Genomic DNA, 72,089 nt, shown 5'->3' on the forward strand with positions numbered 1-72,089 from the left:
CCGATACCTGGCATTGTGGGCTAAATCAGGGATACTGCCTTACTGAGAACACCACTTGGCTCATCATTTAGATCTTTGGCATGTATAGTCTGTTCTAGAGGGTAAGCTGGGCTCCCTTAATATATGGTTGATACTCCATAGACTGGCATCTCGGAGTTGGGGGCTATTAAGTACCTACAAGAATTCACAGATATGATGTTAGAGAGGCCACTTTATGACATGACCCTCATTTTTCTATTACTCTGGATCCTTTCTTTTAGGCTCAATATGGGGTGTGTACAATGGTGGATATACGTAGAGATCAGGGTGTTCATTCTTTCCAGCTTTTTCAGGGGTCCATAGGCCTCCCCATATTATAAATGACACTTTACAGATCGAAATCAAAACTCTGTTACAGAATTTTGATTAGGACCAGAAACTTAAAAGGGATAGTTCAGGGCTTGTTTTTTCTTTAGCCTTTGTGCCCATAATGCTAAGTTATAATACTGTGTAATCTGTTTCTATTACCTCAGTGTGCCGCTTTACTGGGAGTTGTAGTTTTGTAACAGGTCCACAGTTTAGAGACCAATGTCACAGAACTTTGTGGATTGCAAACGAACAGTGTCTTGTTTCATTAACCCCTTAAGGACGCAGCCCATTTTCACCTCTAGGACGAAGCCCTTTTTTGCAATTCTGACCACTGTCACTTTAAACATTAATAACTCTGGAATGCTTTTACTTCTGATTCTGATTCTGAGAATGTTTTTTCGTGACATTCTACTTTAACATAGTGGTAAATTTTTGTGGTAACTTGTATCCTTTCTTGGTGAAAAATCCCCAAATTTGATGAAAAAATTTAAAATTTAGCATTTTTCTAACTTTGAAGCTCTCTGCTTGTAAGGAAAATGGATATTCCAAATATATATATTTTTTATTCACATATACAATATGTCTACTTTATGATTGCATCATAAAATTGACGAGTTTTTACTTTTGGAAGACACCAGAGGCCTTCAAAGTTCAGCAGCAATTTTCCAATTTTTCACAAAATTTTCAAACTCGCTATTTTTCATGGACCAGTTCAGGTTTGAAGTGGATTTGAAGGGTCTTCATATTAGAAATACCCCACAAATGACCCCATTATAAAAACTACACCCCCTAAACTATTCAAAATGACATTCAGTAAGTGTTTTAACCCTTTAGGTGTTTCACAGGAAAAGCAGCAAAGTGAAGGAGAAAATTCCAAATCTTCATTTTTTACACTCGCATGTTCTTGTAGACCCAATTTTTGAATTTTTACAAGGGGTAAAAGGAGAAAATGTATACTTGTATGTGTAACCCAATTTCTCTCGAGTAAGCACATACCTCATATGTCTATGTAAAGTGTTCAGCGGGCGCAGTAGAGGGCTCAGAAGCGAAGGAGCGACAAGGAGATTTTGGAGAGTACGTTTTTCTGAAATAGTTTTTGGGGGGCATGTCGCGTTTAGGAAGCCCCCTATGGTGCCAGAACAGCAAAAAAAAAAAAACAAAAAAAACACATGGCATAACATTTTGGAAACTAGACCCCTTGAGGAATGTAACAAGGGATAAAGTGAGCCTTAATACCCCACAGGTGTTTCACGACTTTTGCATATGTAAAAAAAAAAAAAAAATTTTCACTAAAATGTGGGTTTCCCCCCCAAATTTCACATTTTTGCAAGGGTTAATAGCAGAAAAGACCCCCCAAAATTTGTAACCCCATCTCTTCTGAGTGTGAAGGTACCCAATAAGTGGACCTGAAATGCACTCCGGGTGAACTACAATGCTCAGAAGAGAAGGCGTCATATTTGGCTTTTTGAGAGCAAATTTTGCTCGGGGGGCATGTCGTATTTAGGAAGCCCCTATGGTGCCAGAACAGCAAAAAAAAAAAAAAAAACACATGGCATACCATTTTGGAAACTAGACCCCTCACGGAATGTAATGAGGGGTACAGTGAGCATTTACCCCCCACTGGTGTCTGACAGATCTCTGGAACAGTGGGCTGTGCAAAATTTTTCATTTTCACGGACCACTGTTCCAAAGATCCGTCAGACACCTGTGGGGTGTAAATTCTCACTGCACCCCTTATTACATTCCGTGAGGGGTGTAGTTTCCAAAATGGGGTCACATGTGGGTGTGTTTTTTTTTTTTTTGCGTTTGTTTTTTGCATTTGTCAGAACCGCTGTAACAATCAGCCACCCCTGTGCAAATCACCTCAAATGTACATGGTGCGCTCTCCCTTCTGGGCCTTGTTGTGCACCCCCAGAGTACTTTGCGCCCACATATGGGGTATCTCCGTACTCGGGAGAAATTGAGTTACAAATTTTGGGGGGCGTTTTTCCCTTTTACCTCTTGTGAAAATGAAAAGTATAGGGCAACACCAGCATGTTAGTGTGTATTTTTTTTTACACTAACATGCTGGTGTAGACCCCAACTGCTCCTTTTCATAAGGGGTAAAAGGAGAAAAAGCCCCCCAAAATTTGTTAGGCAATTTCTCCCGAGTACGGCGATACCCCATATGTGACCCTATACTGTTGCCTTGAAATACAACAGGGCTCCAAAGTGAGAGCGCCATGCGCATTGGAGGCCTGAATTAGGGACTTGCATGGGGGTGGACATAGGGGTATCCTATGCCACTGATTCCCAAACAGGGTGCCTCCAGCTGTTGTAAAACTCCCAGCATGCTTGGGCAGTCAATTGATGTCCAGAAATGCTGGGAGTTTTTGTTTTGCAACAGCTGGAGGCTCCATCTTAGAAACACTGCCGTACAATACATTTTTCATTTTTATTGGGGAAGAGGGGGGCAGTGTAGGTGTGTATATGTAGTGTTTTACTCTTTATTTTATGTTAGTGTAGTGTAGTGTTTTTAGGTTACATTCACACTGGAGGCAGTTTACACTGAGTCTCCTGCTAGGAGTTTGAGCTGCGGCGGAAAATTTGCCGCAGCTCAAACTTGAAGCGGAGAACTCACTGTAATCTGCCGTCAGTGTGAATGTAGCCTGTACATTCACATGGGAGGGGGGGGGGGGGGGGGGTCAAAACTACAACTCCCAGCATGCACTGACAGACCATGCATGCTGGGAGTTGTTTTGCAACAGCTGGAGGCACACTGGTTGGAAAACCTTCAGTTAGGTTCTATGACCTAACTCAGTATTTTCCAACCAGTGTGCCTCCAGCTGTTGCAAAACTACAACTCCCAGCATGTACTGATTGCGGAAGGGCATGCTGGGAGATGTAGTTATGCAACGGCTGGAGGCACGCAAGTACAACTCCCAGCATGCCAAGACAGCCTTATGCTGTTCCTGAATGCTGGGAGTTGTAGTTTTGCAATATTTAGAGGGGTTCAGGTTGTAAATCACTGTCCAGTGGTCTCTAAACTGTGGCCCTCCAGATGTTGCAAAACTACAACTCGTAGCATGCCCAGACAGCAAACTGCTGCCTGGGCATGCTGAGAGTTGTAGTTTTGCAACATCTGGAGGGCTACAGTTTGAGACCACTTAGTGATCTACAACCTGAACCCCTCTAAATATTGCAAAACAGCTGTCTGGACATGCTGGGAGTTGTAGTTTTGCAACATCTGGAGTGCCACGGTTTAGAGACCACTGTAAACTGTGGCCCTCCAGATGTTGCTAGGCAACAACTCACCTGGCAGGACCCGGATGAATTGCTGCCGCCGCACGTGGGGGATCCCCGCATGGAGGATCGCGCTCCGGGATCCAGGTAAGGGACCTTCGGCGCCGGTCCCTGGACAGTTCCCCGTTTTGACCGGACACCGATAGGTGGGCAAAGCGGGGGAACCGAACTTTAACCCCCCCCTCCCCCAGTCTGCTATCGGTTGATCACTCGGCCGACCAATAGCAGGGATAGGAGGGGTAGCACCCCTGCCACCAAACTCCTATCCCTTCAGGGGGATCGAGGGTGTCTCAGACACCCCCGATCCCTCTTATTTTCTGGGTCACCAGTGACCCGTATGACCCGGAATCGCAGGTCTGAATTGACCTGCGATTTGTGCGCATCGCGGTCATGGGGGGGGGGTCTCAGGACCCCCTTCGGCGATGTGCCGGGATGCCTGCTGTTCGATAACAGCAGTCATCCCGGCCTGATCACCGCTACCGGTGACGCGGCACTCCTGGAACCCCGCGCCGTACATGTACGTCGCCGCGCCAAGTGACACTTCGCGGCGCCGTGCATGTACGTCGCTCGTCGTGAAGGGGTTAATCTCCCAACTGGTCATTGCCAGAGAAATGCACAGACCACTTTATAACTAAAATAAAACCAAAACATAAAACAATTCAGGCACTTTATTACATGAATACACAACTTTCTCAACGTAAAACAAACAAAAACCTGACAGAAACAAAAATAAAACATGCTTTTCTTGAGGAAAAGGTGTAATAAATACGACACCCCACCGCCCCGTCTGGTAGTCTTTTTTTCAACACTTTTTTTTTTATTTAATTTTTTTTTTTACAGCCTTGCATTTTATTCTTGCAAAAAATGGTAATGAGAAATTAGCAATATACCATCTGAACATGGTCATTAAAAAACTGTGAAAACCGTACAAAATTTGTGCAGCAATCCACTATTGAGAAAATAGTATATATATATATATTTATAATTTTTATCAAGACTATTGTTTTTCTTTTCATATAGTGCCAATACTATTAATGAAGCCCTGGAAAGTCAAATATCTACAATATCTAGTGAGTCTTCCTGAAGCTTGTGGAAGTAGGTCACATCCTTGTGGCTGAGGTCTTCCATCCCTGCAAGGAGAAACACAGTTCAATAAATTCAACCATAAATTTTGATATCACTCTTTTTTATGCTCATCTGTACTAAGGTGTACACCCAAAAGCAGAAAGGCCAGTAGAATAATGATGAAAGCAAAAAATACACAGCATCTTACCATGTTAGATACAATCTTGAAGTGTTTGTTTAGATCATATCTTTATATACAAGACAAGTTTCAGTCCTTTATATTGCAATACAATGTAATTAATACTTCAAGATCGCATCTAAGGCTCAGTTTACACTGCCATTGTGCCCTGACCCGTTCAACTTTTTTGTGCCGAACGGACCCTATACAGGATGGAGCCAAACTGACACAGCCGAGTCACATTGACTTAAATTTGATGCGTTAGGTGTCCAGTATTTTACAGGAGATGAGCAGAAAGGAGCTTCCTTCTACCGAAGCACAACAGTCGTGTGAACTAGCCCCAACTTGGTGAGTGCTGGGATTATTTTTTTTTCCCCATCATATACATTATTTGGCGCCACCACGAGCACCACTACCATTGCAACAGTGTCTTCATCTTTTTACATATTCCCAGCATATATGGATGATACTGGAGGCAGTAGTTCATGTTTTGCTATGCTCTGTTCGATCGGAAAATTAAAAGAACAAGAGCCCAAATGGCCCTCATCCTTCTTATGTTTTGGCTGGAAACATGTTACATGCAGCACATGATGTGCAAGTTAAAAAATTACACTCCCCAAAAACATATTGATGGAGGGCCACTCTGACTGCAAAGTAAGGAAGAACTTACACAGTTCAGAAGAAAAGTACCGTACATTATAAAGACCCTTCACACCCAAATCGGAAAGGAGATATCTTGGACACAGTGCCATCTAGAGGCAACACTTGATATTTTCTGTATTTTATTATAAATGTGGCATTAGAAATCCGTGAAATACCACCCAAATAAGATAAACAAGGAAAGAACTATTTACATTATATATCCAACATGTAGTGTTTCTGAGACTGCCCTTGCATGAACATGTTTACTCTATGGCTATTTTTCGCCCTCAAGTCAGCTTTTTTTTTTCAGATGCATATTTTTTCTGTACATGGGGTTTGCCATCTGGCCTATGCTGTATACAGCAATGCCAAAGATTTGCTCACAATAGACACCTGGGTGTTAACCTCAGTGATGGACAATAAAGGTGTTTGTGACTACGGTTCAAAAATGAGCAAACCAGAGTTTGACTCCGTCCAGGTCATTTAAATAAATGGGATGTGGTGCGGGTCAGGCGGGAGGCTTTTACATTTTCCAGCAGCATCTGGCAGCTGTTTTGCAGAATTGTGGTGTGAATTAGAGATGAGCGAACTTACAGTAAATTAGATTCGTCACGAACTTCTCAGCTCGGCGGTTGCTGACTTTTCCTGCATAAATTAGTTCAGCTTTCAGGTGCTCCGGTGGGCTGGAAAAGGTGGATACAGTCCTAGGAAAGAGTCTCCTATGACTATATCCACCTTTTCCAGCCCACCAGAGCACCTGAAAGCTGAACTAATTTATGCAGGAAAAGTCAGCAACCGCCGAGCTGAGAAGTTCGTGACGAATCTAATTTACTGTAAGTTCGCTCATCTCTAGTGTGAATGTACCCTTATCTCCAACTTTATAAGTCAAGTTTCACATCAGCGTTTAGGATCCATTGGGCCTGATCAGTTTATGTAGTTGAATGGATAATTTTTTGAACGGATGATAAACTGATCATCCCTTACCCCTTAATTCCCTTAGTTACATAGTTAGTACGGTCAAAAAAAGACATATGTCCATCAAGTTCAACCAGGGAATTATCCTGTATCAGTATGCTTCAGCTTTATCTGTTTTCTTTCTTCTGAGTGTGCTCAGTTTAAAAACCAGCTATAACTAGACAGTAAAAAACAAACAAAAGAAAAAAACAACAAACAGATGCCAACTGATCCTCTTCCGGCACCATAGACATTAAAGGGGTACTCCGCCCCTAGACATCTTAGACCCTAACCAAAAGGACAGGGGATAAGATGTCTGATCGCAGGGGTCTCCCTGCAACACCCAGCGTTAGTTTAGAGCAACGGGTGCAGCGCCGGAGGCTTGTGACGTCATAGCCACGCCCCTCAATGCAAGTCTATGGGAGGGGGTGTGACAGCCGTCACGCCCACCTCCCATAGACTTGCATTGAGGGGGCGTGGCCATGAAGTCACGTGACCGTGACATCACGAGCCTCCAGCCCCGCATCGCTAGTCATCTGGCACAGAGCAAAGTTCGCTGTGTACACTGGATGACTGGGGTGCTGCAGCCTTTGGATAGGGGATAAGATGTCTAGGGAAGGAGTACCCCTTTAAGGTTAATTTTTACGGTACGTTGAGAGCTACAGTTGTAGGTCAGGTTTTTTTTGCCAAACAAAAAAAATAGTGCATGCCATGGTTTTTGATCAGGTAAAATAACTGGCTACAAATGGAACTGAAGCAAAGTGAGATGACTTGATCACACAAATGCTCCATAGACCTCAATGGGATCAGTTCATGTGAGTTTTTCTGTCTCTGGCTACTTTCACACTGCCATTGGGCCCTACCACAAACTGCCGTTAAGGCTTTTTTTCCCCCTTTAATGGCCGTTAGTGTGACGGAACGCAACGGGAGGCATAACGGGCACAGAGGATCCCATTCACTTGAATGGGATTCACCGACGTCTGTTAATACAGCCGTTATTCCGCCAGAAGATAGCGGGAGAAAAAGACATTGCAAGCGCCTTTGTTGGATCACTCACACAGAACACAAAAACGCTTCCACCTATGATTATTGCTGATTGAGTAGCAATTGCCACAGAAGTGGTCAGTGTGAAAACTACAACATTTAAAGGATTTTTTTTTAATTTACACATTGTTATATTTTCCCCATGTAAAGACATGATTTAAATGTTGTTATTTTTTTCACAATATATTTTAAAGAATTATATACATTGACTTCAACCTTACTACTCCCATGAAGAGAATAAAAAGGGAGGCCCCAGTTCTAGCTCTCTTCAGCCCTCCTCTTTGCGGAGTAGGGGTGACATGCCAATGTGGGCATTAAAGGAGGGGATGTGAACAGCCTAATGGTCCTGCCACCCTTTTCTCCCAAGGTGATGAGAAGGTTTTTGATGCAAACCAGTTGGTAGTTTTGTGCTGCCTGAACTACAGGCAACATGAAACAGAATGGGAGCAGCCTCAAACCTGACCATGATTTACTCTGAATCACTCGGGTGTTTTAAAGGGGTTATCCAGGAAAAAAAACTTTATATATCTCAACTGGCTCCAGAAAGTTAAACAGATTTGTAAATGACTTCTATTAAAAAATCTTAATCCTTTCAGTACTTATGAGCTTCTGAAGTTAAGGTTGTTCTTTTCTGTCTATGTGCTCTCTGATTACACCTGTCTCGGGAACCCCCAGTTTAGAAGCAAATCCCCATAGCAAACCTCTTCTAAACTGGGCGGTTCCCATGGGGATTTGCTTCTAAACTGGGCGGTTCCCGAGACATGTGTCATCAGAGAGCACTTGGACTGAAAAGAACAACTCAACTTCAGAAGCTCATAAGTACTGAAAGGATTAAGATTTGTTTAGTAGAAGTAATTTACAAATCTGTTTAACTTTCTGGAGCCAGTTGATATATAAAAAAAAAGTTTTTTTTACTGGAATACCCCTTTAAAAGACAAAAGGAAAGGAGGATGTAGTCACAGCTGCTCCCCGCCCCATTGGCCTTCAGTCACATCTGTGTGGGGTGAGGAGCAGCCCCCAGGGACAGTGCCAGTGACCAGTTCCACAAGTGTTTCAGGGTAAATCATAGTATGTCATGATCTTGCTACCTATCTTTGCATCACAATAGCAGTGGTTTGGGCAGCACAAAACCATCATGTATTCCTGTTCCCTATAGGTGTCCATATACTGAACGATTATTTGGCAGAACCATTGTGGTTTAGTGGAGGGATAAACCTGGAAATTCTATAAGTGTATTCAGTTTTATTTTTCTATTCCTTAACATCATTGTTTCAACTATGTCTAGCATAGAATTCAAATTTTAATGTTGACGAAATATAAAAATAGAAAGTAAAAGTTTTTATTCACATAAATCTCAGTAACGGTATAAATGAAAAGTTTTACAACTTTCTAATACACTTTGTTTTCATTTTCCACTCAGTTAGTGAATGAGAACTCTTGGGAAAGGCTGCACATAGCCGTTGACTGTCTGGGCATGCTGGGAGTTGTAGTTTTACAATAGCTGGAGGCACACTGGTTGGGAAACGCTGACATAGGCAGTCCTGCTCTCAGCTGTGAAATGGATACCATGGTTTCCAGTCTAGGTAATCTCTGAGCTCCATGCATAAACAGTATTGTACTGCTGCTTATGTATTTAGTGCACAGAGCAACTGTATATACTTACCGTATATACTCGAGTATAAGCCGAGTTTTTCAGCACGATTTTTCGTGCTGAAAACGCCCCCCTCGGCTTATACTCGAGTGAACTCTCCGCCTGTCAATCCCTTCTCAGTGGTCTTCAACCTGCGGACCTCCAGATGTTGCAAAACTACAACTCCCAGCATGCCCGGACAGCTTTTGGCTGTCCGGGCATGCTGGGAGTTGTAGTTTTGAAACATCTGGAGGTCCGCAGGTTGAAGATCACTGCGGCCTTAGTCACCATCCAGACCGCCATTTTAGTTTTCTACTCACCTCCCCTCGGTGGGAAGGAAGGGTGAGCTGGTCCAGGCCATCTATGCTGCAGGGACCGTCCGGTGGGAGGGTTAGTCGTTCCGGGCTGTCCATTTTCACCGGGAGGCCCTCTTTTCCGCTCTGGGCCCGGCCCCGGACTAGTGACGTTGCCTTGACAACGACGCGCAGGGACGTCCGTGCGCAGCATACGTCCCGGCGCATGAACGTCCCTGTGCATAGTCGTCAAGGCAACGTCACTAGTCCGGGGCCGGAGAAGAGGGCCTTCCCGTGAAAATGGAAAGCCCGGAATGACTAACCCTCCCCACCGGATGGTCCCTGCAGCATACATGGCCCGGACCAGCTCACCCTTCCTTCTTACCGAGGGGAGTAGAAAACGAAAGGGGGGGGGGGGGGTCTGGATGATGACGAAGGCCGCAGTGGTCTTCAACCTGCAGACGTTTCAAAACTACAACTCCCAGCATGCTGGGAGTTGTAGTTTTGCAACATCTGGAGGTCCGCAGGTTGAAGACCACTGATGAAGGGATTGACAGGCGGTGATGATGAAGGGGGGGGGGGGGGGGGGGAATGATGACGGGGGTGATGATGACAGGGGGGGTGATGATGACAGGGGGGGGGATGATGACTGGTTGATTATGACGGGGGTGAAAATGACAGGGTGATGATGAGGGGGTGTTAATGATGGGGGTCTGGATGATGACATGGGGGGGGGGGAATGATGTTTTCCCACCCTAGGCTTATAGTTGAGTCAATAACTTTTCCTGGGTTTTTGGGTGAAATTAGGGGCCTTGGCTTATATTCGGGTCGGCTTATACTTGAGTATATACGGTAACAGAGAGCAGGAATGCCTGGAGAAGCTTCAGTGACAGTCAATAAACGGACAGTAACGCCATGGGAGCTTTCTGTAGAATCTAATAAACAGATGCCATGCTTTATTATCCGTCACACCTAGGCTGGGCTAATATGCTATTTTTACAGGATCCTGCTGGACGGCATAGTGTAACCTCCTACTATATTTCACCCTTTATTTTTTTTGCAGTATATGGGTGTATACTGGCCATGTGGATGCCAAAAGGACACTTTTGGCAATAATATAGCAATGGAAGACCATGGACACATTTTTATTTATGCCTGGACCTTAAAGCGTTACTCCACTCCCCAGGGTCCGGAACATTGAGTTCCAGAACGCTGTGTACGGGCTTCCGTGTTCACGTCACCCTCCTGTCATGTGATATCAAATCCCCCCCCTCAATGCAAGTCTATGGGAGGGTGGTGTAACGGCCATTGCCCCCCCCCTTCCTATATTTTCATAGAGGGGGCGGGCCATGACATCACGAGGGAGCGGGCGTGATCGCGGAAGGCCGCACACAGCGTTTAGGAACTCAATGTTCCACACGCTGGGGAGCGAAGTAACCCTTTAAGCAACTTACAGGTTGAAATGTATGCCACAGAGTGTGAACCCAGCCTTAGAGTGTTCCCCTTCACTGACTGCAAACCAATATCTTGTAAAACAGTGGGGGACTTAAATACAAGTTATACTAGAAAGCTAGATTTAGCTTTATTTGCATAAATCTGGAATAAAATAAACCCCCCAAAAACCCAACATTTAACCCTTTCACTGCCAAGTAGCAACGATTGTAAACTGTTGCCATGGCTAGAATAAAGGCACTACAACTTGGTATCACATTAAAGCAGGGGGTCTTCGCTTTTAGAGGTTACCAGGATCAATATTCTAGGTGCAATATTTGGGTGGCAGGTCTCATTAAAGAAAAATTCTTCCCAGGTTCCAGGCTCTGTGCAAATGTAAGGGAGTGAATAGTGAGGGGGGGGGGGGGGGGTTACTATCATCTCTATCCTGTACAGCAGGGGTCTCAAACTGGCGGCCCTCCAGATGTTGCAAGACTTCAACTCTGGACATGTCCAGACAGCCATTTGCTGCAGCGAATGGCTCTCGGGAATGCTGGGAATTGAAGTTTTGCAACATCTGGAGGGCCACCAGTTTGAGACCCCTGCTGTATAGCGTTCAGTCACCCCAGGGAAGGATACAAGGACCTTACTTCATGTTATCACCACCTTCACCAGTTGGGAATTGTATGTCCCCTTGCTCTGCCCATTGGAGTGAAATCACACAAGCTTTTGGTCGCATGTAGTTGATATGCAGCCGCCAACTTGTGTGATTTCACCTTCAAGTGGGGTTCATCAGATTTCTACCAAAGGACTGAGAACATTTTGGAACTAGTCATGTAGCTTATAAAACATCTTTTTACTTATTTTAGAAGTAGGATATGTCAGACCTGACGGAGTTCCAAAGGGGCCGTGACCTCGCTCCACCGAGCGGTCTGAGCTGGACAACTCCGGCTTTCTGCGTCTGCAGGATCGTATTGATCTACCGCACAGTGGACCACTGTTCCTTATAGGATTGGCACCTCGAGTACTTGAATATTGGGGGCAATAGCTTCCTTCCCATGCAGGCACTGACGGATTGGTTCTTGGGGTGATATACATGTTTTTATTACAGGATCTGCTTTGCCATACACTATATGCATTTATCTTGGCGGTCCTTATGAAGCCCCTTGTACCTTCGTGTCCATTGTATATATTATTCTTATGCTTTAGGATGTGAGGAAGCCTTGTGAAGTGCCTATACTATGTATTATTAAGCCCATTGGTCATAATACTATAAGTGACTATACCTCCCTGATGACACCGTTCGCCAGAGAGGTAGAAACGCGTTGTTGGTACATTTTCTCTGGGTAGTGCGTGAGTGGACTGGCTGGGTCCTGCAGAGCCCACTGAGCGCACACCCTTATAATCTCGAATTTGACCTGTGGCCAAACTGATAAGCTTGCGTGGATGATTTCACTATTGTGACTCCCTCTTCTTTTAACCCTTTAGAGGAGAATTATTAAAAGTTCTATTTTGAGCACACTAATTTTGTACGCTTTCCTTTCAGAGTTCCAAAGGGGAATGATTTTGGCATGGGCCTAGCGTTGCCACCTTTCTTGCAAAAAAAATAAAAATAAAATACCGACCATGCTAATTTGCATAATTATATATATGCATAATATTCACAGGATACATATATGCAGGGGGAAATATTGTCCTATTCTGACCCCTATAACTTTTTTATTACTCCTTATATGGGCCTGTATGAAGGATCATTTTTTTTCCGCCCTGATCTGTAGTTTTTAACAGTCCAATTTTTTCCCGATGTGACTTTTTAATTGCAAAAAAATGTAAATAAAAAAAAAAAAAGCAAATTCGGGAGTTACAGTTAGTTACTAACTACAACTTCCAGCATGTCCTGATACAGTCTGACTCCGCAGCTGCCCTCAACAAAAACTACAATTCCCAGCATGTTGGACTATATAGTAGTATATAGTATAGGTCAGTGTTTCCCAACCAGGGGTGCCTCCAGCTGTTGCAAAACTACAACTCCTAGCATGCCCGGACAGCGAACGGCTGTCCGGGCATGCTGCGAGTTGTAGTTTTGCAACAGCTGGAGGCACCCCTGGTTGGGAAACGCTGGTATAGGTTATTGTGCAACATTCCAGGAGTTGGAGGATTGGTTGGATAAATACCAGCCATTGCATTTCTAGAATTTTTAATATAAAAATACCAGCAGGGTGGCCACCCTACGTGGGCCTGGTAGAGTTGTCAAGTTCCCTTGTTCAGACTTTTTGCCAGCCAATGCATACTGAAGAAGCTGTGGCAGAAGGTCAAATCTTGATGCAAGGGACAGAAGAGCCCTTTGTCAAATTTTAGTCCAAAAAACAAAACAAAACCTAAAACAAAACCTAAAACTATTGTCCCTGAATTTAAGCTTAAGGGCCCTAGTATCCCAGACAACGGTAAGGTTTGCATTGCACATAGATCATAAACCTTTACTAACAAGACGAATCTTTGTAAACTGAGTTCAGTGACCACAAAACATGGACACGGGAGGCATGGAAACATGATCTCATGAGTCCAGTTTAAGAGTTTCTCACTTTTAGTCATGTATGTCTGAAGATCATTGGATGAAGCCTAGAGTGTTGACTGCTATAAAGGGGTTGTCTAGCCCAAAAGGTATTCACTGGTGACCCACCTCGACCAGCAATTGACTGAACAGAGTTCTTACACAGGTCAACATGTCCCAGAAGCTAACGCTAAGAGTTGGGGACCAGAAGCCATTGTACGAGCAGCTTTAGGGGATTAGGGAAGTAGGGTATACATTTTTCCAATGGTTAGAAGAAATAAACAGGCGGCAATCAACAATCTTGTTGGCACACTTTATTCCAAAGTACACTACGGGGGGTACATGCAGGTGCATTTACAGAATAGTAAGCAATACTTTTCTTTTCCAACACCCTTACTGCTTAAAAAAAATTCTGGGGCTGGGCAACCATGTCGGCAGTCATGTCATGGTTTGCTGTGCGATACAATGGCACTCTAATGGTCTGGATAGTCGACCTTGATAGTTATGTATCATCTCAGAAGTATGTGGGTATTTGAAGAGACTAAGAATGTTTCCAGATGGAAACACAATTTTCAAGGATGACCATGCTCACACTTATTAGGGCAAAGAATGTTGTGCCTGCAGCACAACACCGAAAGGTGCGCATCTTCTACCTTATCCCTATTAACCTTTTTTCTATAAAGGATAATGGCTGCCACACCCCCTCCCATAGACTTGCAATGAGGGGGTGGGACGTGATGTCATGAGGGGGTGGGGCTATGACGTCACGAACTCCCAGCTCCAGTGTTCCGAACAGTTGGTTCCAAACGCTAAGCAGCGGAGTACCCCTTTAAGAGCAAAAAATTATTGTTAAAAAAGGTTGATCGAAGGCGACAGAGAAGCCACTATATTGATAGTTTGGCTAGTGAGTTTTGATTTAATACTGTAATATTGTAGATATTTTGGTTATAGACAGGATAAAGTAAAAGTGGAATCGGTAAAATACACTCCTTTGAACACAGGATAGTTTTCAGTCTGCCTGCATCTTTCTTTCTGTTTCTTTCACTTACCCAATAGTTAGAACTCTTTAGAGACTAGCATTAAACTTAGGAATGACTTCTATACCTAAGGAGTTAACATGGGCTTTTCCTTCCCTTTCTAGCTAAGGTTATGACAGCAGTAACAGCCCATGCCTTAGGAGTGTCATGAATCACCCCCTACATGTAATGCCAGACTCATTGTGGACAGCCAACAGCTAATAAAAAAATAAATAAAATGTAGATGGTTATATCATTACCAAGTTATATTGGCTGAAAATAAGTATGAAAAAAGTCTAAGCAGGTGAACGTAATGTCTGTGTGGTTACCAGTGGGTGTGGATTGGATTTCCAATGGAAAAACCGAAAACCCCAAATGTAATTATGCAATGTAAAGAGCGCTTTGGATGTTTGGAATAAAATAAGAATATATTTGCTTTTTAGATCAAAATGTAGTTTACAAGGACTGTAAACATATTCTATACCTCCAAGATTAATATGACCTGTTTCTTCCAAAACCTAGAGCACAAATTTGCCTAACTAAATGGAACACTGTCATACATTTGGTTAGTTATCGACAGTCCAACAGTCTTTTTCCCTCTTTCAGCTGGAAGCGGAGCAAGATGGTGTCAGTCATTGTGTGCGGCCTGCACAGCATAGTAGGGAAAATCCTGTAGGCACGGGAGTGGAGGGGGACCAGTAACTACAAGGGGCAGCTCTACCAACAGAGGTGCAACTATATCTTCCTACTGGGGGGGGGGGGGGGGGGGGGAGAATGTATACATACATGGGTCGAATCAACCTACTGGGGGCAACTCTATAGTTACTAGAGGCAGCTCTACCTATTGAGGGCAGGTACCTAGTAAAGAGGTGAGAGCATTATTACCAATTGGGACACCTTAGGACAGGCAATATTAGAGTGGTACTACAGCTCTTTACTTCTTATCCCCTATACACGTTTGTCTGGCCGATGAGTGATGGCTGAATGAAATCTTCATTAAGTTCTGGACAACATGGAGCAGAAAAAGACTCTGCACTGTACTGTATTTCCCCCATACTGTTTAGCGGTAATGTTGGCCTGTGAATAGTGTTTTTAATTCTTTAGCAGTATTGGTGTTATATTTAAATCATTAGGAAGTGGTAATATGTGGTCAGGATGTGGCAGTATTACTTGTCCCTATTGGTGTTATTGGTAATATTTACCTTTGTATACTGGGTTTTACTCGGTAACAGATAGCTATTTAATCACTATGGAAAGGTAATATATGGTCATGGCATGGCAGTATTATTTAACATTCATATATGTGTGTGTCTCAGTACAGAAGAGTTTGTTAACAGTAAAGTGATACTTTTTTCCTTGAATAGTGGTATTATTTAGCAATACTACTAATGTAATGGTATATAAAGTCTACTTTGCTTGTACCGTTTTACTTACAAACCTTTACTTATGATTTTCGATGGGGGCCCATTTCAATTTTTGCTTCGTGGTACCAGAAAAGTAAGATTAGGCTCTGTTAATACTGATACAGAGGATGGGATTAGCAGCTCTGTTTCTATCTGCCTGAAACCAAAACTGTCTGGGCGCTGTGGGCAAAACCAATCACAGCTCAGCTTTCATTTTACCAGAGCTTCTTATGCTGAGCTGGGATTGGTTACTATGGGCAAAACCAGACAGTTTTGGTTTTGGGCAGCGTTTTGGCATCCACTTCGCAGGACACAAGTTTAAATGTGGATAAATGTAAAGTTATGCATCTGGGTACAAAAAACCCTCCATACATCATACAGTGGGGAAAAAAGTATTTAGTCAGCTACCAATTGTGCAAGTTCTCCAACTTAAAAAGATTAGAGGCCTGTAATTTTCATTATAGATATACCTCAACTATGAGAGGCATAATGAGAAAAAAAATCCATAAAATCACATTGTCTGATTTTTTAAGAATTTATTGGCAAATTATGGTGGAAAATAAGTATTTGGCCAATAACAAAAGTTCATCTCAATACTTTGTTATATACCCTTTGTTGGCAATAAACAAGGTCAAATGTTTTCTGTAAGTCTTCACAAGGTTTTCACACTGTTACTGGTATTTTGGCTCATTCCTCCATGCAGATCTCCTCTAGAGTAGTGATGTTTTGGGGCTGTCGCTGGGCAAACATGGACTTTCAACTCCCTCCAAAGGTTTTCTATGGAGTTGATATCTGGAGACTATCTAGGCCACTCCAGGACCATGAAATGCTTTTTACGAAGCCACATCTTCGTTGCCCAGGAAGTGTGTTTGGGATCATGGACATGCTGAAAGACCCAGTCAAGTTTTATCTTCAATGCCCTTGCTGATGTAAGGAGGTTTTCACTGAAAATCTCACGACACATGGTCCCATTCATTCTCTCCTTTACACGGATCAGCCGTCCTGGTCGCTTTGCTGAAAAACAGCCCCAAAGCATGACCTTTCCACCCCCATGCTTTACAGTAGGTATGGTGTTCTTTGGATGCAACTCAGCATTCTGCCTCCTTCAAACACGACGAGTTGATTTTTTTTAACAAAAAGGTTCTACTTTGGTATCATCTGACCATATGACATTCTCCCAATCCTCTTCTGGATCATACAAGTGCTCTCTAGCAAACTTCAGACGGGCCCGGACATGTACTGGCTTAAGCAGGGAGACACGTCTGGCACTGCATGATTTGAGTCCCTGGGGGTGTGTGTTACTGATGGTAGCCTTTGTTACTTTGGTCCCAGCTCTCTGCAGGTCATTCACTAGGTCCCCCCCGTGTGGTTCTGGGATTTTTGCTCACCGTTCTTGTGATCATTTTTACACCACGGGGTGAGATCTTGCGTTGTACCCCAGATCAAGGAAGATTATCAGTGGTCTTGTATGTCTTCCATTTTCTAATAATTGCTCTCACATTGCTGATTTCTTCACACCAAGCTGCTTGCCTATTGCAGATTCAGTCTTCCCAGCTTGGTGCAGGTGTACAATTTTGTTTCTGGTGTCCTTGGAATGCTCTATGGTCTTGGCCATAGTGGAGTTTGGAGTGTGACTGTTTGAACTTATCAGTATATAAGACATGTCGACAACCTCAAACAGGCACCATTAAAAAGAGGTACTCCGGTGGAATTTTTTTTTTTTAATCAACTGGTGCCAGAAAGTTGAACAGATTTGTAAATAAGTAGAGAAAGACAGGTGAGATCGGCACTGCTCAGTCTGTAAAGTCTGTGTAGGACTATAGTGGATAACTCGATGGATTGCTTCTATGAAACCTTGGTGGTGCTCTGACTCGACATGCAGCAATAGTCATACGGCAGTAAAGAAAGAAAGAAGTCGGCGACTCACCGGAGCTGGTTTTCAGGCAATTTCTTCTTTATTGATACTCACTTACATGGGGAGAGAAAAGACGTACAGGGGGGACAGCTGCACCCCCTGTATGTCTTTTCTCTCCCCATGTAAGTGAGTATCAATAAAGAAGAAATTGCCTGAAAACCAGCTCCGGTGAGTCGCCGACTTCTTTCTTTCTTTACTGCAGATTTGTAAATTACTTCTATTAAAAAATCTTAATTCTTCCAGTACTTATTAGCTGCTGAATACTACAGAGGAAATTATTTTCTTTTTGGAACCCCGAGCTCTCTGCTGACATCTCTGTCCATTTTAAGAACTGTCCAGAGTAGGTGAAAATCCCCATAGCAAACATATGCTGCTCTGGACAGTTCCTAAAATGGACAGAGATGTCAGCAGACAGCACTGTGCTCGTGATGTCAGCAGAGAGCACTGTGTACCAAAAAGAAAAGAATTTCCTCTGTAGTATTCAGCAGCTAATATGTACTGGAAGGATTAAGATTTTTAAATAGAAGTATCTGATACCAGTTGATGTAAAATAAATAAATAAATAAAAGTTTTCCAACTGAATACCCCTTTAATACAGATAACAAGTGGAGGGCAGAGGAGACGTTAGTTAGAAGTTACAGGTCTGTGAAAGCCAGAAATCTTGCTTGTTTGTAGGTGACCAAATACTTAGTTTACCGAGGCATTTACCAGTTAATTCATTAGAAATCCTACAATGTGATTTCCTGTATTCTTTCCCCCCATTATGTCTGTCATAGTTGAGGTATACCTATGATGAAAATTACAGGCCTCTCATCTTTTTAAGAGGGAGAACTTGCACAATTGGCGGCTGACCTTTGTTATCCTGGTGTTGCCCGCTCTGTCATCAGAAATTGATCTGAGGAAGAGGGGAGCCCCCCCTCGAAACGCGTCGTCCACAATTATATTATTTTTATAATTAAGAAATAAAGTTTAGATTTTACTTAAGGTCTATTTCTAGCCTTCTTTCTCCTATTCTGATGACTGAACGGGCAGCGCCAGGATAACAAAGGTCTTTTTCTCCTGCACCTGGACACACTTTTCTGGACAACAGCTGCTTGCTTCCTGCGACCTCCCGGCATGGCAGCCCCGTGGACATCAGTGAGTACCCCAATACGGGGTGATATGCGCTATTATTATTATCTGGTGAGCACCCACATAATAGACCTGTGGGTTTCCCCCACAATATTTGTCTCTCCATATATAAAGGGTAATACGCCAGGCGCAGTTTTTGGCTTTTTTTCTTTCCCTTCTCATACTGGTAGAGAAGGATCTGGGTGTACTTGTAGATCATAGACTACTACAGAACAGTGTGCAATGTCAAGCAGCTACTTCTAAGGCCAGCAGAATATGTATAAAGCAATGGCACGGCATCACACGGAGCATCTTAGTTAGGAGGTAAAATGAAAAGAATTACATTTGTTTAGTCCTGAGAAGAGACCTTTAAATGGGGGATATGATCGATATAAATTACCCATACCAAAATGCTGACATCCAATGTTTTATCACTGTATACAACCAATTACCCCTCTCTGTTGTTGCACTTAAGTTTTTTCCTCCTCGCCCTTTAAGAGCCATAACACCTCATCATATGAGTTTTTTTTGTTGCAGGAACAATTGTACTTTTTAAATGACTTACTGTCTGCCAGGTATGTACTAAAATCACTTTATGGTGGATAACCCCTTTAACCTTTCTAACATAATTCATAAGAACATTTTATTTCCTTTTTCTAGAAATGGCTTAGAAAATCATGGCTTTGTCCAAGAAGAAGCACAGGCATGGACAAAGTGCAGTAAGAGAGGGTCGGCTAGCACTCCTCTATGCTCTCTCCTGTCTGATAGGACTCCTCTGTGCTCTCTCTCCTGTCTGATAGGACTCCTCTGTGCTCTCTCCTGTCTGATAGGACTCCTCTGTGCTCTCTCCTGTCTGACAGTACTTCTCTGTGCTCTCTCCTGTCTGATAGGACTCCTCTGTGCTCTCTCCTGTCTTATAGGAGAGTACAGAGGAGTGCTAGCCTACCCTCACTTACTGGACTTTGTCTGTGCTTGTGCATTAGCTTGGTCAAAGCCATGATTTCTATAAAAAAAGGAAATAAACCTTTCTAATATACTTCAAAAAAACATACAATTTTCTTATGTTTTTCCTTATGCAACATTACAAAAAAATATTATACCAAATACATTTCCTTTCTCAAACCCTTCCCTACCTCCCTCACTGGCACTATTATCTCTTCCTTTCCTTGATATAAAAAAAAAAAAAAAAATACTACTTCAGCTCCTCCACTCATTCCATCCCATACAGACTTTCTTTTTTTCTTCCTTTATATGCAGTCTCCTCAAATTTTTTTAACCCTATTAACCAAAGAACACCATTCCTTTATTGTTGGAGAAAAAGGGGCTATCCAGTTTCTTAGTAACAACGTTCTAGTACCATACCCCTGTCTTACTCTTTTTATGCTGGTTAGACCTAGAATTGCACTCTTCCCTTCAAAACAGAAGTTTTACCTTCAGATCTCCCTCTATTTTTTCATGTACAACTTTCCACAACATTTGAAATTTTTGACACCCCCAATAAATATGTAATAGATCCCCCTCTTCACTTTTACATTTGGGGTATGTACTTGTCTAATTCCCCTCTGGTTTAAAAATGTTGGCAAGTAATGGAGGCGATTAATAATTTTAAAGTAGGATAAACGGTGATTGGAGTTAACAAATGCCCTTTTAATATTTCTAAAAATAATTTTCCATTCCTCTTCTTTAAATTTCCCTTAAATCTCTTTTCCATTTTGCTTTACATTTTAGTGTTTGTGTTTCACTCATCCACATAATTAACATTTTGTAAATTTTCCCCACCACCTTTTCCTTCCCTTTATTTCTTAACTCTCTAACCACCTCAATAATTTCATGTGACTCAATCTTTAACCTCCTATTTTCATTCTCACCCTTGAAAGCATCCCTTACTTGCCAATATCCAAAAATCCCTTCCTCTTCTAACCCAAATTCTTGCTTTAGTTAACTCCACTCCTTTAATTTCCCCACTTTTGAGATTTTATGAATCTTTTTTAATAAACCTTTCTTGGAGCAATAAGGTTATGTTTTGCAAAGATGTACAACATATATATAACGTTTTTGTATCTCACAGTGCCCATTTAACAATACATGCCAATGGCATGTATTGTTAACGGCAATTTGTTCATTTTTTTTGTTTATGCCATTCACCATACAGGATCATTTCAGACAATTCTGCACACTGATACCAAATATGCCTTTTTTTTTCAACTGACTTGAAGTTTAAATTAGAGAGGAGTTAATATATTTTTTTTACTTTTTCAGTCCACATATGGGACTTGTATAAGCAATCATTTGATAGCTCATACAGAACAATGTAGTACATATATGCTGCATTGATCTGTGAGAGATCGTATGTATCATTGCAGTACATAAATGATCAGGTCCCCTAGGTGGACTTTAAAACAAACCTCTATCTGCACACATACATAGTCCTAGCAGAGGCAGGAAATTACAGGAAAAAAAGCCACTTAGATGCTGCTGACAGTTTTAACAGCAGCATCTAAAATGGTTACTAGCAGTCAGGGGAAATGGCTCTACTCTAGCTGTTAGCGACAGCCCTGTGCTTTTTAAAGTATTAGTTGTTGAGGGATTAAAGGGTTAGAAGTTTAAAGCCCTCATAACATCTGACAGGAATACCGTATACTGAAAAATGGTGAGCAGTGAAAACATGAAAACACACCTTGGCATACAGTCATACAGACTGAGAAAAACTAGTTTTCATTTCCTGGCCATCATTTTTTAAAGTGCCCAGAAGCGCTTCCCTAGCTCCTCCTCTTAGCTGTGAGTGACAGCTCTAGTGGCCTCCTGACGATGCAGGAGAAGTAACTCTTTACTTAGAGGTCGGACCAGGGAAAAACTCTGCGCACATGCCTCTGGACTCTGAATAGCATAAAGGGCAATGACACTTGCGATAGGGGCAGAAGGGACAATAAAACAAATTCTTCTCTTTATACATGACCACAACCCCAGATGTTTTTTCACTGCTCTGTCCGCTATGTAGTCCTGTTAGCAGTTAGACAGCATAAAACTGCTAACATAGTCCAATTAAGAAATAACTGTAGTTGTAACTACAAATAATTGCCACTGGGAAACCATTATGGAATATGCGCCATTCTCCGCATGTATATGCAAAGGGGTGATGAAGTCTGAAAAAGAATCAGACTGTGGTGACGTAATATCACCCATCACTAAGGATGCTCTAGGTTTTGCGCAACAATTACAGAATACTGGCTTTCAGCACACTACTCCAAAAGATCACGCAGGTTGTACCTTGTAAGGCTTTTTGACCTCATCTGAATGTTCAAAATGGCTCCTTGAAGAGAAGAATTGCTGAGAGTTTCCTCTGTAGCTTGAACCCTGCAATATTCCAAAAACCGAGAATAAGAAAAGCCTTTGTCACTACGGCACTGTTTAACATGTACAATTGACAGGGCACTTCATGGGGTTAATAGCTGCCAGAAGTGATGCTGACACCCTTACAGGACTAGAGGTTCTCCTAAAATCTATGGGGAAGATTGATAAAAACCTGTGTAGAGGAAGAGTGGTGCAGTTTCCCATAGTACCCAGATTTTTTATTTTTTTGTTTTTAAAAAGGCCTCTGAAAAATGAAAGACGCCATCTGATTGGTTGCTATGGGCAACTGCACCACTCTTCCTCTACACAGGTTCTGAAATCATAAGACTCATATTTAGTTTTTATGCACTAAGGAGCACATTTGACTGCAAATAATCCTCTGATTTCATTGTTCCTGTAACATGTTCAAGGCCTTTAGTCCATTATTTACCCCTCCCCCACGTTTCACAGAAGGTAGGGTGAACTGTTCCTTATAGGTTTCATTTTGGGAAGCATTCGCAAAGTGCTCTAGGTTGGTCACCTGTCCATATAACATTTTCCTAGAAGGATAGTAGTTTATCTATAACTTTTGGAAAGGTTCCTCTTCCCATTTGAAAAAAGGAGCAGTGGTGACCAGCCAGTTGTCTAGTACCTTATTAGCATATGGGCTCTGAAAATAGAAGCACAGATAGCTAGTGAACAGGGGACTACAGAGAGAAAAATCTTTGGCAAAACAAAAATTGGGAACACCCTCATTTTGTAACTTTTGGGGGCATTCTACGCAGTGCACTTTTCGGTAAAAATTACACATTATCTTTATTCTGTAGGTCCATACGGTTACAAAGATACCCGAATTATATAAATTATAGGTTTTGTTTTAATTCTTTTAAAAAATTATAGCTTTTTGTATGAAAATGAACATGTTTGTTTAAAAAAGGTCCCCTTCAGACCCCTATAAAACATTATATTTTTCCATATACAGGGCTGCATGAGAGCTCATTTACTGCGCCATGATCTTTCGTTTTTATCAGTACCATTTTTGTTTTTTGATGGGACTTTTTGATCACTTTATAAAAAATTTTAGGGTATAGAAAATGACCAAAAATATGCAATTCTAGATGGTATTTTTTTTTTTTGTTTTTTTTTTTAATTTATACGCGTTGACCGTGCGGTTAAATTAACATTATATTTTCATAGTTCGGACATTCATGCATGCGGCCATACCACATAGGTTTGTTTATTTTTGCTTTCATGTTATTTTTTTGGGAGGGGAAAGGGTCGTTTCTAATTTATTAGAAAAAGGGTTCAATTATGTTATTAACTTTTTTTTTTTTTTTTTATCGGTGCTCCATTGCTTCAGCCTGAAATGGCTGACTGGAGCTTTGGTCACCAATCGGATGGGGGGGGGGGGGGCGCGAAAAGGGCGTACAGGTACGCCCTTTGTCCTTAAGGTGTTAATATAATTCTAAAGGTAACACATGTTGATAGCTTGCAGAACTATGTATTGTTGAACACTTATGTCTGCCTTGGTGGATTAAGTGTTAAAATCCAAATTCCTCCATTATGAATCACGGCAGGTTTTTGTCTTAACTTTTAATTTCTCTTACAGACTAATCCCAGTAATGAATTTCTCCATCATAAAAAAAAAGAAAATCGGCACATAATAATAGGAAAGTGTGAGTCGGTCCGGTCTGAGCAAGCACTTCCCTGCTCACTTACACTGAAAGGTGATATATCTGGGTATCTAGTTATTAAAATCAGATCTCGCGCAGTTTACAGATCCTAAGTCAACGTGTTTAGACTTGAAGAATGAAAGTCATATTTCCGGCATTAATTAGTAATCCTTCATTAACCTGAGTTCTAAAACAATGAACTCCCTTATTTTAGGTTACAAGCATTACAACATAAACTGTACAAAAACATAAGTGAGCTAATGCAATACTCCACAGGCAGACAAAGATGACCTAACAAACTCAGAGAAAAACAAGATTTACTGGGGAACAAACTGGCTGAAACGAAAAACTGGATGCTACTTCAAAAGGGCAGTTTTATACATCTGTGCTATGTCACAAGGCTGGGTTATACGTCTGGCATACATGGCATGCAGTAAAACCTAGAGGCGAAGCACTGGCTTCTCCTATATGTTGTAGGTAGGATAAAACGCAAACCATGCAACACTGGAGTAGACTCTCCTACAGCATATACACAATGTAGTGTAAAGAGGACCCTCTTGGACAGTTGTACTGCTAGGGATTTTATTGACTGGTTCCATTGTGATCTGCTGACCACCAGATGATCCTGATTTACAAAACAGCCAACTGTTTAACCCCTTAAGGACACAGCCCATTATGGCCTTAAATGGGCACTCATTAAAACTATATAACTAAATATTTCTAATATACTTTGTTTAAAAAAAATTATTTGTTATGTTTTATTTGTGCTTAAAAAAAGCTCAAGAGCACATTTCCCCCCCATCTTATACACAGACTTTGGAACGAAGTCCAAACACAGGAAGTGCAGTCTGGAGTGCTGAGGGGGGTGTGTGTCCAGCCTCTTCCAATCATAGCTCCTCTCACACTTAACTGCCATATGCTGTTGGTTGGACCCCCCCCCCCCTCAGCACTCCAGGCTGCACTTCCTGTGTTTGGGCTATGGTCCAAAGTCTGTGTATGAGATGGGGGAAAATGTGCTCTTGAGCTTTTTTTAAGCACAAATAAAAAACATAGAAAACTTAGGTTTTATTTACCATAAGGAGTGCAATAGCAAAAATTAGTTTAAATAAGAGTGACCATTTAAGGACACAGCCAATTTTATTTTTAAATTTTCAACTTTTCCTCCTCGCATTCTAAAAATCATAACTCTTATATTTCCATCAACAGACTAGTATGAGGGCTTATTTTTTGCGCGACCTGTTGTCCTTTGTAATGACATTACTCATTTTACCATAAAATGTATGGGGCAATGAAAAAATACTATGTGTGGGGAAATTGAAAAGAAAACCGCAATTTAGCAAATTTTGGAAGGTTTCAATTTCATGCTGTACAATTTACGGTATAATGAAACATTTTATTTTTTCTGTGGGTCAATACAATTAAAATGATACCCATGTTTACATACTTTTCTATTGTTGTACCGCTTAAAAAAACACTCAAACTTTTTAACCAAATAAGGACGTTTAAAATCTCTCTTTTTTGACAACCTATAACTTTTTCATTTTTCTGTATAAGAGTCGGTATGATGGCTCACTTTGTTCACCATGATCTGTACTTTTTTTTATTGATTGTTCATCGTAAGGGATCCATAACACTGTATTTTGATCGATCGGATATTTACACATGCGGCGATACCAAATATGTTTATTTATTTTTCTGACACTACACTTTTTGGGGGTAAAATTGGAAAAGGCCGAATTAAATTTTTATTGGGGAGGGGATTTTTCAGATTTTTTTTTGTCCCCATAGGGGACTATTTATAGCAATCATTTGATTGCTAATACTGTTCAGTGCTATGCATAGGGCATACAATGGGGCAAAAAAGTATTTAAGTCAGGCACCAACTGTGCAAGTTCTCCCACTTAAAAAGATGAGAGAGACCTGTAATTTTCTTCATAGGTATACCTCAACTAAGAGACAAAATGAGAAAAAAAAAAAATCCATAAAATCACTGATTTTTCAAGTTCTTCTCAATAATTTGTTATATACCCTTTGTTGGCAATGACAAAGGTCAAATGTTTTCTGTAAGTCTTCACAAGGTTTTCACACACTGTTGCTGGTATTTTGGCCCATTCCTCCATGCAGATCTCCTCTACAGCAGTGATGTTTTGGAGCTGTCGCTGGGCTTTGAACTCCCTCCAAAGGTTTTCTATGGGGTTGAAATCTGGAGACTGGCTAGACCACTCCAGGACCTTGAAATGCTTCTTACGAAGCCACTCCTTTGTTGCCTGGGGTGTGTGTTTGGAATCATTGTCATCTTCAATGCCCTTGCTGATGGAAGGAGGTTTTCACTCAAAATCTCACAATACATGGCCCTATTCATTCTTTCCTTTAAACGGATCAGTCGTCCTGGTCCCTTAGCAGAAAAACAGCCCCAAAGCATGATGCTTCACATCCACCCCATGCTTTACAGTAGGTATGGTGTTTCTTGGATGCAACTCAGCATTCTTTTTCCTCCAAACACGACAAGTTGAGTTTTTACCAAAAAGTTCTACTTTGGTTTTCTCTGACAATATGACATTACCCCAACCCTTCTGGATCATCCAAACTTCAGACGGGCCCGAACATATACTGGCTTAAGCAGGGGGACATGTCTGCCACTGCATGATTTGAGTCCCTGGATGCGTAGTGTGTTACTGATGGTAGCCTTTGTGACTTTGGTCCCAGCTCTCTGCAGGTCATTCACTAGGTCCCCCCATGTGGTCCAAGGATTTTCGTTTACCATTCTTGTGATCATTTTGACACCACAGGGTGAAATCTTGTGTGGAGCCCTAGATCTTGTAGGTCTTCCATTTTCTAATAATTGCTTCCACTGTTGATTTCTTCACACCAAGCTGCTTTCCTATTGCAGGTTCAGTCTTCCCAGCCTGGTGCAGGTCTATAATTGTGTTTCTGGTGTCCTTCTACAGCTCTTTGGTCTTGGCTATAGTGGCGTTTGGAGTGTGACTGTTTGAGGTTGTGGACAGGTTTATTTTATACTGATAAGTTCAAACAGGTGCCATTAATACAGGTAATGAGTGGAGGACAGAGGAGACTCTTAAAAGAAGAAGATACAGGTCTCTTGCTTCTTGATGCACCTTGCTTCTTGTTCGTAGGTAACCAAATACTTATTTTCCACCATAATTTGCAAATACATTCTTTAAAAATCAGACTGTCATTTTTTTCTTATTTTGTCTCTCATAGTTGAGGTATATCAATGATGAAAATTACAGGATACTCATCTTTTTAAGTGGAAGAACTTGCACAATTGGTGGCTGACTAAATATTTTTTTGCCCCACTGTAGCAATGATTAGTATTATCGGCTATCTTCTGCTCTGGTCTGCTCAATCTCAGACCAGAGCAGAAGACCCCTGGAGACTGACGGAGGCAGGTGAAGGGACCTCCGTCCGCCATTATGGATGATCGGATCCCCGCGGGCAATCCAATCATCCATTTTAAAGACAGCACTGCCGCAGATCCCGTGATCTGTATTGATACAGCTACACTGTAGAATGGAGCTCCACTCTGCAGCATAGCTACTCTCCTCCGCATGCGCAAAAGCCTCGACCAAAGCAATTGTGTGGCAGAGTGGAGCTCCATTCTGCAACATGGTGCGCACAGATCTTCAGAACACTGGACGTCACTGGGGACGGGGGACCTTTGGAACACCCTCCTGTGCACCAAACTGGCTCATTACCAAATTTAGAGGGCTGGGGACTATTGTAGAATGATGCCACAAGCAGAAGATGGGTTAGTATTTTTTTCAGTGTCACCTGCACTATTTCCCTGTACCAACAGGTCAGTACAGGTGATACGGATGACATATTCCCATGAAGGGGTTAATCTTACAAATTCCATTCTTTTAATGAGTCTTACTGGTAGATTTTTTTTTTTACTTTTTGGATGTGTACAGACTAAGTAGGTTGGCATGTTTTCAATGGTTAATTGACCTTTGAAACCTATTTACCTTCTAGATATCATATACAGATAGTGTTGGGTAGGTTTGTTAATGCTTTGCCATATTTACTTGTTCTTATCTTGTACAGATTTTCATTAACAAACTTCTTTATAGCATATTATCAACCTAAGCTGAATTTTTGATTCTTCAAGTTTCCTTATATCTCTGACCTTGAGCAGCTGCCAGTCGGCTCAGTATCTGTACAGAGCATACTCTATCATGCAATCTGGGTTGGTGTGGTCTTTACATCTGGTACTAGCAGACTGGAAACCATGCCCTACCTTACTCGATTTATACCTAAACTGTCAAGGTTGGTTCACACATAGTGGTAGCACATGTGCTAATATGTTAAGCTGTAGAGACCACTGCTCTTTTTTTAAATACACCCCCCCCCCCCCCCCCAAGTCTTTCACTGGACAACCAGAAAAAGGTAAAATTCTAATACAGACAACATCTGAGTTCACTTTGATGGTCTCCAAATGTATGTATTACGTATTCATTTCTGGTGTTTAAATACTTCTCAGATCTGTGCAGACACTGCAAGGAATTTTGGGAGATTTCAGCTCTAAATATTGTCGATTTGTGAACACAACTTTCAGCTGTACTACAGGCTGTAATTTAGGATCAAGACCGATTAAGCAAAGTAACCTAAATTTCTTATGTAGATTCACTCTAATTTTTAAGCAAAGAATGGAGGTGGATATCAATACATAAGCTCAGTGCTGACAGTATGCCCAGCTTTTTATTTTTTATAGGACAAGCAAATTATTGAATACAGTCATGGCCGTAAATGTTGGCACCTCAGAAATGTTTCTAGAAAATGAAGTATTTCTCACAAAGGATTGCAGTAACACATGACCAAAATAGAGCTTTTTGGTAAATATGGTGGAGGTTCAATGATGTTATGGGGTTGTTTTGCTGCCCCTGGCACTGGGTGGCTTGAATGTGTGCAAGGAATCATTAAATCTGAGGATTGCCAACGGATTTTGGGTCGCACTGTACAGCCCAGTGTCAGAAAGCTTGGTTTGCATCTAAGATCTTGGGACTTCCAGGAGGACAATGACCCCAAACATACGTCAAAAAGCTCCTAGAAATGGATGGCAACAAAGCGCTGGAGAGTTCTGAAGTGGCCCGCAATGAGTCCAGATCTAAATCCCATTGAACACCTGTGGAGAGATCTTAAAATTGCTGTTGGGAAAAGGCGCCCTTCCAATAAGAGAGACCTGGAGCAGTTTGCAAAGGAAGAATGGTCCAACATTCCAGCTGAGAGGTGTAAGAAGCTTAGTGATGGTTATAGGAAGCAACTGATTTGAGTTATTTTTTTCAAAGGGTTCGCAGCCAAATATTAAGTTAAGGGTGCCAATAATTTTGTCCAGCCCATTTTTGGAGTTTGGTGTGACATTATGTCTAATTAGCTTTTTTTCCTTTTCTGGTTTAGTTCCAATACACACAAAGGGAATAAACGTGTATAGCAAAACATGTGTTACTGCAATCCTTTTCTGTGAGAAATACTTAATTTTCGAGAAAATTTTCAGGGGTGCCAACATTTACGGCCTCAACTGTATGTTTTGAAATCACCAGGTCATAGCAAGACGGAAACAGCTAATACTGTTCAGAGGTGAAATGGCATTCATGTATCTATGCTGATAAGTTAGAAGCCTTTTTAGTACATCAAAGTATAAGCGAGGCAAACCAGCATGATCCACACAAACCTTAGTCAAAATAGAGAAGAAAGAAAAATACAAGTTCACAAATTCACACTTACCAGAGGCCTCCCTGGTAACTTTTGGAATGGTGCTCTGCCCCCTCTTGACATTTTCGGAAATTCTCCAGTTTCATTATTGTGTGGTTTGTAATAGCTGCCTGGAGCATCACTTGACAAGAAACAAATAATAATTACCTTTGTGCTCAATACAACATACCACTTATATTATGGAAAAAAAAAAAAAAAAAAACAGATTACCAAGATTTCTTAACATTAACCCTTTAGGAACACAGCCCATTTTGACCCTGAGGACACAGCCAAGTTTAAAGGAGTAGTCAAGTCCAGAAAAACTTATCCTCTATCCTAAGGATAGAGGATAAGTTTCAGATAGCGGAGGGGGGGGGGGGGGGGGAGTGTCCGACTGCTGGGACCCCCCCGTGATCTCGTATGGGGCTCCGGCCTGATATCGTATCGACCAATGCACGAAGCGGCGGCAGACACGTCCCCTCAATACAGTGCTATGGCAGAGCTGGAGATTGCCGAAGGCAGCGCTCTGGCTCTGCCATAGAGTTGTATTGAGGGAGCGCGTCAGCTGCCGCTTTGTGGTCACCACGCCCCCTTCCCGCGGGCCGCCAGGGCCCCGTACGTGAGATTGCGGGGGTCCCTGCCACTATCTGAAACCTATCTCCTCTCCTAAGGAGAGGGGATAAGTTTTTCAGAACTGGACTATTAATTTGTGTTTTTGTTTTTTCTCGTCGCCTACTAAGAGGCATAACTCTTCTTTTTCCATCAACAGAGCTACATGAGGGCTTGTTTTTTTATTTTCCCCCTGCATGCAACCAATTGACACAACAAAAAAATATATGTATTATTTGAGTGGGAAAATTTAAAAAAATAAATAAATAAATGATGCATTGCACTTTACAATAAAACTGGCATGTTTAATATAGGATTAAAACAATACCAGTCTGTCCATGCTTGTCTGTCGCTGTACTACTTTTGAAAAAAGTAAAACTTTTTGTACGAAAAAAAAAGTATGCTTAAAAATTGCCCTGTTACACACCCTACCTCTTTTTTGTTTTTCTGTATATGCTGCTGTATAAGAGCTACTATTATTTTGTGCTGCGATATGTGTTTTTTGTTTTTTTAAATTGGCACCACATTTGTGTATATGCGACTTCTTTTTGATCAAGTTTTATACATTTTTTGAACTATGGTATTTATTTAAAAAAAAATTTTTTTTACGTTTACACTGTTCACCATACAGGATTATTAAGATTCTATGATCAGTACACTCGTGATCCACTTGTATAGTCTGCCAGACCATATACAGATTCCCAGAGTGGCCGTGGAGCAGGCGACGAGAGCTCCGGACGCCATCTTGACTCATCGGACCCCCCTCGCACTGTGGGTGGTCCAATGAGTCTCACAAGGACTGCTCTAGGTGCCCTTATGGCATTGATAAAGGAATCTAAAGGGTTATTGGCAGATATCAGTGGGATCGCTTGCATCATGTTCATGACGTAAATGTACATCATGGTCCCCTAGGTCACTGGGCACCATGACATACATTTACCCCAAGAGGTCATGTTTTTTTATAAGGATTTTTTTTAGTCTTTCAAAAGTGATCATTGTAATAATGCCCGATGAACTGACCATAATCATATAATCTGTAAAATACTGAAAGGAAATCTTAAATCCATGACCTGTTGGGGGTACTTAAAGGAGTACTCCAGCTAAACATAACTTTTCCCCTGGGGGTGAGCGCTGGGGCCCCCCAGGATATCCTGGACGGGGCCACAGCAGTTTGCAGGAAGTGCAGTTTCGTCCCTAGCAGAAAGGCACGGCAGACAGGCCCCCTTCATTTGTATCTCAATGGGCTACATGGAGGGGGCGTGTCAGCCCCCGCGTCATGCGGGGACAGAACGCCCCCTTTCCAGCATACTGCCGCGGCCCCGTCCAGGAGATCCCGGGGGGCCCCAGCACTTGGAGTCCCTGCAATCTATAACTTATCCCCTATCCGAAGGTCCTTTAAGGACCGTGTTAGGGAAACACTGCTTTAGGGAGTTAAGCAGCGCTACACAGCAAACAATACATGGGGTAAATAGATTCTATGGATGTCCTATTTGTGTATAGTAGTAAAAAGATACAGCTAACCAGACATGAAAAATAAAAGTCACTTTTATAAAATATATATGGTCATATATGTCGATAACAGTCCCAGTGCCTAGTCTCCATATACAAGTCCCTGGGGAACTTTGGTGTGTCTGCTAACATGAAACCTCTATACCAGTGGACCTCTATATGTTGCAAAACTACATCTCCCAGCATGCTCGGACAGCCTTTGGCTGTCCGGGCATGCTGAGAGTTGTAGTTTTGCAACATCTGGAGCTAAACAGTTTGGAGAACACTGTACTGTAATTTAGAGGAAATATGGGTGCAAAAGACTCAGAATAATGTGGCCTTGACCAATCTCAACACCATGAGAGAAGCCAAGTCAGAGAAACCACCACCATTTTAGTTGATATTGTTACAAATCCAATAGGGATTGTCAAAAGGATGTTTTATATTGTTTAAAAGACAAAAAACAACTTATTTGATTTGTGAATGTCAATGTCCCTCAAAGACAAAAGAAAAGGTTTAATAAATAAGTTATATTATAATATTATATATTATACACACACACACACACAAATAAATAAATAAAAAGACCACCTGTCACAAAAGCCAACAATGGCATCGCTGTCCTCCTCGCTGTGCAGTCTCTGCTTCCTTCGCCTTTCTATATCATGTCGCAAATCATTAGGATCTTCAATCACTCTATGGCTGACCTGGAAAACAGATCTAAAGCTGACTTTTTTGGATGTTTTACACCACTGTGTGTGTGCACAAAGCCTAACAGGTAAGTAACTGTGTAATTTAGACCTCCTTATGTGACCATCCTATATGGTGCATCAGTTTCCACCTTGTGTGTCTCCCCTCAGGGATTCTTCCCTATCCGAAAAATGGGATTCCTGGGTCCAACATTCGTAATTCACTGCAGCTCTTTACACTTAAAGGGGTTATCACGGAAAAAAAATTTTTTTTTATATATCAACTGGCTCCAGAAAGTTAAAAAGATTTGTAAATTACTTCTATTAAAAAATCTTAATCCTTTCAGTACTTATGAGCTTCTGAAGTTAAGGTTGTTCTTTTCTGTCTAAGTGCTCCCTGATGACACGTGTCTCGGGAAACGCCAAGTTTAGAAGAGGTTTGCTATGGGGGTTTGCTTCAAAACTGGGCGTTTCCCGAGACACGTGTCATCAGAGAGCACTTAGACAGAAAACAACCTTAACTTCAGAAGCTCATAAGTACTGAAAAGATTAAGATAGAAGTAATTTACAAATCTTGTGTAATAGAAACAGAGTCCGGCACTGCTATGGTGGAGACTGGCTGATTTCAGCGCAGGTGTGGAGGCAAGTCAAACAAATACCGGGGGTGCTCGGTCTATATAGCAAAAACCATCCAAAACCAACAGGTTTCAGACCATGGTCTGAAGACGTGCGGAAGCACGACACAGCTGTTGCCATCATGCTGTGAGCGCCAGCGTTCCGGCCGCTAATACCTGCCTGACACTGCACCTCCTTGCATGAGCTCATGGACGATATGAAATAAAAGAAAATCGTCAACACAACGTACCTGGGTGAGTGCCGTCTTTCTATAACTGATAATTTACAAATCTGTTTAACTTTCTGGAGCCAGTTGATATATATATAAAAAAAAAAAAAAAGTTTTTTTCCTGGATAACCCCTTTAAGTCTAGGGGAGTTATTAAGAGAGCCAAACTGTACTAATCGTGGAGTACTACAGAAGAAAAAGAACTCTGTTACGGCTGCTACTACACCACATGAAAATAGACATCCGTGACTAAATCCCCACATATACAGGTCGCATCTTTACATTGTACCTTTTATTTTTAGAACTGCAGAACTACCTGGTTAGATAACGCAAATGTTTTTTCTAACCATACACTTCCTTCATAAGGTTATCACAGGACAATAATCTAGACAGGTTAGTTACTGTGTGAAGAGGCAACCATATGCAATAAAAGCAAACACTAAAACCATTACCAAGAATTTCCTGCGGACAAACATACCTCACTATAGACGTATTCCACACTGCGTGTGCATCATCCTACATATCACAAGGTAAACATTGTATCCAATTAAGTCCCCACCTACATCATAAATATTCTGAAGCACAAACATTGCAGCAATGTGTTAATACCTAAAATAGTCTTCCCATAATAGTTTCATGACATGAAACTAAGAACACACCGACTAGTGGATCCAGTGGTCTAGTGGAAACTCGCAGAGAAGAGAAGGATTATGGTTTTGGTTCCCGGTGAAGACCAGGAGGAGCATGCATACTCTGACTTTACCCAAACTATACTAGAACAGAGTGCGCAGTCGGAACCACATCATACAAACATAGTTAACAGCACAAGCCTTCAGGCAATGGTTCAGGCTTTACAGGATCCAAGTGTTAACCCCCTTAAAGAAGATGTCCAGCGCCAAGAAGTTCAACCCCTCTGACCGCGGATGTTCCCGTCCAGGACCCCAGCGCAACAGAGAAAATTATTTGAGGCAGAAAATTTAAAAAAGGAAAATGCAATTTTCTAAATTTTGGGGGTTTCTTTTTCACGCAGTACACTTTGTTAAAACCGACATTTTTATTCTGTGGATCAATACAATTAAAAGGATACCCATATGTTTATATGCTTTTCTATTATTGTACTGCTTTAAGTCAAACTGATTTTGTTAACACAGTACAGTGGTCTCTCAATATACAATATTATTAACATATAATGGACTTTTTTGGACCATTGTAACTTACTAAACATACAATACTATGGACAGTCCAGATCTGTTAAACATGTCAATGGCTGAAAGAACTGACCAATCAGAATGAGAATTTCACTGGTAAAACCCCTGTATAACTGAAGTGCATGCACCACTTATGAATGTGACTTTTTCGTCACTTTGTTTTGCGTTTTTTTATTTTTATTTTTATTTTATACGATTAGACTTTGGTATTTTTATTTTACGCCATTCACTGAACTAACTATACAGGCATAGCACTGATCAGTGTTATCTGTGATCTATTTCTCCGGTCTGCTAGAAGGAAGACCAGAGGAGAAGATTGCAGGATGTGCAGAGGTCTGACAGCTATCCTTACTCATCGGACCCTCACAATCACGCTGCAGGTGGTCAGATGAGTACCCCCTGAGTACTGCAGATAGTGATCCTTCAGATCAAGTGATTAGAATTGATCTCAGCATCTGAAGGGTTAGTAGCAGACATTAGTAGGATCTCTGATGTCTGCCATTATTCATAAGGTCCCTGGTTCCAAGTCGGGAAACGCACATGTACGTCGCTGTGCACTAAGTATCAGGGCATTGGGACATGCATGTCCTCTAAAGGTTAAAGCTACAGTAAATGCAGGACAAGGGGTAAAGTTTTCTTAATGGCCTTGAGATTATCTTTACAACAGCACGAGTGATATATTTACAGATTTTGGAGGTACAATAAGTGCATAGCCTCACCCATTGCTTTGCCAATACAAGTATAATAGAAATAGGTCATTTACTGTATATTATCTGTACCAACTGATGTCAGATTAGAGCTCATGTTTCCAAATTTCCTATTCGTGTTCTTACCAGCAATTGATCATATACATATATACAAGCACTCACAAGTCTATACATGGAGGGAATATTTACCAGCGTGACTTCAGTTTTGTGAAGCTTCTTGTTGTGAAGATCTTCCAGGGAGATATCAATTCTTCTGTAAGAGGAAAAGGATGGATTTTTTTTTTTTTATTGAACGGTTTCATCAATTATCTGAAAATTGTGTCCAGTCAATGTTAAATGTTAACAATGCTAGTTAGTTAGCTGCTCCCAGTCAATTGGCATCATTGGTGCCAAATGACTGAAAGAAACTCTCGGCCATTTTCCCAACGTTCCACACGTGTTTTTCAGCAGAATGCAGAATATAACCATAATATGCAATGGCACTTTAAAGGGGTACTCCGCCCCTAGACATCTTATCCCCTATCCAAAGGATAGGGGATAAGATGTCTGATCGCAGGGGTCCCACCGCTGGGGACCCCCGCATTCTACCATGCGCCACCCACCTGTAACGGCTTCCGGAACCACTGGAGGCCCTCAGGCTAATACCATCGTGACCAAGGTGACGCAAGACCGTGACATCACACCCTGCCCCCTCCCATAGACTTGCATTGAGGGGGCGGGGTGTGACATCACGGTCTTACGTCCCAGTGGTCGGGATGGTATTCGCCTTAGGGCCTCCAGCGGTTCCGGAAGCCGTTACAGGTGGGTGCCGCATGGTAGAATGCGGGGGTCCCCAGCGGCGGGACCCCTACAATCAGACGTCTTATCCCCTATCCTTTGGATAGGAGATAAGATGTCTAGGGGTGGAGTACCCTTTTAAGAACTTCATTATGTTAAGAATCTTTAATCCAACCTAAGAAGAGCTTAAAAGGGAACCGGTCATCAGATTTTACCATATATAACACGTGGCAACATGTTATTTACGGTAAAGACTTCTTCCCCACCATCCCCAGGAGATGTGCCTGCCGGCATGGATGGGGAGGATATGATGTTTTAAAGTATCCCCCTCCAGCCCCATAAGTAGAGCCCTGGGCTGGGAGAAATAATCACCTAGTTCTGTCGGCTCCAGCTTTAATCATGCTCCCTTAGTGTGACTGACAACCCAGGCATGGCCCACAGCAATCGCTCCAACTGCTTATGGTGCAGAGCGGTGATGATGGCTGTCAATCATGCTGAGGGGGAGTGATTACAGCTGGAGCAGTGCGACTAGGTGAGCATAACTCTCCGCCCAGGGCAAAACATACCAGGCCAGCAGGGGACACTTTCAAACTTCAAATCCTCACCATCTTTGCCGGCAGGAACGTCTCCCGGGGATGGTGAGGAAGAATATTTTACAATAAATAATGTGTTGCCACGCGGTATATATGGTAAAATCTGATTACCTGCTCCTTTAACTTCAAGCAATAAGAATGTATAATGATAGATTGATAGGTAGATAGACATACAAAACAATATTCATTATTTTCTTGATTTTAACCCCTTAACGACCATGGACGTAAATGTACGTCCTGGTTTGGCGGTACTTCGCGCACCAGGACGTACATTTACGTCCCGTGTATGACCGCGATCATCGGCGCAGTGCTCGCGTCATACACGGCAGGTTCCTGCTGCTATCAGCAGCCGGGAACCTGCTGGTAATGGCCAACATCCGCGATCGCGCAGATGTCCGCCATTAACCCCACAGATGCCGTGATCAGTACAGATCATGGCATCTGCGGCAATGCGCATGTTAAAATAGATGATTGGATCGCCCGCAGCACTGCTGCGGCGATCCGATCATCTGTAATGGCGGACAGAGGTCCCCTCAACTGCCTCTGTCCGTCTCCCGATGTCTCCTGCTCTGGTCTGAGATCGAGCAGAAGATAGCCTATAATACTGATCACTGCTATGTCCTATGCATAGCACTGAACAGTATTAGCAATCAAATGATTGCTATAGATAGTCCCCTATGGGGACATAAAAAGTGTACAAAATAAATAAAAAATACAAAAAGAGTTGAGCAATGTAAAAATAAGTTAAAAAAAAGTGAAAAATCCCCTCCCCCCAAAAAAATTGTCAGTTTTTCCCATTTAACCCCCAAAATGTGTACATTTTTTTTTTATAAACATTTGGTATCACCTTGTGCGTAAATGTCCAAACTATCAAAATATAATATTAATGATACCGTATGGTGAAAGGCGCAAACGGTAAATATAAAAATCCCAAAATGCTGCTTTTTTGTCACATTTTATTCCCCAAAAAAATAAAAAAATAAAATAATGATATAAAAGTTTTCTATATGGACATGTGGTATTGATAAAAATTACAGATGACGGCGCAAAAAAGTGAGCCCTCATACCACCCTATATACGGAAAAATGAAAAAGTTATAGGTGGTCAAAATAGGGCGATTTTAGATTACTGATTTTATACAAAAATTTTTTGATTTTTGTAAGCCGTACAAAAATATAAAAAAGTATCTAGCCATGGGTATCATTTTAATCGAACTTACCCACAGAATAAAGAACATGTCATTTTTAAAGTAAACTGTACTGTGGGAAAACTAAACCGTGCAAAATGTTGGTTTTCATTTAAAATTTCCTCCCTAAAATTTTTTTGGGGGGGGTTCGCTGTACATTTTATGGAAAAATTTGAGGTTTCATTACAAAGTACAATTGGTCACACAAAAAACAAGCCCTTTTATGGGTCTGTAGAGGGAAATATAAAAGAGTTATGGATTTTAGAAGGCGAGTAGGTAAAAACAAAAACGTAAAACTAAAATTGGCCTGGTCCTTAAGGTGAAAATGGGCTTGGTCCTTAAGGGGTTAAACAATCAAGGTGAATACTTATTCCAGTGTTATAGGTAGTACCAAGTATTTTGCCTTTGAAGCATCACTTGAAGAAGAGGTGGAAGGAAACACTAATGTCAGATTTAATTTTTTTATAGCTAAACCCCTTCCAGGTTCAGCCAAAACAATAGTCTTCAAAGACCACGAAACAAGCAAAGACAGACCAAGGCTGTAATGTCATGAAGTATCTAGGACCTGCATTAACTTGCTGCTGCCTGACACCTGGGCAGGAGCGCAGTCACATCAGTTTACCTGTGGATCTCTGGATTGGGCTGTGCTGGGGGTTTGCTACGGTTCAACTCTTCCTTATTGCTTTCAGATTGCAGCTTGGAGAAACGTTCATGGAGCGACATTTCGGGAGACTTGAAATGGTTTGCTGTAAATAAAGGGTCAAAACATATATAGATTTCAATTTGGATAAAATAAATCTAGGTCACTCACTACTATTTTAGTGTAATGCACATTCAATATACTTTTGTTGCAGGACGTGGAGAGGACTTTTTTAAAAATAGTTTTCACTTTTTATTTTTAAATGTATTTACTGTATTTGTATAGACCGATATGAAGAGAAGACACAGATTGCTTCTTTGCTGCCTGCCTACAGCCCCACTATGTTGAGTAAAACCAGGTGATATCTTTTTTTTGCAGTTAAAAGATAAATAGCAATTATAAGGAGATGGGAATGGGGCTTTGAAGGTATTTTCATAAAACCGCTGAAAATTTTATAAAATATTAAAGGGGTATTCCAGGCAAAAACTTTTTTTTTAATGTATATCAACTAGCTCCAGAAAGTTAAACAGATTTGTAAATTACTTCTATTAAAAAATCTTGATCCTTTCAGTACTTATGAGCTTCTGAAGTTAAGGTTGTTCTTTTCTGTCTAAGTGCTCTCTGATGACACCTGTCTCGGAAAACGCCCAGTTTAGAAGAGGTCTGCTATGGGGATTTGCTTCTAAACTGGGCGTTTCCCGAGACAGGTGTCATCAGAGAGGACTTAGACAGAAAAGAACAACCTTAACTTCAGAAGCTCATAAGTACTGAAAGGATTAAGATTTTTTAATAGAAGTAATTTACAAATCTGTTTAACTTTCTGGAGCCAGTTGATATATATAAAAAAAGTTTTTGCCTGGAATACCCCTTTAAGTCATATACTTGATACTCTGCCACTCTTCGTTCTTACACTTCCAGCATCTTGCTGGTCACTCTTGACAAAGACGTGATCACTGCAGCTAGTTATGTCCGAGTGGTTATGCATGACTTATGTTATTTAAAAAATTTTGAACAGTTTTGTAGACCTCTGTAAAAAGAAGTTATGACAAAAAAAAAACAAAAAAAAAAACACACAATTGTCATTATGGAGTTAAACAAACAACTATTTTCTTCAAAGGGAATGTGTCATCAGAAAACAATAGAAAGCAGGTGTAGTATGCCAGTGTGGACTGCACCACCAACAACGTAACCAGAAAGCAAGATATCCAGCACAGCTCTTTTGAACAGAATACTTTATTGTAAAAATCCACGATACACAGGACAGTAGGAAGGTGACGCGTTTCGGCCTGGTCACCAGGCCTTCCTCATACCAATGAGTATACAATAAAGTATTCCATCCAGAAGGGTTGTGCCGTGCTGGATAACTTGCTTTCTTAGGCTTCTTTTAAACCGCCATTGCGCCCTGTAGAGAATAGCCATCAAAATATTTTTTGACGGGGCTCAAAGGGCAACAGTGGGTTGCGATTGGGGTCAGTTGGGCACCGCTGTTTTTGAGTGGAAGAAAAAGATGGTGCAATCTCTATTTTTTTCTCCCGCTATTTTCCCCGGCAGCGCCAACGGCCGTCACACTACCATGGTGACAACGGTAGTGTGAAAGGAGCCTTATCAGAATTTAAAAAAAAAGTAAAAAGCTCCTCCTTGTGCAGAAATGTTAACAAAATTTTAAATGATCATAGGGCGAGTGTTACGCTCACCTCAAGTGGTTGTGCAATATGGAGACACAACGGTCAGAGAACATGGTAATGTGGTAACATTCGGCTATTGCGGGGTTCCCACACCGAGTTGACATGCACACAATACAGGGAACAGAGGCCACACGTAGTGGAAGTTCGTTATCCATGCTCCCAACTATGGATCTTAACATAGGACGACATCATCAAGGTAATAGAAAGTTTTATTCAACACACAACGCATTTCAAGATCAATACGAACTTTTTATCAGGCGTGATGAAAAAATGTTGCGTGTTGAAAATAAAACTTTCTATTACCTTGATGACATTGTCATATATTATAAGTAGGCAGGCGGATAATGAACTTCCACTACGTGTGTCCTCTGTATCATCAAAAACCAATGAATTGTTTAAATCAAGTTTTTATGTTAACACAGATTTTTTTTTTCCGTACAAATTTTTGGTGACATTTGTTTCTAAATTTTCCATTAACTATACTAATAAAATAATCCAGAAATCTTGGGAGTGTTTATTCTAAACACCAAACCTAAAACTAAGCTGACAAATTATGTCCGGAGCAGATTTTGCCCAAAGAATGAACAAGTTCATTCTTTTGGCGGTGGAATTTCAGCGGCGTAATGTGCACTGTGCCGCGGAGTCCTAATGCTAGCAATGGGATTCTGCTGCACCAAAATTTACAGCCGAAGCGAAGTGAACGTAGCCTAACATTTTAAAACTAACATTTTAAGATATTGAGTGATATAAACAATCTGCAAATAAAATAATATTTCTCTGGCTAGATTTACATTCCCGCTTACCTTTCACTTCATGAATGATGGTTATGATTTCCTGAGTAAATTCAGTGCTTGGAGCATTAGTTCCTCCTTGCTTTGGAGAACTTAGATGATCAAACATGGGCTGAAAAGCATCTTTCCCACCTACTGCAACCAGGTCTTCAGACATTTGTCTCTCACTGGAAGTGGTACTGCTGCTGCAATAGTTAGAGCAGTTTCAGTTTTAATGACATGTAAGTTTTTGTTAATTCTAAAGACAGTGGGAGAGATTATCAAAACTGCTTTTGCTATGGGGCGTAAAGGCGATTTCATCTCAAAGCGCATAGGTGGTGAGACCCCTGTTAGAAATGGCTGCACAGACTCGCCCCCCCCGGACTCCATCCCCCCCCCCCCACCCCCCACCTTTGTCCTTGTCCGTGAGGTCTGGATGAAGTTGAAGACACTCCTGCACTTTCCTGTCTTTGTAACATACTCTCCACTGTGGTACAATCCAGGTCTTTCTGAACTGTCCTCCCTGCCAGATGTTGCGTGCTGGATCGCTCATGGGATTCTGTACCTCTCTCAGGTGTATGATGGGCCGGCATTGAAGTCATTTTCTCAGCTGCAGGAAGAGTTTCATTTGCCACACTCCTTTTTCTATCGCTACCTGCAACTACGACATGCCTTAGATACGCAGTCTCTGGCTTCTGACTTGACTGTTGGCTCATCGGTGGTGTTGAACGATTTAGTTACTCAGGTTTCGACTAAGGGAGTGATATCGGTATTGTATAGAGACCTATTGTCCTCTTATGATGCCTACCCTTTGGCGGTTAGGGATAAATGGGAGGTGGATGTGGGTCCCTTATCGGATGAGCAATGGATGCAGATTTTAACCATGACCCCACGGCTTGCCGTCTCGGAGGCTCACTGGGTGTCCCAAATTTTCTTACTGCATCGAGTGTATCGCACTCCTACATTTCTTCATAGGGTCAGGGTACAGCCGGACTCCTGCTGCCCTCGATGCTCTATGCCCAACGCCCATTTGCTGCATGTGATGTGGGACTGTGCTCCTCTTACGCCCTTTTGGGACGATGTGGGGCGCTTGATCAGGAAGGTTTATGGATGCCTGTTTGCCCTATCCACCTTGACGTGTATCCTGGGCTATTTAGAGGGATTGGACGAGGACAGTGGTCTATATATAGGTATTGGTAGGATTCTATATCAGGCCTGTAAGTTAATTGCACAGCACTGGTTGAGAGCCTCCCCTCCTACTATATCTGAGCTGATTGCTAAATTAAACCATATCTTTAGACTGGAGAAAGGGGTGTATTGCAAACAGAAAGCCATGAATAAATTTGAACTCATCTGGGGCCCTTGGATTGATACCCTGGGGTTACCATCTATGTATTTACAGAGGACCCCCCCATGTAGGTGCTACTGGGGGGTCTGCACATTAAATGTACTCTGTTGTCTTGCTAGTACTTTTTCTGTTCCTGGTGTCTTATTGTTTTCTGTCTGATCTGGTGTATAATGTTCTGTAGTTTTATTCTTTTATGTGGGTTACTCCATCGTCAGTAATTTCCTGTGATGCCCTTATGCGTTTCCACATATTGATCGCCTTTATGCAATATGGTTGTACGATATAATAACCCCTTTTTTTTTTTGGGGGGGGGGGGGGGTTTGTTGTATGTTTGTTTTATGCAAAACTGTTTAATAAAAAATTGGATTTAAAAAACAAAAACAAAAAAAAAAAAAACAGCTTTTGCCAAAAATCTGGTGGCTTACATGACTTGCACCACATTTTCAATGTGTTTTACACACCTTTTATTCACTTTTGCACTTTGCTTGCCAAGGGAGGAGACTTACTGATAAGTGGGTGTGGCTTTGGTAAAATACAGCAGGGCTTAAAATAGGCCATAAAATTGCAGTTTGAGGGTGCAAATTTTTGGCATAAACTAAGCCAACTAATAGGTGGTGCAAACTAAAAAGTAGACAGTGTAAACATGTACCAGATTTTCAAACAGCCAAAGCTACTGTCAAAAATCAACAAATTATAGATATTGCCCTTAAAATATACTACTGATCCCACAAAAAAAAAAGTCTTCATACGGCTACATAAATGGAATAAAAAGAAGTTATTGCTCTTGCAATGCAGCGGAAAAAAAGTCTAAAAAGGGTTAAATATCTGTATGGCTTTCTATGACCTGAAACCTTTATGCTCATGACTACAGTAATACAATCTACCTTTAGATCCCGTATTAAGGGGTAGACTTGCCCATTAAATGTGTAACATTGCAATTCGCTAGGTAACATTTTTAAGGGATTAAAAAGAGCACCTCTTTGGAAGATCCTTTTCAGATCTCTTGGGATCATAATGCCTCTTCCCTTGAGGTATTTCAGGCTTTGCTTGAATGTCTTTGGAGATATTCCAGTGTTCATGAGGTTCTCTAGATAAAAAGAACTTAGGAAATTACTCCATACATGTACATATAAATCTCCAAATAGGGCACAGCACAGACATTTCTGCAGAATCTAGGATCAGAGACTTGTGAAGGTCCTATGTACTAAGAATAGCCATAAAATCAGGAAAACACTACATATCTGGTCCCTGACATTTTTGTTAAACAAAAGACTATGTAAAATGAACACAAAATACTAACACATGATAACATAAGAACATAAAGAGATTTTGATGAGTGACATAGAACCATCCCCTTACCTGTTAAATACTTCTTGCTCTTTCAGGTCATAAACAGGATCCACATTGTTGTTGTAAATCTACATAGTAATATATGAAGCCACCCAATCATCAAAACACCATATAACTCATTTTCTTGGATTACACATTTCTGCAGTGGAGTGGCCTGCATATCATATTATTCTGTGCTATAGATTTGTGAGGCGAGAAAAATTTCATGCGACTTTACATATTAAAATGTGTTTTTGGAAGAAGCTGATTCCAATGGTAGGAAGAATGTTAGTTTGAGAAGTTTGAGAATTTTCAGCATTTGCATTGGAAGTTTCTTTCTTTCCATTTTTTGAGAGGATATTCGTAACTTTTGCGAAGGGTTGCTGGAGAACCAGGTTTACAAAGAGAACGCTTACTTCAGATTAGGAGTGAAAATTGATCTTCAAAATGGAGCACAACTGTTTAGGTTAACTGTACATAAATAAAAATGAAAAAAGAAGGGTAAGATTTCAGTTTGTACGCATTTAGTATAGAAGTTTCCGACTATTTGGTATGACCTTTACAAGCGAGTTCTGTGATGGTCATAGCTGTTGATATTCAAGACCGTTAAAGTTAATAAGGATCATCAAAGTATAAAACATGAATTTCTTAAGACGTTTAGCACCCATTACGCAGAATGTTAGATGATGACACCGCCAAGAAAAAAAAAAAATCTCACTTATTTGGCTTTGATTTGAGTGTTTTCGAGTTAGCAGCTTGTTTGTTGTTTTAATAATGTCTCCCAAAGTCTCACGTTACATACACATTATTATGATTGACAGAGGCTACGATTTCTCTTCCAGTAAAGTCGGTCCCATGGAAACTTTCGTAAATTTCCCCCCCGTTTTCTTTAGGGAATTAAAGCAACATTTATTCAATCATCAAATGTTCTAAGTCATTTCCAAAGATTAATTGGTGTGTGAAGTCACTGAGAGCCATTCTGCAAAAAAATATTAGACTTGGAAGAGCAGCGTTCATATGATCTGCACGGCTGTCATATATGAAGGGAGCATGACCTTTTAAGAAAATATTTTGATCTTCCTGTTTTCCATTTTATTTGGTACTTTTCATTTTTCTTTCTTTTTTTAAATTTCATTTCTGCTTGTTGTAGTTTCTATAAAGAACATGGTCCTATTCATAGTTTGGGGTGAATATTTTTTGAGTAAGGTTCTTCTTCAATTCCCCCAAGTATTTTGTTTCACGCATGAAAAATTTCTTGAGGTTTTAAACTTCTGGATGCGTCATTATCCTCTTGTTTCCCCAGGTGAAAGAAGCATGAACTTTTACCTCGCCCTCACAGAAAAACCCAAGGAAAAAAAAATAAAATAGTATGAGAGTAATTAAAAATAATACCTATACTTATCCACAGATTTCTTCAAATCCAAATTAGCCATAATAGATTCCTTTTCACAATTAATCTTCGGGATTATGGTTGGGTCAGATGATTTTGGACTATGGTTATCCAAGTGACGTTTAGAACTTGGTTCCCTCCTGTATTCAGCTTTTCTTCCACTTTCCTTGTGCTTATAAATTTGGTGTTTGTTATCCATTTTGAACATGTCTCCCCTATCAGGAGCTTTTCTTTCACTGTATTTTGTAGACTGTTCTAGTGGTAGTTCAGGAAGTTTCCCCCTTTCTCGGTTACTCATTTGTGATCTGTTGTTCTGGGAAGTTTTGGTAGGAAAGTTTTTCTTTTCTTCACAGCGATTGTGCCTCTCAGCACGGTCATCAGAAAATTGTGGCTCAGCATGTACATATGAGGGCGATCGATGACTATAATCATATTCTATCTTGGTAAGTTTTCCCGAATGAGTCTGGTAGACTACAGGACTGGGTTCTCTGATATCTATGTCTTTTGACCAGCCCTTGTCATATGGCCGAGAAGTATGATCATCATTCCAGTGAGAAGGTCTTGGTGGTGGCCAGTAGTCATGTCTATCTGGTTCTCTAGCTCTCTTAGACAGTGGTTCATGTTCTCTGTAATCACGACCCTCAGATTGCCTGTTGATCAGATCAGAAATCAAACGTAAGTGATGCAGAGAAATGGACAGCTCTCTCAGCCGGCTAGGGAGCGGAGTGCAATGCCGCCCACTTCCCCAGCTAATAATTCATGATCGCCGTGGATCTCAGAAGTGAGACCCGATGTGATCCAACAACTTTTAGCATGTCTGAGTGACATGTCAAAAACATTTTTCACGACAGTAACGCTTTAATATTAAAAAAGGAAAAAAAAAAAACACTACCTCTTGTGAAATGAGTTTCGATCAATAAATTCTTCAGATCTTCTGCTGGGTGGTGGTAAATAGGGATCTGTACGATCTTGAATCCAATGATCATGGTCATGCCAATCCCTATCATGTTCTCTGTGGTAAGATCTGTGATGGGTGTCCTCTCTGTGATGGGTGTCCTCTCTGTGATGGGTGTCCTCTCTGTGATGGGTGTCCTCTCGTCTTGCAGGTTTGAAACCATTTGTTTGAGTATGTGCAATAGGCTCTGGATTTCTCTGGCGATAATCTCTGTGTTCTCTGTGGCCATGTTTATTATGATCCTCAGGATATTTTGTAGGAAATCTTCTATTGCCATCTCCTCGCCTATCTGGTGAATGCATTCGTTTAGGAAATGATTCAAAGGGTGACTTCCTTAAGTCTGTAGAAAATGAATCCGGCTTATAGCCTTTATCATTAAAGCGTTTATATGGAGTCATCCTGGAATTGTTTTGTCCATGCCTTTCTTCTTCCCAGTGTATAGGTCTCTTGAGGTCTCTATGAAAAACTTCACCATCTTGGTAATGCTCTTGAAAATGTCTGTGTCTATTGTGCTCTGGACTTCTATATGGGGGTGGCCTACATAAAATCAAACAAAAAGAACAATAAGATGTGTGGTTTGATAGCATGTACAATATTACTCGGATTAAAGACCATGTTTGAAGCAGTTCAGTATGAATTGAACGGTCACTGCCAGATTCAAAAACAATTCTCCTTTTAATAGAAATCATGTTTTATGAAAAGAAACACCACAAAGGGGTCCCTATACCACCCAGAACATAATCCTGTCTGGCTACAGTATCATATTTGTCCAAGCTGAAGCACAGACAGGGACAAAGTCCAGTAAGTGATTCTGGGACTAGCATGCCTCTGTGCTCACTCCTGTCCATAATGAGAAAGCAGCAAAACAGATAAATACAGAAGCTAGACACAAAGACATTTAGGCTCTATTCACACGTACAGTATTCTGCACAGGATTTAAAGCTGTATTCAGTCATTTAGTTTACATTGGAATCTGGAGCATTACATTTCTGCAGAATACTGTATGTGTGAATACACCCTTAAGGCATCTGCATGACCTAGTGAGTAACATATATGAGAGTTATATTTATGGGATATGATAGGCACGCTTTAAATGTTAATTCTAGCACATTATTTAAGAAAAATAAAGCCCGTAACTTGTACAACAATCTTTAACAGTAATAATTTAATGGATTTTGATATTTTATCAGTGTCTCTCAGGAGGCATTTTGGCTCACTCTTCTTTATGACGCTGCTTCAGTTCATTGAGGTTTGTGGGCACTGGTTTAAGCATAGCTCACTTATGGTAAGTCTCACCATAGCACTTTAATAGAGTTGAAGTCTGGACCATTGCAATGCAGTGGTTTTTTTAGCCACTCTGTTGGAGATAAGCTACGCATGCTTGGGATCACGGTACTGTTGCATGAACTAGTTTTGGCCAATCTTCAGCTGTTGAATAGATAGCCTGATATTTTACTCTAGAATACTTTGGTATACCAATGAATTCTTGGGCAACTCAATAACTGCAAGTTGCCTTTGCTCTGGTTACAAAACAACCCAAATAATCATCCCCTCCACCAATGTGCGTGACAAGGCACTTGGTAGAAGGGGTTTGTTCCGATATTCCATTATTGTTTTTTGCCAAGCATTGTGACGTGTGTAGTTTTTGGTAAATAAAACAAGACATAATGGAATCTGTTGTGTGTCATTAGAGGTTTTAAATATCCAATTTTAAGCTCTCTCAAGGACCAAATTTTAGTTTTTGTTTATCCATGTCCTGATATGATAAACCATATAATTCAAAGATGATGTACATTTTAATAACTGTATGGGTTGTCCAGCTTTATAATAGAATGTTGGCAGCTGCACATGTGGCAAAAATACCTAAACCATGGGGTTTCTTCTTTAACAGTCAATTCTGACAGGTCTACAGTGCAAGAAAATGACTGGCTAAGCAAGTATTTCCAAGGTTGGTCACTACAGACAGTCACTAGCTGAGCAGGCATTTTATCCAGTGGCGATTGTCCTCTATCTGCCCATACTATGCAATATTTAGTTTCTATGACTGTTTTACTAGAATACAATTTAAATGACAGAATTAGATGGCCATCAGACCACCATTGAAACATGCTCCACTTGCAGTACCAAGCAAATGATAGAGGGGTTGATCATTTGTTGAAGCTTAACATTTAACAGTCTCACTTTTATAGTACCGAAATTCCCACAACACAAAACACAACACCTTTATCATAATTAGCTAAAATGACAAGGCTCATCACATCACTGTGTGCATGCAAACTTTCACCATTCACCCTTTGTGATAAGTTTGTGTACCTAAAAAGGGAATGCTAGGGTAAGACCAAGGAGTAGAGCTAAGGAGGCATCCCTTCTCCCCTACCCCCCTCCTGCTCATTACTCCTTTTTTTGGAGGTATTAATTAATTAAAGGGGTGCTTCGTGGAACTAAACCTATAGCCTATCCTTTCACCCTCAGCAACCTATTTAATTGTCTAAATATCATTTATTAGCTATAGAGCAGTTTCCCCTCTTTGGTCGACGCTTATATGCATGAAGTGAGGGAATGACATCATCCAGCCATCTACTGTCTGTCCAAATCCCTTTCTGAAAGAAGCAGCCTCCGCCCTTCTAAGAGACACAGACCATGTGGTTTCTGCTCTACACTGATGAGTCATGCTCCCTTAAAGGGGTACTCCGCCCCTAGACATCTTATCCCCTATCCAAAGGATAGGGGATAAGATGTCAGATCGCCGGGGTCCTGCTGCTGGGAACCCCGGGGATCGCTGCTACAGCACCCCGCTATCATTACTGCGAGATCGCTCTGCACGTAATGACTGGCAATACAGGGGCCGGAGCATAGTTACGTCACGGCTCCGCCCCTCGTGACATCACGGCCCGCCCCCGTCAATACAAGTCTATGGGAGGGGGCGTCACGCTGCTCCGGCCACTGTATCGCCCGTCATTACGCACAGAGCGAACTCGCTCTGTGCAGTAATGATAGCGGGGTGCCGCAGCAGCGATCCCCGGGGTCCCCAGCAGCGGGACCGCAGCGATCTAACATCTTATCCCCTATCCTTTGGATAGGGGATAAGATGCCAGGGGCGGAGTACCTCTTTAAGTGCTGAGAACTGGAAGGTGTGCACAGCCTCAGCCAATCAGACACTGAATCTCTATCTGCAGCTCAGAGCAGGAGGGGGGGGGGGGGCGGTCAAAGCAGAGCTGCAATGATTGCTGGGAGATGTAGGCAAGAGGAGAGAGGGATGGCAACCAGCCAGAAAAGACAACAGGGGCCACAGGAGCCATGCATATCAGGCAGGATCATTTACAGAGACCATATCCAAGTAGTGATGACTTTGGAGATTTTATGTATACTTACCTTGAGTAACATATATGGGAGTTAGGTGGTGAGCACAACGGTGTATATCTGCTGTTTCCCCTCCCCCCGAGTGACCAGCATAGAAAAGTTATACTTCCTTTTAAGTTCATGTGATGAGTCTTGTTATGATTCTGGGGTTGTGTTTTGTGTAGTGTGAATTTCCGTATTTTTAAGTGACACTATTAAATGTTAAATCTGTATAATACAATTTAAGACTAAATTTGGTGATGTTTTTATCATAGATTTTATCCTTTCGTACTGCAAAGGAGGAAACCCAAAGCACAAGCTGACTAACAGTTTTTCAGAGGTTTTACAATGGTTTTTCAGGTAACTACTGTAAAATTATTCTACTGTATGCTAATGCTGTATCTCACACCATATACTAACCTGGATTTCCACCTCGGTGATTTTGAGCGTGATTTTGCCATACTTTTTTGTGGCCTTAAAGGTAAGCAAAAAAAATATTAATTGATATTTTTTAAGAAGAGTTTAAGTTATTTTAAAACAGTTTTACAAAACAGCACTAAAAAAAAAACTATAGAACAGTAAAAAAAATAAATAAATAATAATCTGAGTCTCCTGGACAAACATTGCTATACATCAAAAGATCACAGGGGAAAGTCCTACTGCTGGAGACTTGGCGATCAGTTGTTATTGGACGGACAGTGGGAACCAAAGTGTGTTCGTTTTTCATGCAATTAATTTAATACATTGATATAAATATATGCAGGAATAAATAAAAATGATTCCTCGGCATGTTCCATAAAATGAAAATGTCCTGAAATGAAAGCATATTGCATCAGACTGACACGTTTCAAGCAACTAGGTCATTACCAGGAGGACAGAGTTGCTTGAAACCCGTCAGTCTGGTGCAATATGCTATCATGATGCCATCTACTTGCTCTACTATTTTATAAATCTACAATAAAAGGACATTTTTCATTTTACGGAACTTACTGATGAATCATCAATTTGTTCCCCGGAGCACCAGTGTTTGAAATCTCTACACTGCCAGAGGGGTAAGATCACTTTGGAATTTCTTTTGGAAATGCTGTCAACAAATACTTTTTTCCCCCTGCAAAACAATGTTTCTTACAGCTTACGGACTCCAATGATTCTAAAAAGTTGTATAATGAAAACAACCCTTTAATTATAAGGAGTGATTTTTTTCCCAGTGCATTACATGCATATGCATTTTATTACTTTTATTCCATGTACAACATTACTGGAGCACCTACCTAGAGTCAGAATTTTGCATTATGATGTACAATATTCATCCTGGAATTTAATATTTTCACATATTAAGGGTCTATGCAGAGTACAAAATTTCCTCCCAAAAATTCCAAGGGTGGCCAGAGCCAACTAAAATAAGCTGGCACTAGGACAGCACAGACAGTGCCGATTCCCATAGCCAGCAATGCAGTTCGCTCGGTAATCCGACAAAAGAAATTTCCGTTCAGAAATTCAGTAGGAGAATTCCGTTGACAGCAATGCTGCATCAGAATTTCAAAGCAGAATTCCGCTGTGAAATTACATAGTGTGCATGTGCCCTAAGAGTACTTCACACGTGCATATTTTGCAGCAGATTTCCTGCCTATTTTATCACTGACTTACCATTAGAAAATTTGCATGCCTGAAACACATAAGCATGTTATAGGGAATGCTAGTATTTACAAAAAACAAACATGACACGAGAGCCACAGATCATGATATCTTTAGTATGTATTTCAACAGGTTTTCTGATCTTCTTACCTCTTCCTGCCACTTATGTGCAACTCTCAGAGGTGTCAAAATGTAAAGTTTTCAACGTCCTTCATCCAAAAGGTATTGCATGAGTCTTCCTTCATTTTTAATAAGTCATACTTTTTGAAAGACTTTACATGAGCAATGTTTTCATCCACAAAACCTACATAAAGAGACCAAAAAAGAGCAAAAATTCAGAAAAAAGAAAATCAAAAAGTATACTTGAGCTTTTAAAAGGAGTACCCGGTTTTGTAAAAGTCATCCCCTATCCAGGGGATCGTGTATCTCTGGCTCTCCCATAGAGATGCATGGAGAAGGTGTATCAGCCAATGCTTCATGTTGTAGTCGACACAGCATCTGTCATGCAGAGAGCCGGGGGCAATGTGCAGGTGATCACGAAGGACAGAGCGGTCAGCCCCCGGAGATCAGACACTTGGGGATACATTTTACTAAAACAGGAGTACCCCTTTAAGTAACACTGCAGTAAGTTTCAGACAACTGTATCTTCGTGTCGCCGTCAATAGGCAAGCAGTATTTAGGAATCTGGTAGATGTCCCACTGACTTCGTGTTGTCATCATATTCCTGGAGAGATCTAACTTTTAGATGCTCTGCATACCCAAGCCAAGGTTGTTCTGGGAATCTGACATGACACAGAGACAATGTTGTCATTGTTCACCTACACGGAAGTTAGTATAAAAAGAAATCAGAGGATGGATTATTTTAAAACAGCTAAAGTGTACTTGTAATGGACATAGTCCAAGATCTGCTGCACGCAACATTTATACATGGGAAATACCTATGTTAGGCTAACTGGAGCTGTGCAAGCCACAAAATTGTATTTTTGGGGTTGCTGTATTCGTGATGTGCCGTAATGGTCGGTATCTTCTTAGATGTATCTTGATCTATGGTATCTTCAGATACAATGTAGCACAGTTTTTGGCTTGCCTTATTTTGGATCATTTGGACATTGAGATGTGCACAATTGTGTTTTAGGACAAGTTATTCATGTACCTTTTAGAGTATATTTAAAGCGTACCCTGTCAGATCACCCCAAAAAAACTAAACTGTTATATGTTCCTCAGTATCTCATCCTGATCGTGGACATGTAATTTTTATGTGTCTATGACCTATATTTCTCTCAGAATTAGCTTTATTTCTGAATTAACTTAATGTTGTCGAACAGAAGCAGGGGGCGGGTCCCTCTCCTCCTCAGGTGATAACCACTCCCCCTCCCTCACTCTCCTCAGTCAGTGGTCTCGGGAGTGAGCATCTGTAACCCTTTCCTTTCTGGTTTTATGCTATACACACACACTTGTTGCAAAACTACAGATCCCAGCATGCCCACACATCCTTTGAGTTGTAGTTTTGCAACAGCTCGAGGCATATGATTGGTAAAACTCAGATTTATAGCTATGTTCCACCTACTGTTGCAAAACTACAACTCTCAGCATGCCCACACATCATTTGGCTGTGTAGGCATGCTGGGAGTTGTAGTTTTCCAACAACTGGAGGCATATGATTGTAGTCCCCCTGTATTCGAAACACACACACATTGACTTCATTTATTCATTCACATGCACATTACCTAGACAACACAGATTTACCTGCTCCGGGGCCGAAAACATCACACTGCCGCTCAGCCTATCGCCGGCCGAGTCAGGACTTAGCTGCGGCCGGTAATTGGCTGTGCGCAGTATGACTCACCGACCACCGGTAACCAGGAAGAGGATCGCGGCGGAGACCGGAGTGGGTTACCGGAGGCACCGGTGGAGGGAAGGAAGGTATGTACCCTCTATTTTTTTTTTACTGCTGGCATTATGGAGTACAATTTTCCTATTCTGGGGTACTCCTTTAAGTGAGCAGAGACCTTCTGGTGTCTCTAAAGATAAGGAAAATGATCTGTACAGCTTTACAGTGAAATCCAATACATAGATAACAGATGCACACAATAGGCGCTCAGTCTCCTCTTCCCTGTGGGATGACCTCTAAAGGTTTTAGAGCACGCTCAGACATCTTCCCCATTCATGTGAAGGGGACAAGTCCGACACTTATCCCCTATCCTTAGAATAGGAAATAAGTTTTGCTATCCTGGAGTTCTATAAATATTAAAAAAAAATATATATACAAATGAACAAATTGTGTCCTCCATCATTTCTGCAGAAGTGACATCATATACATGTTCATATGACACTGCGTCACTGACCTCAGCGGTCTCTGCTTACATGTACAGGATGTGACCACTGAGGTTGTGTGTGTTTTGACTTTTTTTTTGTCTGCTTCCAGTCTGTACAGATTTGTTATTTTAATGCGGTATAAAGCATGAACATAGCAACAATATGAAGTGCCTGTGTTCAAAGTATAAGCTGGGGTTCTTTAAATGAACAGACACTTTCAAAAACTTTTTTATATGTTGTAAATCTTGGCAAAACATTATCCTTTCGAATATACTTCATAAGAAAATGTTATCTCCTTTTTATCGAAATCATGACAGCCAGTAGCATCCAGAACATAATCCTGTCCGGACGCATCATCATCTTTGTCCCAGCTAAAGCACAGACAGGGACAAAGTCCAGGAAATGAGGGCAGGACTAGCACTCATCCTTGCTCACTCCTGTCCTGTTTATCAGACTGCTGTATGAAAACAGAGGACGGGGTTACAGAGCAGCGTGCAGTGATTGGATGAAGAGACCTAGCACAACATACTGTGTCATGTACAGGAAGGATACGCCTCCTCCAGAGCACAGAATGAAAATCAAGTAAACAACAGATAAAAGGTATTTGTGAGAGAGACATAGGTGCCAAACACACAAAAAAATATATAAAAAGTCTGAGTACTGAGTAACTTTAAAAAAAAAAATTTTTTTTTAATTAAATATGACAAGTACTCTTGAAGTAATAGTGATTTACCTTAATCTCCACCCATGCTAGGGACCTGTACGCATTGGAGAACTACAAATAGTGAACAATCTGGATTGCCATCATGTTGATCTTTTACATGTTGTCGCGGTGACTATGCGGACAGAGTATAAGAGTATAAAGCAGAGTATAAGTGCACATGGAATCTTTTGTACAGAGGATGTAGTCTTATCAATGTAGAATGCCTTACATATGCACACTATGGCATGTACTACATATCAGGTTTTACATGTTATTACATCTCTGAAATGCCAGGAAACTGCCCCTAATTGCATATTTTTGCAACAAAAGAGAAAAAGCGGCAAAGTTTACACTGGCCGCACTTGTGGCAACCCTTTGGCACATATTTGCCTAGCCAGCTCGCGCTGGTCTCTTGAGCATTAAACCGTCCTTTTACTAACATGTCACGTAGATTTCGAAATCTGCTAAACAAAATGAATGGCAATGTTTGTAAATAGCTGAACGGATTTTACTTCCCGTGGGACTGAAATTAAATTGTTCTACCTTTTTTTCTGTTTCATGTGTTTTCTGTTACCAATTCACATTGAGAACATTTACTCGCTCTATCCTTAGCTTGTGAAATTCATTTCTTAGGATGGCCTCACTGTTATCTCATACTCAAATCCTCAGCTTGTGTTTTAAAACGACAGTTATTAATTCTACAAATACATAGAAATTGGCTGAAAGGGATGAGCTGTTTTATGTGATGGGGTTGGTATCTCTCGTACCCAAACACAGAGTTTGTAGCAGTTTTTCTGTAAATGGAAGTGATGTCCCAAAAAAAAAAAAAATCTAAATTTAGTGTTCCTATAGTTACATGTAAAACCAAGCTCTGAGTCACGAGAGCCAGAAGTTATTGGCCAGGGGTGTAAAGCTGGACAACAACTGACATTTATCATTGTCTTTAGACTGTTTTTTTGTGTCTAGAAAAGACACAAAAAAGGCACAAGCAGGGTTAATTTGCACCTTTTTGCTCCTTTTGGTTTACACATTTCTGCTGATTTTGAGTTGCAATCCACTGATTTTGGCAATACACATGATATGGAAGGGTTTTAGGAACTGCGCCTTTTGCGAAAAGGTGCAAAAAAAGGCGTAAAGCCACTGAAAAGTCTCTAAAACTACACCAGCCCAGACTTAGCTTAGCTTTTTGGTGGATGTGAAGAGAGAAATTTCAGAAAATATGACCTGCACGAAATGTATCAAATGCTCTGCGACCATGTAATAAATTTGGCGCTCCTACACATTTCCAGCACACAAAAAAAGGTGTAGAAAAATGCTTCACTTACACCTACTATGATAAATGCCCCCAAAAAGGTCTATAGAAGCACCAAAGTTGTCATAAATCTGGCAAATTCTTAGACTGTGAGGTTAGTTAATCTGCCCCACTGTTTCTATAGGACCCGATAACAAAAAAAAAAAGTTATTCCACATAGTGATGTCACAACACAGAAATTACGTGAACAGTGAGGTCATAGAACACGGCCAAGTGATTTAATGCCTAAGGACAACAGTGATCACAATGAATGCAAGCATAATGCACATTTATGTCATAGGGCAGGAATAATGAACACTGACATCACATCAGATCACTCTGTACAGATTCACTATCTATTTTAAAGTCTTGAAATCCCCTATTAAAGATGTATCCCCATCTAATGAAGTGATGGACCATTGCAAGGAAATGCCATACATTTAAGTGTTTGACTCTTGGGACCTCCATTAGAAAGTATAGACTGCAGCACTGATTCAGCAATGTAGCTCGCTTTACTGAACAGGGTGCCCCCCACCCAACTGGCTGTGTAGGGAACTGCAGCTGGCTGCATTCATTTGAATAGAAGTGCACAGCATGTGGCTGGATTGCAGCCCATTAATTCTCAGGATCAGTGAGGGTCCCGGAGGTCAGACCCCCAAAGATCATAAAGTAATGGCCTTTCCTAGTTATATGCCATGTGCTTACGAAATTGAAACACTGCTTTAAAAGGATTAGTAAACACACAAGAAAACAGCACAGATGGCAGAAAGCTCTACTTGTGATAGCTTACTGACCTAAGTAACACAACTCGGCATTAAATGGTCTTAACGGGGACACATTCGTATCATCTCCTGACAAGGTAGCAGGAAATGGAACAAAAATAGACTAAAGTCAGCAAAAACTCATAATAATATATAACAATGTGACTTGACTATTCAATAGTTTTTTTTTGTTGTTTTTACTTTTTATCTAATTTCCTGTAGATAAAAAAAACGAGATAAAAAGTTGAAAATGCTTTTGGAGAAGTGGGTAGAAACTAAATCCATGTCCGGTTTCAAAAAAAACTCTGGGTCCATAAGTTCTTTTCCACTCTTGGCCAAGGGCACCAGGAAATGCTGGAGGCAGGTATCGTCCATATGTTCATTAGTCAGAATAATTCACTAATAACTACAATGGAGCCCACGATTTTTGTCTTATTTTGTATAAGTCCTGTTGGTCAAAATGGGTCATATAGCAAGAGACAAAATGATAGCTTGTACTGGTCCTCTCATGGTCCGTCATGGAGGAATCTGTTGGACTAAACACTTTTTAGCTTTGCTTGTAGTCATCTTAAAGTGAAGGAAACATCTAGAAAAGGACGGCTGGTGAAAAAGGTCTCCCTTCAATTACCCTTGCCATCACATACTAGGGGAAAAAAATATTTTTGGAGATGTATCCTTCTTGTGTATAGTAAAAAGACAAGAATTCTGACCAGTATTGTTTTACACAGGTTAATAGGTTAGCTTTGGAACGATGTACTGACGTATTCCTGGGTACTGCCTATAATCACATTTCCCCTGTAAATTATAAATGACGAAATTGTAGAAACCTTTAGTGTTCAGTGATCATCATTGAGTCATGAGAATCAGAAGATATTGGGCAATGAAGAAAAGTAAACACCTTGGGTCAAAGGCTTAAACAGTTATGTTTGCAGGAGTCACAAACCTTGAAGGCAGCAATGACTTATCTTTGCCTGTTAGTGACATACTATGGCACACCTTAAATCGTTAGTTTTTCCTGGTTCAAGGATTAAAGTAAAATTGTTTCCGGCTGTCAATTTTTTGTTGGGTTATACATGACTAGTTTCCTAGTAGTAAAAGAAGTTTATCAAAGTAGAGAATCTTTCCAAGCTATTAGGGCTAGGGGAGGAGTGTGGTTATGACATTCATCCATTATCCCATTCGATTTAGGGCCAAAATATTTGTGGTTTTTGGAGCACTAGCAGTGATCTTATTTTGCCATAAAGAAAACGCTGAACCAGACAAAACACATTCAAAGACAGCCATGAAGGGAATGTCTAGGCAAGGCAACCCCTGGCCGCAAGAACTATTAGAAAACATCAGAGAGGTTTATATAGTTTTTTTTTTTTTTAATTAACATTATAACAATCTAATCTTTGAAAGGACACTGCCGGAATAGTGTCTGAGCCCTTTCCTATGCCCATCTCAATGCCAGACTGACTGCAAAACATTGAACAAGCCTAACTACTTAACCCCTTAAGGACCAGGCCATTTTACACCTCAGGACCAGAGCGTTTTTTGCACATCTGACCACTGTCACTTTAAACATTAATAACTCTGGAATGCTTTTAGTTATCATTCTGATTCCGAGATAGTTTTTTCGTGACATATTCTACTTTAACATAGCGGTTAAATGTTATGGTAACTTGCATCCTTTCTTGGTGAAAAATCCCAAAATATGATGAAAAATTTGAAAAATTGGCATTTTTCTAACTTTGAAGCTCTCTGCTTGTAAGGAAAATGGATATTCCAAATAAAAAAAATTTTGATTCACATATACAATATGTCTACTTTATGTTTGCATCATAAAATTGACGTGTTTTTACTTTTGGAAGACACCAGAGGGCTTCAAAGTTCAGCAGCAATTTTCCAATTTTTCACAAAATTTTCAAACTCACTATTTTTCAGGGACCAGTTCAGGTTTGAAGTGGATTTGAAGGGTCTTCATATTAGAAATACCCCACAAATGACCCCATTATAAAAACTGCACCCCCCAAAGTATTCAAAATGACATTCAGTCAGCGTTTTAACCCTTTAGGTGTTTCACAGGAATAGCAGCAAAGTGAAGGAGAAAATTCACAATCTTCATTTTTTACACTCGCATGTTCTTGTAGACCCAATTTTTGAATTTTTACAAGGGGTAAAAGGAGAAAATGTATACTTATCTTTGTAGCCCAATTTCTCTCGAGTAAGCACATACCTCATATGTCTATGTAAAGTGTTCGGCGGGCGCAGTAGAGGGCTCAGAAGCGAAGGAGCGACAAGGGGATTTTGGAGAGTACGTTTTTCTGAAATGGTTTTTGGGGGGCATGTTGCCTTTAGGAAGCCCCTATAGTGCCAGAACAGCAAAAAAAAAAAAACCACATGCCATACCATTTTGGAAACTAGACCCCTTGAGGAACGTAACAAGGAATTAAGTGAGCCTTAATACCCCACAGGTGTTTCACGACTTTTGCATATGTAAAAAAAATTATAATTTTTTCACTAAAATGTGTGTTTCCCCCCAAATTTCACATTTTTGCAAGGGTTAATAGCAGAAAAGACCCCCCAAAATTTGTAACCCCATCTCTTCTGAGTATAGAGGTACCCCATAAGTTGACCTGAAGTGCACTACGGGTGAACTACAATGCTCAGAAGAGAAGGAGTCATATTTGGCTTTTTGAGAGCAAATTTTGCTCGGGGGGCATGTCGCATTTAGGAAGCCCCTATGGTGCCAGAACAGCAAAAAAAAAAAAAAAAAAAAAAATACACATGGCATACCATTTTGGAAACTAGACCCCTTGAGAAACGTAACAAGGAATAAAGCGAGCCTTAATGCCCCACAGGGGGTTCACGACTTTTGCATATGTAAAAAAAAAAAAAAAAAAAAAAATTTCACTAAAATGTGTGTTTCCCCCCAAATTTCACATTTTTGCAAGGGTTAATAGCAGAAACGACCCCCTAAAATTTGCAACCCCATCTCTTCTGAGTATGGAAATACCCCATGTGTAGACGTCAAGTGCTCTGCTGGCGCACTACAATGCTCAGAAGAGAAGGAGCGCCATTGAGCTTTTGGGAAAAAAATAGTTTGGAATGGAAGTCAGGGGCCATGTGCGTTTACAAAGCCCCCCGTGGTGCCAGAACAGTGGACTCCCCCCACATGTGACCCTATTTTGGAAACTACACCCCTCACAGAATTTAATAAGGGGTGCAGTGAGTATTTACACCCCACTGGCGTTTGACAGATCTTTGGAACAGTGGGCTGTGCAAATGAAAAATAAAATTTTTCATTTTCACGGACCACTGTTCCAAAAATCTGTCAGACACCTGTGGGGCGTAAATGCTCACTGTACCCCTTATTACATTCCGTGAGGGGTGTAGTTTCCAAAATGGGGTCACATGTGGGTATTTTTTTGGGGGGGGGGGGGGTGTTATGTCAGAACCGCTGTAAAATCAGCCACCCCTGTGCAAATCACAAATTTAGACCTCAAATGTACATGGTGCGCTCTCACTCCTGAGCCTTGTTGTGCGCCCACAGAGCACTTTACGCCCACATATGGGGTATTTCTGTACTCAGGAGAAATTGTGTTACAAATTTTGGGGGTCTTTTTTTCCTTTTAACGCTTGTGAAAATAAAAAGTAAAGGGCAACACCGGCATGTTAGTGTAAATTTTTTAATTTTTTTTACACTAACAAGCTGGTGTAGCCCCAACTTTTCCTTTTCATAAGGGGTAAAAGGAGAAAAAGCCCCCCAAAATTAGTAGTGCAATTTCTCCCGAGTACGGAGATACCCCATATGTGGCCCTAAACTGTTTCCTTGAAATACGACAGGGCTCCGAAGTGAGAGAGCGCCATGCGCATTTGAGGACTAAATTAGGGATTGCACAGGGGTGGACATAGGGGTATTCTATGCCAGTGATTCCCAAACAGGGTGCCTCCAGCTGTTGCTAAATTCCCAGCATGCCTGGACTGTCAGTGGCTGTCCGGAAATGCTGGGAGTTGTTGTTTTGCAACAGCTGGAGGCTCCGTTTTGGAAACACTGCCATACAATACGTTTTTCATTTTTATTGGGGGGACAGTGTAAAAATATGGAGTGTTTTATTCTTTATTATGTGTTAGTGTAGTGTAGTGTAGTGTTTTTAGGGTACATTCACACTGGCGGGTTACGGTGAGTTTCTCGCTAGAAGTTTGAGCTGCGGCGAAAAATTTGCCGCAGCCCAAACTTGAAGCAGGAAACTTACTGTAAGCCTGCCCGTGTGAATGTACCCTGTACGTTCACATGGGGGGGGCAAACCTCCAGCTGTTTCAAAACTACAACTCCCAGCATGTACTGACAGACCGTGCATGCTGGGAGTTGTACTTTCGCAACAGCTGGAGGCACACTGGTTGGAAAACCTTCTGTTAGGTTCTGTTACCTAAGTCAGTATTTTCTAACCAGTGTGCCTCCAGCTGTTGCAAAACTACAACTCCCAGCATGTACTGATCACCGAAGGGCATGCTGGGAGATGTAGTTATGCAATAGCTGGAGGTACGCAACTACAACTCCCAGCATGCCGAGACAGCTGATTGCTGTTTGGACATGCTGGGATTTGCAGTTTTGCATCTGGAGGGCTACAGTTTTAGAGAACACTGCAAAGTGATCTCCAAACTGTGGTCCTCCAGCTGTTGCAAAACTACAATTCCCAGCATGCCCTGACAGCAAACAGTTATTTGAGCATGCTAGGAGTTGTAGTTTTGCAAGATCTGGAGGGCTACAGTTTAGGGACCACTATACAGTGGTCTCAAACTGTAGCCCTCCAGCTGTCTGGGCATGCTGGAAGTTGTAGTTTTGCAACATATGGAGGGCTACAGTTAGAGACCACTGTATAATGGTCTCAAACTGTACCCTCCAGATGTTGCTAGGCAACTCACCGGCTTCCGTCGGATCCAGCCGCACGTCATCGCCGCCCGCCGATCTCCGTCGCCTGCAGCCTCCGTCGCCCGCCCGGATCGGTAAGTGGATCTTCGGCGCCGCTCCCCGTCGTTTCCCCGTCCTGCCCCGCCTATTGTAGGATGGCAGGACGGGGAAAACGAAAGTAAACCCCCCCGCCCCCGATCTGCTATTGGTGGTCGCGTCTAGACCACCAATAGCAGGGATAGGAGGGGTGGCACCCGTGCCACCTCACTCCTATCGCTTTAGGGGGATCTTGGGTGTCTTAGACACCCGCGATCTCCCTTACATTCCGGGTCACTATAGACCCGTAATGACCCGGAATCGCGCAAATCGCAAGTGTGAATTAACTTGCGATTTGCCGCGATCGCCGACATAGGGGGTCTGATTACCCTCCTGGGCATTTGCACGGGATGCCTGCTGAATGATTTCAGCAGGCATCCCGCTCCGATCCCCGCCCGGCGGGGACTAAAACTGTCCATGACGTAAATGTACGTCCCTGTTCCTTAAGACCCAGGGTGTCGGGACGTACCGTTACGTCATGGGTCCTGTAGGGGTTAAGTTCTGTGCTGGCAGTTTTAGGCAAAGCAGTACGACACCGGAATATGCGCTTGGGAAATTGATTGAACTATAAACTATATATGCAGTATAAGGAAAAAGAAAAATGTGCTCAGCTTACCACCCACTAAGGAGACGTAGTGCAAGGACTTAGGCTGTGTAGGAGCAACTGGAGCTCGGACTGTGCGTGCCGCTTTCCGTATGTAGAGACCACAAGGAGAGAGGGATCACAAAAATAGAAATAAAACTTAGCTTTTACTAACTCATGTTAAAATTATAGGTGAACAAAAAAAAGTCACCCAGGTGAGTTCAAAGCAGCACGCCGACGCATTTCGAGCTACAGGAGAGCTCTTAATCATGGCCCATGATTAGGAGCTCTCCTGTAGCTGGAAACACGTCGGGATGCTCCTTTTAACTCACCTGGGTGACATTTTCTGTGGACCTGTGGAAGCGGCGTGAACTGTGAAACGGACGTTGTCCCGTCTCTTCTCCCCCTCCTGACGCCTGTATGTGCCTCTACCGGGATTAAAGGCTTTTTGTGATTTCGATATGCGATGAGACATAATTGTGAAATTCCGCCATTTCATGTCCAATCTCCTCCATTTTACAACTATCCACCCATTTTATGCCCACGGCCCATTTCACATCTCCCCCTTGACACATTTCTCCCCCCCCCCCCCATATCACATTCCTCTCGTCACATTCACCACCGCCAATGTCACTTTCCCCCCCACCCCATGTCACATATCATCCTCCCCCCATCACATTTTGTACTGCAGCAAATACACTGGGTTTCCCGGATGGATTTCAAATCTCCCCACGGGTCCGGGAAACCTAGTGTGTTTGCAGCTGAAAAAGACCTTTCCCCATCAGCCAATCACTGGCTTGACACATGACACAGGTGTGGCCAGTGATTGGCTGAAGAGGGAAAGGTCCTACTAGTTGGATGGTGAAGAGAGTTGACACTGGACCGGACAGAGGGAAACTGCATCTGCAGCGATCGGGAGTAGGTGAGAAGAAGTTTTTTTTTATTTTTCTCACTGTGCCTCTTATTTAGCACAGTGTTTATCTACCATGGTGCCTCCAGCTGTTGTGAAACTACAACTCCCAGCATGCCCAGACAGCCGAATGTCTGTCCAGGCATGCTGGGAGTTGTAGTTTTGCAACAACTGGAGGCACCCTGGTTGGGAAACACTGACTTTTAGTATTTACATTTGTTTTTACCTGCCTTGGCCGGCCCCCGCTTGCAGCAGCACACGTGAGCCGGCCCGAGCAGACAGATAATCGCAAGTTTTCCGAGCAGGGGGACGGGGGCGTATCACTATATATCGGGGGGGGGGGGGGGGAATTGCGATTCGATTGCTTTTGCGATATATCGTGCAGTCCTACTATATAGGAAGTTCTTTTCTTTTTGAATTTGCTTTCTATCTGACAACATGCTCTCTGCTGACATCTCTGTCCGTTTTAGGAATTGTCCAGAGCAAGAGAGGTTTGCTATGGGGATTTGCTCCTACTCCGGACTAGGGCTGCAATGATTAATCCCCATTATCAATAAGATTCGATAACTGGATTCAAATGACAACCTGTATAGTAGTGTAAGTGTGTACTACATGCACACTGCTATACACATGGTAGTATGTGCAGAGCATTGCATCCTAGTGTCTACAGACACAGGGGTGCAATGCTCTGCATGTAGTACACACTTACACTACTATACACATGGGGGTAAGTGCAGAGCATTGCACCCTTGTGTCTGTACTACAGACACAAGGGTGCAACGCTCTGCATATACCCCTATGTCTATATCGGTAAGCAGTGCACACCGCTTTACCTGTGGGGGTTTGTGCAGAGCATTCCACACATGGGTGGAATGCTCTGCACATACCCCCATGGGTAAAACACTGTATGTAGTACATATACACTGCTATACACATGGGGGGTGCAGAGCATTGCATCCTAGTGTCTGCAGACTGCAGAGCATTGCACCCCGATCCATGTCTGAAGTAGACACTAGGATGCAATGCTCTGCACCCCTTCCCCATGTGTATAGCAGTGTATAGGTACTACATACACACTGTTTTACCCATGGGGGTATGTGCAGAGCATTGCACCCTTGTGTCTGTACTACAGACACAGGGGTGGAATGCTCTGCAGTCTGCAAATACCCCCATGTGTATAGGAGTGCTATAGAAAAAGTGTAAAGTAAAAACAAATTAAATGTAAATAAACCCCCCCCCCCAATAAAAATTAGCTCCACGTTTTCCAATTGCTATACAAAAATCGTAAAAAAATAAAAATAAAAAATTATTATTTTACATATCTGGTACTGCTGCATGGATAATTGTCTGAACTATTAAAATTTGTTAGGAAATCATTAACATTTTATTTTAATAGTTCAGACAGTTACCCATGCAGCAGTATCAAATTTACACTGGTTTCTGTACAGGATCATTAATAATGACAGCAACCGGCGTAAACTTAAAGTTGGTCACATGACATGCTAGAATACTTCATAATTCTTCAAGTAGAATCCGCTGGACCCCTTATTTTGGCATTTTGACGTTTTTTTTCTCCAATTAATCGATAAAATTATCGACAACTAATCGATTATTAAAATAATCGTTAGCTGCAGCCCTACGCTGGACAATTTCTAAAATGGACAGAGGTGTTAGCAGAGAGCAGGTTGTCAGACAGAAAGAAAATTCAAAAAGAAAAGAACTTCCTCTGTTAGTATATAGCAGCTGATAAGTACTGAAAGGATTGGGATTTTTTAATAGAAGTAATTTACAAATCTGTTTACCTTTCTGGCACCAGTTGATTTAAAAGAAAATGTTTTCCAGTGGAGTACCCCTTTAATGTTATGTATTTTCTGTATCACAGATACATTTGGTGGTAAAGCTTTAACCCCTTAACGACGCAGGACGTATATTTACGTCCTGCGCCGGCTCCCGCGATATGAAGCGGGATCGCGCCACGATCCTGCATCATATCGCGTCGGTCCCGGTGCTCATCAACGGCCGGGACCCGCGGCTAATACCACACATCGCCGATCGCGGCGATGTGCGGTATTAACCCTTTAGAAGCGGCGGTCAAAGCTGACCGCCGCTTCTAAAGTGAAACTGAAAGTGACCCGGCTGCTCAGTCGGGCTGTTCGGGACCGCCGCGGAGAAATCGCGGCGTCCCGAACAGCTGATCGGACACCGGGAGGGCCCTTACCTGCCTCCTCGGTGTCCGATCGGCGAATGATTGCTCCGTGCCTGAGATCCAGGCAGGAGCAGTCAAGCACAGATAATGCTGATCACAGGCGTGTTAATAAACTCCAGTGATCAGCATAGGAGATCAGTGTGGGACCTGTGGGACCTATAACACTGCAAAAAAAAAAGTAAAAAAAAAAGTGTTAATAAAGGTCATTTAACCCATTCCCTAATAAAAGTTTGAATCACCCCCCTTTTCCCATAAAAAAAAATAAAACAGTGTAAAAAAAAAATAATAATAAACATATGTGGTATCGCCACGTGCGTAAATGTCCGAACTATAAAAATATATAATTAATTAAACCGCATGGTCAATGGCGTACGCGCAAAAAAATTCCAAAGTCAAAAAAAAAAAAAAAAAGAGTATTTTGGTCACTTTTTATACCATTAAAAAAATGAATAAAAAGTGATCAAAAAGTCCGATCAAAACAAAAATCCTACCGATAAAAACTTCAGATCACGGCGCAAAAAATGAGTCCTCATACCGCCCCGTACGTGGAAAAATAAAAAAGTTATAGGGGTCAGAAGATGACATCTTTAAACGTATAAATTTTCCTGCATGTAGTTATGATTTTTTCCAGAAATGCGACAAAATATGCACTGCGTAGAAACGGAAGCCCCCAAAAGTTACAAAATGGCGTTTTTTTTCAATTTTGTCGCACAATGATTTTTTTTTTCCGTTTCGCCGTGCATTTTTGGGTAAAATGACTAATGTTACTGCAAAGTAGAATTGGCGACGCAAAAAATAAGCCATAATATGGATTTTTAGGTGGAAAATTGAAAGGGTTATGATTTTTAAAAGGTAATGAGGAAAAAACGAAAGTGCAAAAACGGAAAAACCCTGAGTCCTTAAGGGGTTAAAGGGGTACTCCGGTAAAAACCTTTTTTTTTTTTTTTTTTATATCAACTTGTGCCAGAAAGTTAAACAGATTTGTAAATTACTTCTATTAAAAAATCTTAATCCTTCCTGTACTTATTAGCTGCTGAATACTACAGAGGAAATTATTTTCTTTTTGAAACACCGAGCTCTCTGCTGACATTACAAGCACAGTGCTCTCTGCTGACATCTCTGTCCATTTTAGGAACTGTCCAGAACAGCATATGTTTGCTATGGGGATTTCATTTTACTCTGGACAGTTCCTAAAATGGACAGAGATGTCAGCAGAGAGCATTGTGCTCATGATGACAGCAGAGAGCTCTGTGTTTCAAACGGAAAAGAATTTACACTGTAGTATTCAGCAGCTAATAAGTACTGAATGAATTGTGGGTATGTGCATTGTGGGTAAATTGTTTGAAGGACTTATAAGGGATTACATACAGGAATACATAGGGGATAATTGTATTATAAGTGATAGCCAGCATGGGTTTACTAAGGATAGAAGTTGTCAAACCAATCTAATTTGCTTTTATGAAGAGGTGAGTAGAAGCCTTGACAGAGGAATGGCTGTGGATATAGTGTTTCTGGATTTTGCTAAAGCGTTTGATACTGTCCCTCATAGACGTCTGACAGGTAAGTTAAGGTCTTTGGGTTTGGAAATTTTAGTTTGTAACTGGATTGAACACTGGCTCATGGATCGTACCCAGAGAGTGGTGGTCAATGATTCGTACTCTGATTGGTCCCCGGTTATTAGTGGTGTACCCCAAGGTTCTGTACTGGTCCCGCTGTTGTTTAATTTATTTATCAATGATATAGAGGATGGTATTAACAGCTCTGTTTCTATCTTTGCAGATGACACCAAGCTTTGTAGCACAGTACAGTCTATAGAGGATGTGTATAACTTACAAGATGACTTGGATAGACTAAGTGTCTGGGCATCCACTTGGCAAATGAGGTTCAATGTGGATAAATGTAAAGTTATGCATCTGGGTACTAATAACCTGCATGCGTCGTATGTCTTAGGGGGGATTAAACTGGCAGAGTCACTGGTAGAGAAGGATCTGGGTGTACTTGTAGATCACAGACTACAGAATAGCATGCAATGTCAGGCTGCTGCTTCCAAAGCCGGCAGGATATTGTCATGTATCAAAAGAGGCATGGACTCAAGGGACAGGGACATAATACTCCCCCTTTATAAAGCATTGGTACGGCCTCACCTGGAATATGCTGTTCAGTTTTGGGCGCCTGTCCATAAAAGGGACAATGTGGAGCTGGAAAGGGTGCAGAGACGCGCAACTAAACTAATATGGGGCATGGAACATCTTAGGTATGAGGAGCGATTAAAGGAGTTACAATTGTTTAGTCTTGAGAAGAGACGTTTAAGGGGGGATATGATAAACGTATATAAGTATATTAATGGCCCATACAAAAAATATGGAGAAAAACTGTTCCAGGTTAAACCCCCCCAAAGGACGAGGGGGCACTCCCTCCGTTTGGAGAAGAAAAAGTTTAGCCTCAAGGGGCGACACGCCTTCTTTACCATGAGAACTGTGAACTTATGGAACAGTCTACCTCAGGAACTGGTCACAGCAGGAAAAATTAGCAGCTTTAAAACAGGATTAGATACATTCCTGGAACAAAATAACATTAATGCGTATGAAGAAATATAAAATCCCATCCCTTCCCCAATATCGCGCCACACCCCTACCCCTTAATTCCCTGGTTGAACTTGATGGACATATGTCTTTTTTCGACCGTACTAACTATAATTAAGATTTTTAAATAGAAGTAATTTACAAATCTGTTTAACTTTTTGGCACGTCTGTGTGTCGATCTCCACACAAAGTGGCAGCTGACACACCCCCTTCCATATATCTGGGGGGTCGACATGCTCCATTCCCGGGGAGTGACAGGGTCCCATACAGGAGAACGGTGGGGTCCCAGTGGTCGGACCCCCCCCCCCCCCCCCCAAATCTAAAACCTATCCCCTACCCTCTAGATAGGAGATAAGTTTTTGGTCATGATACTTCTCCTTTAAGTAATTTGAAGACTATTCTAAGCAGATTTTTCATGTGTAAATCCTGCTTGGAATCAAAGCCCCATTGATGTCAAGGGATGAGGATTATTTTCTGCTTCGGGAGGAGGTGTGTATTTTGAAGCTCAGTCTCCTTGACACCTTAGCTCTGATCCCAATCTAGAGCGGACCGTTTCCCTTTAATAAATTTGGCACATGGACTTTTTATACAGACAGTGTAAGAAACGTTGGTCTTGATAAATTCAGTATTTCTACTTTTAATATAAAGCTGGCTGCAAACACAAAGATCAATAACCTAGAAATGTCTCCTACAAAATGCTTCTTGTAGTCATCCTATACATCTTCTCTCTTGCAACAAATTATGGGTAATATTTAGTTGTGACCACCCAGTTCTCACCCAATACATTTAGATCAGCAAGCATGCACAATATGAAAGAAGAGTCGCAATATTTTGAAATAAAACCATAAATTCAGACGTCACTTTAAGTGCTAGACAATTATCCGACAGACGGGAGAGGTCACTTCTAAAAAAGTAAGTTAAATTGAGCTATTAAAGTTTTAGAAAGATTTAAGAACATAAAAAAGGATTATGGTAATAGGGGCAGGCAAATTATATGCAGCTGCCAGGCTAACCGACTCTAAATATCAGCTCGCATTAGCACTTCAAGGGTACCCAAGAAACGTATGTCCGGGAATTTTATCCCAATAAAAAAAAAAAAAAAAAAAAAGAAAAGCTGAGTGCACACAAGCTCATTGTCTTTCTACAGAGGTCAAATGTATTACCAAACAAGTGCTGGCACCGAAAAGGTGGGGGATGTGTACAGTAAATCTTTAGTCAGCAGAGGCTAAAGAAAAAAAAAGTATTTTAGTCAAATAGCACAAATGGTTGCTTGTATTTTACCACTTAAACTCTCAAAACCTAAAAAAAAAAAAAAAAAAAAATGTGATTCCCGAAATATGGCAGGTTCAGCCAACAAGCTTAGGCTACTTTCCCACTGCCGTTGTGCCCCTATCAAGAACAGCCATCAAACTCTCTCCATTTTGACGGGGCGCAATGGGCAACAGCAGGTCCCAATGGACCCCATCATAGTCAATTAGGTCTGTCGGGCACCTCTGTTTTTCAGCAGGAGAAAAAGTCGTCACAAGCTGCATTTTTTCTCCCGCTATTCTCCCCTGTGGCCCCGACGGCTAGTGTGAAAGTAGCCTTACAGAAGAACCCTGGGCACATGTCTGAAAAGAAAAGTCATCCTCATCTTGTACCTAATTTATTTATATACCTTTCCAGAACTTCACTAAGGCCATATACAGTAAGGGCTTGTCCACACTGGGGACATTCCGTCAGTGGAACTCCGCTGTGAAAATCTGCTAGCAACAGAGTCCCATTGTTCTTCATGGGATTCTGCTGCTATGTTTAGACTGGGGAATTCCGCATGGCTGAACGTACGTCCCCCCCAAACAATGAAAATGAAATTATTTTTGGGAAGAATTCCACTGGAGTGCATTGCCATCCAGGAGACGTCGCACGTCTGCGCGATACTACTGTTGACAATTTTGGCAAAGCCTTCTGCAAGTTATAGCTATAGCCCAAGGAAACAGCTGTTTCCAATAGGGTAAATTTTGTTATGTAATCAAATGAAAAAAAAAAAAGGCCCTGAAACTTGTTATAGAAAATGAATGTAATGTAATATAATATAATATGTTATAGCTGTAACAATTACCAAAAAATTAAAGCATGTGCACAAGACAGTCATTTTCCCATTGAGATCAGTATAATCCTATGGGAAAAAAAATTAGAGTTTTTGCTAAGTTTTATTTTCCCCAAAAAATAGTGTCTATTAGTAAAATATCTCTAGACTAACTAAACTAACTGACAACTAAACAGGGTGGTAAAAAAAAGTTTAACGCTTGACCCAAATTCTGTACTCACCTGAAATCTGATATCTTGGGACAAAGAACATTGCAACGCAGCAGTTGCTGGAATTTTGCAATACACCTTCAAGTTTATGGTAGAATTAATAAATGTAGGAGTTGTCTTTAGTATGCAGAAGGTTTCACGATATAATAATCGATGTGTCATAGATATTCAAGCCAACTCTCTTCTTTTTCGCATAAATCTAGAGTGAGTCTGTTTCTACTATACCACACAATATAGTCACATCACAGTGAATTCATTTTAGTGTCATACTGAATACTCTAGTTAAAAGGGGTTATCCATGAATAGAAAAACAGAGCTAATTTCTTTCAAAAACAGCTCCACGTCTGTCCCCAGGTTGTGTGTGGTATTACAACTTGGCTCCATTCACTTCAATGGAACTGAGCTGCAGAACCACACCCAACTCGGAGACAGATTAGGAGCATTTTTTTTAAAGAAATTAGCTCTGTTTTTCTATTCCTGATAACCCCTTTAAAAATAAAGAAATAATAAATTCCTAAATACAGTTAGGAGGCACTTCTTAAAAGAGCAGCTGCAAGAGGAGACAGCCAACAGTCCATAACGCTAATGCACATTTAGAGTAAATGAGTACATACATGCCCCTATGACAAAGACAACTAGGTAAAGATGCAGCAGAATTCATTTTCACCTTAGGCCTTGTCCCCATAAGTGATGGAGCTCTGTTCGCTGAATCTGTACAAACAGCAGATCAATTTTTTTTCTCCACTCAAAAGCTGCAAAACAATGGACACCAGTGGAAATCCAGACAGAACCCATTCAAGTCAAGTCATGGCCCCGCCCCCTCAATGCAAGTCAATGGGAGGGGGCATGACTGCCGTCATGCCCCCTCCCATAGACTTGTATTGAGGGGGCATGGCCATGATGTCACTCCCCCTCCCATTGACTTGCATTAAGGGGGGGCGTGACCGTGACATCACAAGGGGCATAGCCGACCCACGCAGCACAACAACAGCGTTCGGAACATTTAGTGGAGTACCCCTTTCATGTCTCACCATCTAATGCAGTGATGGCAAACCTTTTTGAGCCCGAGTGCCCCAACCGTAATGCACACCAACTTTTTTTCCCCTCAAAGTGCCAGCACAGCAATTAAACCAGAATACTGTGGTTTAACTTTAGATAAATAACTCAAAGTTGCCATAACTAAGTAACATCTTTTGTTTTAAAAGAAGATCACAACAACGATCCACACTTTTTTTTTTATAGTTTATAGTTTATAGTTCCCACACATTAGATTGGCAGCACAGTTCCCCCCCCACATTAGGTTGGCAGTATAGTTCCCCCCCACATTAGGTTGGCAGTATAGTTCCCCCACACATTAGGTGGCCCCTGCATTTTTTAAGTTAACGCGGGGCAACAGAAAGGTAACCGGGGCATCCTTGTGTCCCGAAAAGATCTTTCGGGACACAGGGATGTCCCGAATGGGCTGATGGCGAACTATGGCCGCGTGCCCACGGAGGTGGCTCGGCGTGCCACCTGTGGCACGAGTGCCATAGGTTTGCCATCACTGATCTCATGTATATAGGGGGCCTTAATAGGTCTGCTCCTTTAAATAAGATGTGAGGTGTCACAGCTTACTCCCCATTTAAAAACACAAGCACACTTAGAGAGCATGTAAATATATAGAAGTTGGGGGAAAAAGCTCTCTCTCAAACACTTTCAGCAGCTATCTGAAGTGCATAAAAATATACATAATAAAAAGCTTCCAACTGAATATGTAAAGCCTAACTTAGGTTACAGATACCTTTTGATTGCACTTTAGCAGTTGTCTACTCTGACACTAAGGCTATGTTCACACTAAAAAAAATACTGTAGTATACTGGAGTATATGTCAGAATACTGTCAGAATGGTAGACGGTTAATCTGCAGCCTTCTGTGCTTTTGAGTCCCACAAAATAGTGTTTGGAAATGAACCAAATGTGGTCACTAGTAAGACTACATACGTAATGCATACCTTTCTCTTGGTATGCCAACATATCTCTCACATATGGGTGCATTCACACCACGTTTCGTACATACGGGTGCCGGATCCCGCAGGGGGAGGGGCAAACCGGGCGCTCCCTTACCCCAGCCGGATCAGCCCGTGACTCCATTTACTTTAATGATCCGACCAGAGTCAAATGGTGACTCCGGTCGGCTCAGTTTTGACCCGTATGCGGTTTCCTGACCGGACCTAAAGCCGTAGTATACTACGGTTTTAGGTCCGGTCCAAAACCGCATACGGGTCAAAACTGTGCCAACAAGAGTCACTGTTTGACTCCGGTCGGATCATTAAAGTACACGGAGTCACGGGCTGATCCGACTGGGGTACGGGAGCGCCTGGTTTGCCCCTCCCCCCTGCTGGATCCGGCAACTGTATGTACAAAACGTGGTGTGAATGCACCCATACAATGCACTTTTTGAGCAATAACATAGCCCAACACTGGTCCTACAAATGGATTAGACTAAAATGAGAGGCTTTGTAAACTTTGTTCCACGTTCTTTTGTATATCACTATAAGTACCCCTTGAAATGACTTGCAAATCTTTCTCTAATATTAAGAAATTTTGCATTGTTAATGACTAGTTTTAAAAACCCCTGAAGAAGTCACATTTAGTGACGGAACGCGTTGGGTTCCCTTGTGACCCCGTCCTATGTATCATCCATCCTGC

The 72,089-nt window shown here is 41.5% G+C and overlaps 1 protein-coding gene across 2 annotated transcripts; it reads right to left on the bottom strand.

Annotated features, from left to right (window-relative positions):
* Positions 1-4,296: 4,296 nt before the first annotated feature.
* BCLAF3 (BCLAF1 and THRAP3 family member 3) lies at positions 4,297-51,054 on the bottom strand. Of its 2 annotated transcripts, none has more exons than XM_056558522.1 (12): positions 50,916-51,054; positions 49,551-49,604; positions 45,729-46,328; positions 44,839-45,486; positions 43,094-43,204; positions 40,803-40,972; positions 38,297-38,420; positions 35,308-35,371; positions 32,263-32,378; positions 29,608-29,716; positions 22,130-22,216; positions 4,297-4,760 (listed from the first exon to the last, which is right to left on the bottom strand). In XM_056558522.1, the coding sequence occupies exons 2-12, from the start codon at positions 49,589-49,591 to the stop codon at positions 4,731-4,733; spliced, it is 2,100 nt and encodes a 699-aa protein (XP_056414497.1). In that variant the 5' UTR covers positions 49,592-49,604; positions 50,916-51,054; the 3' UTR covers positions 4,297-4,730. The 2 variants fall into 2 exon arrangements, with proteins under 2 accessions (XP_056414497.1, XP_056414496.1); XM_056558521.1 differs by having other exon boundaries at positions 40,803-40,975.
* Between the last annotated feature and the right edge of the window lie 21,035 nt (positions 51,055-72,089).

This window comes from Hyla sarda, chromosome 2 (assembly GCF_029499605.1).
Source record: "Hyla sarda isolate aHylSar1 chromosome 2, aHylSar1.hap1, whole genome shotgun sequence".
Classification (NCBI taxonomy): domain Eukaryota; kingdom Metazoa; phylum Chordata; class Amphibia; order Anura; family Hylidae; genus Hyla; species Hyla sarda.

Excerpts from the sequence above, each read along its gene's own strand:
- BCLAF3 (XM_056558521.1), bottom strand. The coding sequence starts at position 49,591 with ATGGCAAAATCACGCTCAAAATCACCGAGGTGGAAATCCAG. Across the intron at positions 35,372-38,296 it reads CCCAATCCAGAGATCCACAG|AAGAATTGATATCTCCCTGG; the intron begins GTAAACTGATGT and ends TTCCTCTTACAG. Across the intron at positions 4,761-22,129 it reads AGGTCAAAAAGCCTTACAAG|GGATGGAAGACCTCAGCCAC; the intron begins GTACAACCTGCG and ends TTCTCCTTGCAG.